Raw genomic sequence first — 72,089 nt, forward strand, 5'->3', positions numbered from 1 at the left:
TAAAAATGTAGTTTACTACATCTCCAGTGAGTTCAAGTAAAGTGCAAATCAAATCAATGCTCTTTCAAACAATAAGATAATAATTTACTGTACAAAATCAATTTTCTTTTCCATAACAGTAAAGACAAATAGGTAAGAGTAACTTCCCATACTCTAATGGGTTAAACATGACACTACATTCTTTTTAGAAACAAACTGGGTCGTCATGTATCAAATATTGAGAAATTGCAATAAGACAACCACCAGGAGAATAAATAGTTACACTAAATGCGTCATGGAGTAGCGTCAGGCACTTAACTTGCACTCCTTTATGTCCTATTCTGAGCTCATAGCACTTTAAATCATGAAGCTGAACATTATGTTGGAAGAAGTGTGATACAACAGATGGCGAACTAGGACCTGCACAGACTAGGAGAGCGAACTAAAGCAATGACAAAGTGCAATAATTCAGCAACAGCAAATACTATACAAGCAAAAAAACATTAACACTGCTGTCAAAGCTGAGTATTACATTCCAGAAGCACAGCTCTTTTTACGGTGCATAGCTGACACAAAACATTTCAAAAACCGTCAGGTGGCTCAAAGTAAGTCACATAAAGTTTAGTCTAGTTTGCTTTCACAGATGGAGTATGATCAACGCAGGCTGCAGGGATGTCAGGTTTCAAGGTTGATATGCAAGTCAGATGTTCTTTTATAACAGCACTAGTTAGTCTGAGGTTACTTTCTATTGTACTGAGCACACGTCGTCTACAGTATATGCCGGTGGATATTACTAGTATTGTCCCAATTGTATCTATTAAAAATGATGCTTGATTTTAGATTTTTTCCTGTTTTTATGTTGTGTTTTTATATGATTTTTAACAATGCAGTACATCACAGTTAAACTGTAGAATATTGACCAAAAGAAAAATCATCTTGCGGTACAATGGAGCTGCTGCTGTCACTTTGCCGATGTTTCTGACATTTCCATGGTGTGATGTGAAATGAAACTTTCAGCCTTGACCAGACTCAAGTGTTTTTAGCCCCCCCCCCCCCCCCACAGGGCATCTCACTGGTACCGATCCTGATAGTCGCCATTCCCACAATGTTCCTCCTCCTCTTGCATGGTCACACCTCTCTTCTTTTTCAAGCCCTGTTTTCCACCAGATGAATTGTCTGTGGTCCCATAACTCTTTTTTGGAGCAATTGTGTCCTCCATGTTGAGCTCGGATTCTTCAGCTAGCTCGTCCTCATCAATAATGCCACGTTTATCCTCACTGATGTTCTCAGGGTTGGCCCATTCCTGCAGCTCTCCCGAAGCAAAGATAGCGTAGAAAATGACCCCTGTGTAATGCACCATGGACGCAATAATAAAGATGTGCTGCCACTCCAGACGAGTCTGTGGGGGGATGAATAGAGTCAATGACTTTCCTCTCTAAGACAGATCTTTTGATTATGTACCACTGAGGAAACACTGTTAATGCACTGCCCTACTTACGGTATGGCATTGGAAAAACTACAACTCCAATGTGTGTAGTACATTTTAGAGGGCTATAAATTATTAACAACAAACGCTGATAGATGCAAGAATAAAACATTGGGTTTGTGTTTGATGAAAAAGCAAAGCTGATATTATTTTATACATGAGGGGAAAAATTCAGTGAAGGACTCTGTTTCTGAGTTTTCTACTCTCATTAAAAATTAAATAGATTTCAACATAATATGAGATGAAAGGATAAAGTATTAACCTTAATTTATAGTCAAGATAAGAGCAAAATATCTTAGATGAATTGCAACTAATTGATGTACTTCTGTTAACATATTTGCAAAACAGTTACTGTTACTTGTACCTTGTTTTTAGTCAGGGCTCCAACGATAATAGGACACACCATGCCAGATAGTGTTCCCACCCCGTTAGAAATGCCCATCAGGATGCTGGCGTAGCGAGGAGCAATATCCAAGTGATTAACATTAAAACCTGAAAACAGCAAACACAAGAACATTTGATTAAGAAAAGAGTGAGCAAATGTCATCATAAATTCTCCAAAAGTCAATGTGGTTTGTAGATCCACATGCACATTTGATGTAGATGTTTTGGTTGCCTTGACAACAATCTATAAAATATTCAGGGGAAGTGCCTGCGTTAAGGCTAGGCAGGCTGTATGACACCCAAAGGCACTTCAAGTTTCACGTAATCCGAAGGACAGAGAACGAAGAGAAAAAAGCAACAAAATGAAAACTAGGCAACATGATGTTTATTTGAGGGTTTTAAACTGACCAAAAATGCAAAGGAAAGCCCTTATGTTTTCCCCTTAATATATAGCAAAACTAAAAGTATGTCACTTGAGGTTGAAGACAAATGTTTCTTTGGTGCAGACGTGGTAATACCTGAGATGGCGAATCCACTGAACCCTACAGCAAGAACTAGGAAGGAGATTGCGACTCCGCGTGTGTGAGAACACCCCACTACCAACAGAAGAGTAGCCTCCATACCAAATCCTGATACAGGACCAGAGAAATGTGTGTCATTAGATCATTTATTTAAAAAAAGCATAAACATGTTTATATGGACTCCTTCAATCTGAGAGAGATTTTTCAAATAATTTTCCTGCACAATACCTTAATCATTCTAACAGGACTCCTTAACAATGTACAGAAAACGCTCAGCAAAAGACAAAACTAACACAAAAAGGCTTAATCTTCTAAAATCTGTATTGATAAAAACAGAAGCAGAATGCATTTACTAAAAAGACACATACACACTCTTCAGTAGCCTCAAACCCATAGGTTGGATATTACTTAACAGTCATATTACCATGCTTCTATGCAATCGAGCTCTCAAGTAAATACAATAAAAAAGTATTGGGATTTTGAGGTAACTTTGTTAATACAGAAACCATTAAGCAAATTGCTTAAAGCAAATGCATTGTACACTTCCATAGATATGTTTCACATAAGGATAACAAATTACAAAACTTATTTCTTTTAGTTTACCAAGACGTACCTCCACAGTTCATGATTTTCCTCACATTTGTGGTAGACATGATATTGTTAGTGCGTAAATAGTCAGCCAGCTGTCCTCCAATAGGAACTACAATAGTCATCACCAAGTGGGGCACAGCAGACAGGATCCCTACCTGTAGGGAGATCATACACACAGTAAGCTAATGTCTAAGTCATTCCCATGATTATTGACCTTTGTGTATGATCTTTGTCATTGTAAACTGAACAGCTATAGTGTAACTGCAACGCCAACCTTGCTGATGGGGAAGCCAAAGACTTCCTCAAAATACGCCGGCTGGCTGATGAGGAGCAGGTAGAAGGTCCAGCTGCGGCAGAAGTTGGCCACGATGATGGCATAGACAGGCATGGAGGTAAAGAAACGGCGCCACGGTGTCTTGAATTTCTGCGTTTAGGAGACAGAAGTCAGTGTTTGCTACAGAGGTTGGATAAAGTTATCGCTTTGCATGCCACATGTACAGTTCGTCTTAAATATTTCAGGTCTCGAGTCACCAAATCCTAAACAATACGTTTTAAGTTTTAAGTCCTTTCTATGGAACCGTGTTTTCCAACTGCAACGTTAGTTCTTCATGGTTCTTTCCTGCAACTTGATTGGTTGCTGTCAGATTGGTTCAAACAAAGAGGATCTTGGGACATGTCGACTTAGCGTTTGTGAATTTAATGAACAAGGGCAAATCATTTGGTTTGTGGCACATGTTTTGGGTAACGTATGATATCATTTTTGGGCTTGGAAGGCTTGGAAATATCTTTTAGTTTAGTCAAGAGTCATTATTGTTAAAGTCAAGAAGATAATACATTTTTTTTTTTTTTAAAGTAAAATGTTTTCCAATTTGTGACCAGAGACTGACTTGAGTCCAAGTCATGTTACTTGAGTCTACAAGTCTTTTATGTATACTGTGTGTGTTTGTGTTTGTGACCCCCTGAAACTGGCAGCATATTACCCATACACACCTCAGTCTTACTCAGTTGGCGCATTGTTTCACCGATGGTGGTCTCGATGTACGTCCTCTCCTCATCTGTGATGGTTGGATGTTCAGCAGGACTTCCATATGCCAGAAGCAGCCACATGATATACCATATCATCCCAAAAACACCTTGAATAAGAACATTATTACAAAAAATGTGTATGCATACCTTGTACATATATAATTAGAGTTGTTATATTCTTAGTGAAGTCTTTGTAATGGGCCGGACAGCATAATTAAAACAAGCCCTTCTCTGGACCACAAGAATTTTCATTATTTAAATGAAAGGTATGAGTCACAGAGCCCTGACAGGAAAATGCTAATTTACATTAATAAATCACGAGATGATATCACAGCAGAACCTGAGTAGGTTTTTATTAAAACACATTTGGCAAATTATGTCAGTGTTCATTCTTTTAATCAAACTCTAAAGTGATTCAGATCACGCTTAGTGCAAAGCATACAAAGTACATCTGACACAACAGCGTGGCAATATGAAGACCAATTTGTAAATTCACCAAACAGACACCTAGTGTATATAATAACTCAACACCAGACTATATCATTTGTGTTTGTGTGTGTAATCTATTTGTAAAGATAAAATCAAACAAAAGTGTTTTTAACCTCAGTTCTAAAATATCTGCAAAACAAAAAGTGACCCTTATACAGCTTTAAGAAAAAGGTTTCACGGAAATACTGTTTAATATTAGCTTTCTTGCTAAAGGTTAAGTAAGAAGACCAACTGATATGTATTGAAGCAACTGCAAGCGTCCAGTTAGCTTAGCTTCATTTAGCACAGCGACTGTAACTAGAGAATGCAATTCCTGAAGAAATTGCTAGTGGGAATGCTCTATGCAGAAAAGCTTACACTGAATTGCTATGCTGAAATGTAATGTGTAAGAACAAAGTGAATACCTGAACACTGGGGGCTTGAATATGTGATAAGAGAAGAAAAGAAAGTAAAAAGGCTTGAAAAAGCTAAACTAACTTGATGGCGAATCTGTCGCCATGCCAACGGCATTTGATGATGACACCCCATAATACGCTTAGATGGCTGCATCGTTACCAAACCTGTGAAGTTTTGGGCCGTTTGGAGCATTTTCAAAACCGTGTTTCATGGCAAGCATTGTGTTGCCATGGCAACGGTATTTGAAGAAATCTCAAAACTACTTTCATAGGAGTTATAGCAACATCGCGTTTTCAACGGCATATGATGACACCCCATAATTAACGTAGAGCTGTTGAGGGCTGGACCATTAACCATTGTCTGAAGTCTGGTGCTGTTTTGACCCTTTTCATAGGCGTTACGACAACATCGTGTTTTTTGGCGAGGGATACGTTTCCATGGAAACAGCCTATGGTGAGATCTCAGATTTGGCGTAGAGCTGTTGAGGCATGGAGCGGTGATATACAAGCAAAGTTTGGGGATGATCGGAGCGTGTCCATTGGAGTTACAGCGACATCGTGTTTCATGGCGAGGGATATGGAAACGGCATATGATGACACCCCATAATTGACGTAGAGCTGTTGAGGGCAGGACCATTAACCATTATAGGAAGTCTGCTGCTGTTTTATGGCGAGGGATGCGTTGCCAGAGTAACACTACATTACGTAACATCAGATTTGATGTAGAGCTATGTTAACCATTATCTGAAGTCGGCTGCTCTGAGCATGTCAGTTGGAGTTATGACATCATCGTGTTCCATGACACAGGTGTTTATATTTGAGCTAACAACGTGTCCAGAGATCAAAGGTTTCCATGGTGATTAATCAGTGAGAGGAGAGCGTTTGCATTGTTCTGAATGAGAGATAAACCTCTTACATGTGAACGTTTTGTTGAAGAACCGTAACAGATATCAGTGAAATTTCAACGCGTGAAGCATCTCAAGAACTCTGAGCATCTGAAGTGTGCTTTTTGTGTACCTTCGGGTTCATAATGTCGACTTTTTTGCAGATTAACTAAAGGTGTGCGGCTGCTGCCGTGAAGAAAGAGCAGCCTGAATTTACAATGGGCTTTAATGGAGAAATGTTGAACGTTTTTGTCACTTCATGCCCCCGATTATTTTTGCTTAATTCTTTTTTATTTTTCAAGGCACATTTCAAGCTGTCCTCCACTCTAGCGGTGACATCACGCACTCTAAAATCTGATGAAGGCCTCTTTACCAAGGTCTGAACAATGTTTGATATTTCTAAAAGTATGAATCAGATTTCAAAGTTGTGTTACACGAATAATGTCAGAAAGATGTGTAACATTTAAAGTTGGAATGAGGTTTTTGAGTGAAAGTATGAAGAAACAGTTAAAGTCGCATGAAGATATTTCAAGTCTGAAGAGTTTCTCCATTGACTTCCATGTTAAACATTTGATGAATTATGGGATGTATCTCTGGAATTATGAAAGTTAGGAATGAGAAAAGTAATAGCAATGGATTCCAGACCGAGCTGAACGTTTTGATGTTTGATCGGAGTTTCTGCGATGTGGGAGAAGAAGAGGCGCAAAATAACCCGGCGGAATAATAAAGAATATTGTGCGTAGCATAACAAGTAGTTGGAATGCTGTATCAGCACTCCCACTAAATTAGGAGAAAATAGCTAGACAGGTTCTTTCCAAGGGTAAATACATTCTCTTACAAATAGGTTGACTAAATGCATTTTTATGCTCCCCCGGGAAGATTTTTTTTTAAATATTGAAGTTAAAACCATCAATCTGGGGCACTTTGAGAGCAACATTAAGAGATCTATAGATCTATGTTCTCTTTGCTTGATTATGCCTTCCCAGTCCCTTATCACATAGCCTATAAGAGCATGGCGCCAGTTGTTGTAGCCAGTTGTGGTGAAGGCATCTGACTTACTTGAACCGAAATGTCTACATGCATAGCAGAAGATGGCATCTTTTTTACATGAATATTCCAGCCAATCTCTGTTTTGAAACCATGAGCTGCAAAATGAGCGCCTTACCCCACTGTACAGGCGAGTTGGGTACTTTTTTCAATATACCTGCGCAGGCTCTGTTTTGCAGAGGTCCTCTGGCACTTGCGGGCCGCCGAGGGGTGGCGGTGTTTGGTGCAACGAAGACGGCTGTGGCTGCTCCGCCTCTGTGGGCGAGGCGGGCAAAGCCGGCGAGTCGGGCAGGAGGACGTTAGTGTCCACGACAGTAACGTAATGTCCCCATGATCTGAACTGTTATTACCTGCAGTAGATGCAGTGTATGCTGAGGATAAGGGCTGGTTGTTTTAACAATTTTCTGATCCATCATTGACTGCTGTGTAAGCACCTTGCAGATGATGAACGCGCAGCGGCACAGGTCACGCGCACCTGACATAATAACGTTACTTACCGTTTAAATTGATCAAATAAATGCAGCAGACAATGCTATTCAACCACAATTACAATTTATTTTATTTCTTCTTCTTCTTCTTCTTATTACTACTATTGTTAGTAATAGTAGGCAAAATGTAATATTTTTCACTTTTTTTTTTTTTTTTTTTTTACTTTTCATTTTTCAAATGAGGGTGCATAACGAATCAACTGAGGGTGCAATGCACCCTTATGCACCCCCGTAGAACCGGGCCTGTCAAAATGCATAGTATATTATTAAGTGATCATGCTGCGGTATCTGTCATATTTTTCCCTCCAACCAACCCTTGCAAATCCAGACAGTGGCGACTTAATACATCTCTACTCAAAATAGAAAAATGCACACTGCTCATTAAAGACCACATTTTAGATTTCTTTGAGATCAATCTAAATTCTGTACCAAGCGTCACCACTGTCTGGGAGGCCTTTAAAGCAACATGCAGGGGCTGGTTAATTAGTTTCTCCTCGGCAGAGAATAAAAAGCGCAGAGAGGTGAAATCTCAATTAAACTTTAAACTCAAGACTCTAGAAGAGCAGCATATGCTAGACCCATCCAATTTAGATCTAAGGAACTCACTTCTCACCGCTAGGACTAATTAGCAGAAACTTATACATGAGGAGACAGCTTTTGCTCATTTTCGTTTACGAAGAACATACTTTGAATCCGGAGACAAAGCAGGTAAAATGTTAGCTCATAGATTAAAACAAATAGAAAACGGACAGATTATTCCAGCGATCAGAGATGAGCATGACAGGCTACAGTGTGCAGCCACAATCAATGAATCTTTCAAGAATTATTATTCTAAATTATATAGCACAAAAAATAACTTGAATGAAGAAGCCTAACCCCCTAAACGCACCAGGAGCGTCTGCGCCGCGTTATGTTGTGGCTGCGCCACGCTGCGACCTCCTCCTGCGACCTAACACACCAGGCGCATTGCAAAACGTTGCGGAAGCGGAGCGTCGTTTGTGCAGCCTCGCAGTTCTTAATTAACTTTAAAACATTAATATGTAGTTGTTACCTTCCACTCCACAAACGGCAGCGACTAAAAACCAGGCCTTGTCCTTTCTGATGTTGTCCTTGTAAAAAGCATTGGTTACATCGTATAAAATGGTGTGTTTCTCCACTTCCATTATGAACACCTCGTCGTCCATTGTGCGTATCGTAGTGGAGGTGTTGTGATGAAGGAGGGGGGTCTGCTAAATTAGTATATATGCGGGATGGGCCTGGCCCGGATGCTCACCTTTCCACTTCCTGCGAGGGGGGGGCTGCCTGCCCAACCTTACCTTACGGCTGCGCCGCGGCAAAAATAGGATTCATCCTAATTTTAGAGAAGCGCTGCGCCGAGCCGCTTCTGGGACGCGTCTGAGCTGTAACGCGGCATGTGTGGTGGAATAGCACCCATTGACTAGAGTGGCCGCGATCCTTACGACCGCCGCGGCGCGGCCGTAACGCGGCGCAGACGCTCCTGGTGCGTTTAGGGGGTAAGGGTGCGTTCACACCTGCCTTGTATAGTCCGGTTGAATCGAACCCTGGTGCGTTTAGCCGCTTGGTGCGGTTCATTTGGGTCGGTGTGAACACAATCCGAGACCTCTTAAGTGAACTAAACAACCGGACTCTGGTCCGCTAAAATAGGTGGTCTCGGAGCGCTTGCTTGCGAACTCTGGAGCGGTTCATTGCTGGTGCGAACGCAGTCCGCACCAAAACATAGGAAGCTTAGTATTTACGTGTCACAAGAACGCGGATATCTTCAAAAATCTTTAGCGAAAGAGTCTTTCAAGACATCCGCGGTTGTTTAGTTAAAGAGTGAAGCAGAATTAAGTGTTGAACAGTGTCGTGTAAAGTAAAACTTCTCCGTCAGCCACATAAAAGTAAGAACACCTGTCGTTGGTGAAACGCCCCTCCTTACTGACCAAACGCTGTCTCCACATTGAACTAGAAAGGAGGAACCTATTGCGGTGAGCACGTTGCACGTTGTAACTTCCGGTTGTTGTTGTTTTCATCTCCGGGTATCCCGTGTGCCTGTTCTGTTGCTGATAGCTTATTAACTTAAACTTAATCGATCGTTTTAAAACTCTTGATACACGTTACTACAGCTTAAGCACTCACAACTCTCCTTCTCTTAGCGACTGTAACTCCACAGTTGCCTACACTCTTTTCGGGTTTGCTAACGGTAGCTACTTTAGCTTGATAGCTAGCCATGGCTCTTTCCCCACCTTCTGGTGCTATTTCCTGCTCTTCCTGTCTCATGTTTGGTTACTTCCCGGCCTCCCTTACTGGTAAGGATACATGTGTTAAATGTAGTATAGTTGTTAGGTTGGAGGCGGGAATCATAGCCATAGAAGCCCGGCTCCGCATCTTAGAAAGTAACTCAGTTAAAGTAAAGCCCATGTTAGCATGTGCGGACCGGCAAAATGTAGCTCCTCTTAGCTGTCCCCCGGCAACTCCCGAGCAGCAGGGAGGCTGGGTGACTGTTCAGAAGGGGCATAACGCGAAACCCGCAGGTCCCCACCAACCCGTTCACGTATCTAACAGATATTCCCCACTCAGCGAGACACCCGCTGAGAAGCCAACTCTGGTTATTGGTAGCTCTATTATGAGACACGTGGATTTAGAGACCGAAGCCTCCACAGTCACATGCATTCCGGGGGCCAGAGCGGGCGACGTTGAGGCGCATCTTAAACTGCTGGCTAAAGATAAACGTAAATACAGTAGGATTGTTATTCACGTCGGTGGTAATGATGTTCGTTTACGCCAATCAGAATGCACAAAACTTAATGTGGAGTCGGTGTGTAGTTATGCTAAAACAATGTCGGACACCGTAATCTTCTCTGGTCCCCTCCCCAATCTGATCAATGATGACATGTATAGCCGCATGTCATCATTTCAGCGCTGGTTGTCTTGGTGGTGCCCAGCAAACAATGTGGGCTTCGTAAATAATTGGACAGCCTTCTGGGGAAAACCTGGTCTGATTAAGAGAGACGGCATTCACCCTACTTTGAAAGGTGCAGATCTCATTTCGGCAAACATTTCAGGGCTTTGTGGACGTAATCCATGACAAACTGGAGTTGAGACCAGGAGGCAGAGTCGCAGTCTTACACGCTTCTCTGCGCTCTCTCCTAGGCAGTCACCCATAGGAATCCCGAACCCAATAAAATACCCAATATTAGCGGTGTGTGTGTCTGCCCAAGGACAATTTAAGGTAAAACCTAATAGAGGTGTCATACATAATAACCTAATAAAAGTAAATGTAACAACTACTACAGTGCAACAAAACAGGAAGATTAAATGTGGTCTCTTAAACATAAGATCTCTAGCATCTAAAGCAATATTGGTAAATGATTTAATATCAGATTATAATATTGATATATGCTGTCTCACTGAAACTTGGTTGAGACATGAAGAATATGTCAGCATAAATGAGGCCACTCCACCCAGCCATGTCAACACTCATATTGCTCGAGGCACGGGCCGAGGAGGTGGAGTTGCAGCAATCTTTGACTCAAGTTTACTTATCAATATTAAACCAAAATGTAATTATACCTCTTTTGAAAGCCTCGTTTTTAGTCTTACGCATCCGACCTGGAAAACTTTGCAGCCAATCTTATTTGTTACAGTGTATCGTGCACCAGGTCCTTATTCAGAATTCTTATCAGAATTCTCTGAGTTTTTATCAACTTTGGTTCTTAAAACAGACAAAGTAATTATCGTAGGTGACTTTAATATTCATGTTGACGATGATAAAAATAGCCTTACTGTTGCATTTAACTCTATATTAGATTCTGTTGGTTTCTGTCAGAGTGTAAATAAACCAACCCACTGTTATAATCACACTCTCGACCTTGTTCTGACTTATGGTATTGAAATTGAGCAACTATTAGTCGAACCGCATAATCCTGCTTTATCCGACCATTTCTTAGTAACTTTTGAAGTACTGTTACTAGACTACAAAGCATTAGTCAAAAGCTCTTGCAGCAGAAACCTATCTGTTAGTGCTATAGCCACATTTAAGGAAGAGATTCAACCAATACTTAACTCGATAGCATGTCTGCATGTAGGGGAGGAAACTTATACAAAATGTACACCACCCCAAATTGATCATGTTGTTGATAGTGCTATAGATGCGCTGCGAATAAAATTAGATTCTGTTGCTCCTTTGAAAAAGAAGAAAATAAAACAACATAGATTAGCTCCATGGCATAATGCCGAAACCCGCAAAATAAAGCAAAAGTCTAGACAACTTGAAAGGATATGGCGTTCCACTAAACTTGAAGAATCTCGTTTAATTTGGCATATTACTCTCAATGAATATAAGAAAGCACTGCGTAAAGCGAGAGCAGCCTACTACTCTTCATTAATAGATGAGAATAAGAATAATGCAAGATTTCTTTTCAGCACTGTAGCCAGGCTGACAGAGAGCCACAGCTCGATTGAGCCTTCTATTCCCTTAGCACTCAGTAGTAATGATTTTATGTGCTTTTTTAACGATAAAATTGTTACTCTTAGAAACAAAATTAATGACCTCTTGCCTTCGACCAGTATAGTGTTATCAACAGCTCCCGGAATCGTAAGTTCTAATATTACACTAGATAGTAAACTAGAATGCTTTTCAGCCATTAACCTTGAACAATTACATTCAATGATTCTCTCTTCTAAACCATCAACGTGTATGTTAGACCCAATTCCAACTAAGCTGTTGAAGGAAGTTTTTCCATTAATTAGCACTTCTTTATTAAATATTATGAATATGTCTTTATTATCAGGCTATGTTCCACAATCATTCAAAGTAGCAGTGATAAAACCGCTTCTTAAAAAGCACAACCTCGATCCAGAGGTTTTAGCCAACTATAGACCTATTTCTAATCTTCCGTTCCTCTCAAAAATTCTTGAGAAAGCGGTCGCAAAACAGTTGTGTGATTACTTAAAAAACAATGATTTATTTGAAGATTTTCAGTCTGGCTTTAGAACACATCATAGCACAGAGACAGCTCTGGTTAAAGTCACAAATGATATTCTAATAGCCTCAGACAAGGGACTTGTCTCTATTCTTGTTTTGCTCGATCTTAGTGCTGCATTTGATACTATCGACCATGATATCCTATTGCAAAGACTAGAGCACTTAGTTGGCATACAGGGAACGGCTTTAGGCTGGTTTAGGTCCTATCTATCTGAACGCTCTCAGTTTGTACGTGTTAACGATGAATCTTCCACGCAAACCAAAGTTAGCCATGGAGTGCCACAGGGCTCAGTGCTCGGACCTATTTTGTTCACATTATATATGCTTCCGTTAGGCAATATTATAAGGAATCATTCTGTAAACTTTCATTGTTATGCGGATGATACTCAACTATATTTATCAATCAAGCCTGATGAAATTAATCATCTAAATAAAATTCAAGACTGCCTTAAGGACTTAAAAACGTGGATGACCTTAAACTTTTTGATGTTAAACACGACCAAAACTGAAGTTATTGTACTTGGCCCGAAGAATCTACGAAACAAATTATCTAAAGACATACTAACTATGGATGGCATTAATTTGGCCTCCAGTGAGACTGTAAGGAATCTTGGTGTTATATTTGATCAGGATTTATCCTTTAACGCCCACATAAAATCAATTTCAAGGACCGCCTACTTCCATCTACGTAACATTGCAAAAATCAGGCATATCTTGCCTCAAAACGATGCAGAGAAACTAGTCCATGCATTTGTTACTTCTAGGCTGGATTATTGTAACTCTTTATTATCAGGGAGTACCAAGAAGTCAATCAAGTCGCTTCAGCTGATTCAAAATGCTGCGGCTCGTGTACTAACCAGAGTTAGGAAAAGGGACCACATTACTCCTGTTCTGGCTGCCTTACACTGGCTCCCTATAGAACACAGGATAGAATTTAAAATTCTTCTTCTCGCCTACAAAGCCCTTAATGGGCAGGCGCCATCTTACCTTAAAGAACTCATTATACCCTACTGTCCTACTAGGGCATTGCGTTCCAAGAATGCAGGGTTGTTGGTTGTTCCTAGAATCTTTAAAAGTACAATGGGAGCCAGAGCCTTTTCTTATCAAGCTCCACATTTGTGGAATCAGCTTCCAGTTTGTGTTCGGGCGGCAGACACCCTATCCGTTTTTAAGAGTGCGCTTAAGACCTTCCTTTTTGATAAAGCTTATAGTTAGGGCTGATTAGATTCAGCCCCTAGTTTTGCTGATATAGGCTTAGTTTGTCGGGGGACATCTTACTTCTTCCTTCTCTCTGTCTATACCCGTGTACACTCATGTTCCGATTAACCCAGCTTCCCCAAATGTCTTTCTTTTTGGTGTCTATATACGCTGGGATCCGGAGTCATGGATGATCCTGCGGTCCTGTGTCCTGGATCGCGAGCGCTGGATCTTGAGTCGTGGCTGTGGTCCTGGATCATAGGTCCTGGATGGATATCCTCGTGGATTCATCTTCCTATTATACACACATGCATTTCCAAACATTTGGACTACCTATGTTGCAAATGTATTATCTTTTCAATTTACACACGGCATCTATTGCACGTCTGTCCGTCCTGGGAGAGGGATCCCTCCTCTGTTGCTCTCCCTGAGGTTTCTCCCATTTTTCCCTTTAAAACTGGGTTTTCTTTGGAAGTTTTTCCTTGTACGATGTGAGGGTCTAAGGACAGAGGGTGTCGTATTGTCATACTGATATTCTGTACACACTGTGAAGACCACTGAGACAAATGTAACATTTGTGATATTGGGCTATATAAATAAACATTGATTGATTGATTGATTACTGCAGAACGTCTCTCATTATATGTGTTATAATGTTTTTTAACGGACGTTGTCTGATTATATAATCATATGCCCGGGCCGCTAGTGTCTGTTGATCTCCAGATTAACAGCAGCATGAGAATAACCTGCCGAAAGTGCCGATGCTCCATGGCGGAGGCTCCGGTAGAAATTGCCGGGATTTGCGCTTTTACCCCCTTAATGTCTGACCAATGGTTGAACTGCATTTCCGTGCACATGACTTGTGTTTAAAGTTTATAGTCCGTTTGAGTTTTGCCCGTGTGAACGCAAACCGAACCTTCTGAAAAATGAAACAATGTAACAAACTGTGGTCTGGTGCGCACCAGAAAACGGACTATTAGGTGTGAATGCACCCGATAGCTGTTTTGGAGGTTTTAACCTCCCTAGCGTCAGCTTGGCTGACAGATCTGCTATGGAGGCACCTGTTTCCCAAAATGAAATAGAAAACGCAATCATGAAGATGGCATCAGGAAAAACTCCAGGGGACCACGGTTTTTGGAACAGAGTTCTATAAATGTTTTAAAGAACAGCTTTCACCACATTTACTGTTGTTATTCAATGAAATATTAGAATCTGAAGCCATGCCTCCCTCCATGAGCAGGGCCATTATTTAATTGTTGCCTAAACCGGGCAAAGATCCTTCTCTGATGGGTAACCACCGCCCTTTAAGCCTTTTAAACTGTGACTACAAGATTCTAGCCAAGATACTGGCACTCTGTTTGGAGAAGGTGGTTCCATCTATAGTGCATCTGGACCAAGTAGGTTTCATTCCAGGCCGCCAGTCCTCAAATAACATGAGGAGGGTTTTTCAGATTATCCTAGAAGCAAGCTCCAGCAATTTGCCAATGATTGCAGCATCACTAGATGCTGAGAAAGCTTTTGACCAAATAGAATGGGCATATCTATTTTACACGCTCAAAAAATGTGGCTTTGGGCCCAAGTTGATTAGTTGGGTAAAGGCTTTGTATAGCGCTCCCTTCTCTTCTGTTAAAACTAATGGATTAATCTCAAAACCTTTCCCCTTACACCGTGGTGTGAGGCAAGGGTGTCCAGTTAGTCCCCTACTTTTTATTATGGCTCTAGAACCATTAGCCTGTGCAATTCGCTCTAATGGTGACATACATGGTGTGAACATTCATGGACACGACTTCAAATTAAATATGTATGCTGACGATATACGTCTTACTTTGAGCAAGCCAGCACTCTCTATACCCACAGTTCTTGATATGATACATTTATTTGGCAGCTTCTCTGGATATAAGATAAATTGGAACAAGAGTGAAGCAATCCCACTTAACTCATATACATATAAGCACAACCTAATGAACACCCCCTTTATTTGGAAAACAAATGGAATGAGGTATTTGGGAATTAACATCGTCTCTCCTATCTCTAAAATCTTTAGCCTTAACGGCCCTGCTATTTTCCAGTCCATTAAGGAGGACATCAACAGATGGATGGCCATACCACTTTCTCTATGGGGCAGAGCAGAAACCTTGAAAATGAATGTTCTCCCAAGGCTTTCTCATATTATCTCCTCTATCCCTCTTGAATTCCCACTAAAATGGTTTAAAGATATCAAATCCCTATTCACTCAGTTCCTTTGGAATAAAAAAAAAAAAAACAGAATCGCACATAATAAGTTGATCATTCCAACATCAATGGGAGGTTTGGGAGTCCCGGATGTATTCCAGTATTATCTGTCCTGCTTCAACGCAAAGTATCCATTATCGTGGGCATACAAAAGTGCCTCTCCGGTAGGCAGTTGGCAATGGCTGGAGCGATTATCATGTCTGTAAACCAAAACATATCTCTGGCATCAATGTGGTACTGCCCAAAACCACCACCCTCAATGGATAATACCATCATCCGCTTTTCATGCTCTATTGTAAAGCAACTGCACAGGAGACTCAACATAGAGGCGCTCTCTTTACCATCTTGCCCCATTTGGAGTAACCCCTGTCTTTCTGCAGGAGGAGGCACCTTAAGTAATAATATCTGGCAGAGGGCTGGTATTACTACAATTGGACAGATATATAGAGACCAAACCCTTCCATTTCAACAACTCAAAAATCAGTATGGTCTCTCAGACTCATCTTTTCTATCATATGCACAACTAGCATCTATTATTAGTACAACATGTAAGGAGGGAGCCATGCCTGCTTCATGTATGGAAGAGTACCAGCGCCTCAAGAAAGCAATCATATCATCCGGTGTGGTCTCTAACATTTATAAATTATTATCTAGGGCTGCCCCGAATACCTATTCTCCTGTCCAACTGTCCTGGGAGCATGCCTTGAATATCTCTCTGTCTGCTTTGCAATGGAACTCCATTTGGAGGTCAGCTATGTTCTCTTCTAAATGTGTAAGATTCAGGATCATACAGTTCAAAATTCTCAATAGAGCTTACATCACCCCTGTTACAAAATCCAAGATGGACAATAAACACAGAGACTTATGCTGGCATGAATGTGGCAAGCGAGGTACCTACTCTGGGAATGCCCAGCGGTAAAAACACTTTGGTCAGAAGTAATATCCTTAATGTCTGAATCTTTAAAAGTTAATTTTCCTACATGTCCCATTGCATGTCTACTGGGTCTCAAGCCAGATGGCAATGTTGCAAGGACTGCCGATCGGCTCTGGACATTGGGCTGTTTAGCCACAAAAAGACTCATCCTACTAAACTGGAAGGAACGCAAACCAGCCTGCTTTACTAGGGACTCATGGCTGAGGGAGTATCTGGACCTACTGAACATGGAGCGTGCAGCTTCTCTGCTGGGGGATTTTGAGGGGAGACAGGAGGATTGTGGTTCACTGTCCGCAGCCCTCCTATCTGACCCTGTCAATATGGCATCTCCTGTGTAATGTATAATGTATGTAATGGCCTTCTGTGTATGTCACAATCAGCTGTCTTAGGAAGTCATCCTTGCACCCCCCCCCCCCTGTTACGTTTTGTTTAGTTGTTTGTTGTTACATGTTTTGTTGTATGTTCTGTTATCTGGAGCAATGTCTGTTTATTTTATAACTGAAAAATAAAAATATATAAAAAATAAAAAAAACCTGCAGCAGGAGGAAAGAGAAGTGCGCAGGGACTGTCAAGTGCAATAATACAAATTAGAACTTGTTTTAAAAAACTTCCCTGTCATAAAAAAACAAAAAAAAAACACATGTACTTTTGCAATATTTTTACGAGAGTTACTTAATGAAAGGTTTGGTGTGATTTAATTTTTGTTGTGATTTTTATTCAAACACAAGTCTTACCATAGACATAGAAGACTGAAGGCCAGCCGACGTACTGAACAAGCACTCCTGCTAAAGGCATGGCTATCACTGCTCCTGCGTAGGATCCTGTGAAAAAACAGTGTCAGATTTCAAAGTCAATGTATGATTATTCCAGCAGTAACATTGGATCTCAGTGCGGATGACAAGTAAATATATATTTTTAAAAATTGTTTTCTTAGTTCATATTTCCATCTCAAAGTATTGTATATGTGTATATAATTTAATGTAACAGTGCAACCGACAGAAAACAATACTGTATAGTGGAAATGTGTCTGGATAAAAACAAAGTCATCAAAGAAACACATTAGTTTCATTGAATAAATGCTGAGTCGTTGGCACAGAGCGGCTGATTTGAATGGAGCATGAGAGCGCTTTTGGACAGTAAGCAATGTGATGCTTGCTTTAGGTGAATAAAGGGAGACGCTCTTTCTGAGCACGCAGGTGAGCCGTGTTCATTTACAGACAATGTCAAGAGGGTTTTGATGCGTGGGTTGTCATGGTACCAGTTTATTTGAATTCAGGAGAGAAAGCCTTGGATTAAATCTGCAAAACAAAATGACCTCTCTCATGTCCATTTGCTGACTAGCCACACTGTGACTTGGGAGGTTGTGTAAACTGGTTTGCAGCTCTATGCTGTGATCAGTTTTGTAGTCTGCACTGAGTAATACGACCAGAGAAAACTGCAGGCATCGCTCACCACAGAATGAAGTTGTGGCCAGTCGACTGCGTTCAAGAGGTGGCGCCCATTTTGACCACATCCCATGGCATGCTGGGTAGGTGACACCCTAGCAGGGCATACATGGTATAGAAGATGTGAAAGGACAAAGACTTGAGAGTAAATTGATCTGACAATGTTGAAATACTTAAATAATGGTTCCACATTTTGGGAAACAGACGTATTTGCCTGAGATTGATGGATGAGCGCTTTGACATGAGAGTGATATTGATCTATCATCTAACTCTAAACAAGAAGTCAAATAAGTGTATTTTCCCACAATATGGAAGTATTGCTGAAAATGCATCCTTCTCACTTTTTTACATCCAATGTGTTTTTTCTTACCTCCACTAAGCCTTGCAGGATGCGAACAAACATGACACAACCGTAGTGCACCCTCGCTGCTGACGGGATGAACATGTTGAGAATGGACGTCAGGAAAATGGCAGCCCCAAACACCCTGTAGAAATACTGGAGTGTCATCATAGTGTGTGCGTGCATGTGTGTGTGCGTGCGTGCGTGTGTGTGTGTGTTGGCATTGCAACATCAATGTGAACCTAAAGCCCTTAGATTACATCCTTATTATTTAGTCCTTCTCTTGGAAGAAAAAGGTAAATTATTGGGGAAATACAGAGACTGCTAAATGATTACACTTTAAATGAATTCCAATTAATTTCCAATGTAGTCAACGTCTTTTTGTCAGCTGAACTAATTCCCTATTTTTCCCTCTAAGAATCAAACGTCTTCCATGAATGTCCTAAGAAACTATCAGGGAATTATAACCTTGACTTATATTGTGATTTTTCTGATCTGTCTACATCATGTTTACACACAACAAACAAACAAACACCTGCTGCCCAGTGTCTGGAAGCTACTGTCGATGTCTAATATTGGCTGGCAGCATATCTCCAAACATCTGACGGTCGAAGCATCTCAGTCAGCCTTATAATGAGACAGATCTCACGCCTCTCCCTTTCATGCACCGAGATAAAGACATCCCATTCAACCTGCACGTTTCTGCTTCATCACCACAGTGCCGCTTAGCTCCCATCTCTTCTCTCTTTCACCTCATCCCCCCCTTCCTTCTCTTTTTCCAAAACAGTGTGTAAGTGACACTTGTAATATTCCAGTGGCTGGTGTTTCAGAAAGAAATCAGAGGCAGGATCTTTCATTATTAACTCTGTCAGTGGCGTGTCCTCTTTTCCTGTGAAGCTTTTATTACAGGACTGCTATCTGCTCCATCAGCACCGCTCACCACACCGTACAGCTTTAACCCTTTACCCACACAGGCTGAGGAGGCGTTCTGCCCTAAAACATTGATCTTTTCAGTCTTTCTTGGAGCGTTTCTTAACATAATGTGCTCAGGGCTGCTGCAAACATGGCCTTACTCTCAACTCGTGGAAATAAATGAACAAAATACATGATACATTTTTATTATAACCTTTTTATTCTTAATTTGTATGAAAAAGTCTGCCTGTGGATTTAAGATCTGCTGGGAGTATTCAAATCTTCAAACTTTGAGGAAAAATAGTTTATAGACATTTTCAGTTTATTACATTCAATCGTTTTTAAGTTATAAAGTGTTATTGTATTTTATTCTTATTTAATAAATCACTTATTTGGCTGTGTTTATGTTGTATACATGTTTTGAATCTATTGTTATTCTCATAATGTCGTTTTTATATTACTCATATATTACATACTCTTATTTGGATCATTTAATTGTCTGTTATGCATTGGTTTCAAATTGTCAAACTGTTAAATTATTGGGTTGTTTTTGTTTCTTCTGTTGTTATCACTGTCAGAACTTTGAACCGTACTTATCTGTATAAAAGGTGCTTTAATATTAAAGCTTTATGTAATGATTAATAATCAATTCATCCTTTGGTTAATGAAATATCAGAGAATGGTAAAAAGTGTCTCAAAATCATCATCAAATTACTTTTCCGATCAACAGTCTTAAATGTAATGTATAATAACATCAAACGAGGTTTAAGTGTTTTAGTGGAATCATTGATAGTCACCGGTTGGCAAACAGCTTGTTGGAGATGAAACCACCGGGGATCTGAGTGACGATGTAGCCCCAGAAGAAGGAGCCGTGGATCAGCCCCACTGTCTCTGGGTCCCAGTTAAACTGAGCTTTCTGGAGAGGAAGAAAGAAAACTGATAGAAACAGCGAAAATATGGAAATACCCTCCATTGAACATTCAATTACTTTGGTATAATCTACCTGGTTGCATCTCAGTTGTGTGTGGAAGCTTATTTTAAACTTTTAAACTTCTTGTCCCGATCCAATGCCTTTGTTTCGTGGAAGAATGGTATGAGGTTTTTCCACACCGAACATTTTATCTTAGGCATAATTATTGCCTAAAGTTTAAATTGGTATTTTATTTGTTTGTTTATATGCAAAAAAAAGTAAAGTACTTGCATGGATTATAAGAGCAATTCTACGGTATAATGTATTTTAGTTTATAACTTAATTGTGGCACACATTATAATAGTCTTTATTTATGATCACAAAATGTTTCTGAAACCTTTCAGGAAATCATTTGTAAAACATCTGTAAGCACACATAAATGGCTTTTCAGATACTTGTAACACTATGATTTGTACAATGTGTTAAATGTAAGTGTTATTTAACATGTAAAATGGTATTTAATAGTTAAGTCTTTGTCAATGGTTTAGATTCTGTTTTGCCTATTTAATACAATTATTTGGTCGTTTTAAAAACGTCCAGTATAACACAAGATTACTAATACTTAATTTACAATGTTTTATTGATGCTTATTATAAAGTTAGGCCACTTTCTTCAGATCAACAAGAATAAAATCCTATGGCCGCATATCTCAGGTCCTGTGTGATGTCATGCAGCTACCTGCATCACAGGAGTGCCGTTGATGTAGACGGTGTTGTTGTTCACCATCTCCACAATGGCCACACCGAGGTTGCAGCGGATGCCAAATGAGATGCAGAAGCCCAGGCCGCTGAGGATGGCGATGATGTAGCGCTTAGGCAAACCCCCACAGTAGCAGTCCAGCAGCGGGGCAGGACGCGGGGCTGAAGCCACCGGATGCCCATCCTCTGTCAGTTCAATGTGGTCCTCTTCTTCTACATTACTACCATCTATTTTCCTAAGAGGTCAAAAGTAGCAGGAAAATAAAGAGTATGTAACAGTAGGAACATGTGATCATAGTGGTCTTTCTTATTGCTTCAGCTCATAATAATAACAAGTTTAAAATGCATTATAAACATACTTATCATGTGAAATAATGTCACTGAACATTATAGTTATAAGCACTGATGAATATTCATACTGTTTTATAACAATAACATTTAATTAATCTTTTTTTATATATTTTATAAGGTCAAGTATACTTGATTATTTCATACTGTTGCTGGTCACTCATCACTGTATTTTTTAGAACATTTTGCTTCATACATAATCCCCCTGTTCTTTGTTCATTTACAGTGAATAGCTGAACATCTATCTTACATGTGATTAAAGCATAATATGGCTGCAACTCAACAAACATAAAGCATTTTTTGTGCAATTTTCACAATATAATATTTTAAAGTCCGATCACTTTTGTCAGTACCTTTGATCAAATGCGGCATCTCAGTAACATGAGTGTCTCAGCTCTCTTACAGAGTAAGGAGCGGGGAGGCATGACACAAGACTAAAAAGATCACGACACTGTTATCAGGTTGCCTTCAGCTGCATCACTCTCCACACCTGTTCCACTGCCCAGAGTCCATCTCTTTTTCCGTCCCCTGCTCATCTGCCTGCTGTAGTGCTATACTGCATTCCTCTAAGAGCAGGGCTCAATTTAAGCTGAAACGGCGATCACGTTTCGATATCAACACCTCAAATCTGCACTTTTTTAAACCCAGAGTTTGAAAATCCCTATCATATTTACAGAAGTAACTACTGGTGCGTCATATTTTCTGTAACAATACATGGCTATTAAAAAATGTACTGTAAATGTGATTATTTGAAAGAATAGTTAATATGGTGGGTAGGTCACGGTGTATGAACTGCATTAAGATACAGAAGTCATCTTAGGGGTGTTCGATGCCCTTACACTGCAACCAGTCTCAAAAGTATAAGCAACAAGCTGACATGTTAAAAAATAACAGAGATGGGTTAAAGTTTGAATTTTCAAAACCAGATAACACCTTTTCTATTGGTGCATTAACCAGAGTTTGGCTTTGATTGTGCACACCTGTATGGACGTCTGGTTTTTATTTGTTTTGTTTATGTGACTTTTATTTTAAATATTATATGTGTGTGTTTGGTGGAGCAGGATAACCTAACCCAAGAAACTAAATGCATTTACAAAGTATTAACTGCATCCTGAGGAGATGATTGGTTATTTGAAATGAATCTGTTTTTGTTGGTTTTTTAAAACTGCCATTTGGAAATGTCATCAAAAGTGCAGGCTTATTGATAGTGAGCTGGATCATGACAACGCTGTTTTAGTGTGAACCCCATACCAAATCTCTTCTTTGGATACATATAGCTGAATATTGTTTAAATAATATTTAAATCTGAAATAATAAATACACATGACTACAAATATTCCCGTCCATGCTTTTTTTTAAGGCATAAGGAAAGTACATGCAGAGTAACGATACACACAAAATTAATTTGTCAGGAAATTGCCTACTTGGTCGTTTATCTCTCAAAATGAGAACAATCTACCTTACAGAATGGGGGCTAACACATCCCCCTTTGAAATATTTATCAGATATAAAATATGTATTAATGTCTTAAAATAAGATCTGTGATTACATCACTGGCAATGGCTGACAAGCACAAGAATCAAATATCTATTTATCGTCAGGATCTCAGACAACATGCTGGGCTTAATGTGCTCTCTTCGAGGCTCTCCGCATCCCTCTGACAGCAAAGATTTCCCTCTTAGTTACAGAGTTATTATTACAAATATGAATCCCCTGTGAATACACACATGGATAATGAGTTAAATGCTTATTCCATGCAGTCTCAACACCCTGCACACACAGTCCTAATGCCTCCTTCCCACTGCTCTCCATACAATCCCTCTCACCTTTGCAGTTTTCCTAGAGAGTCCCCCACAGTGTTTTTCACTTCCTCCTTCCCAGGCTTAAGCACCTGTTCCTTCAAACCTGCTAGCCCACCAAAAGGCATTTTCTCAATGTCTTTGTTTCCTCTCCTCTTTTATCTGGAAACAGTGTCTTGATACCTCACTAAGACACTCAGCTCTGACAAAGGGGAAAAATCCACTAGATGCTGTTCATCATCCTTGCTGGGGCCACGGGTCCCTCAGAGGGAAGACAGGCTTTTCCTCTTTTATCTGGAGTGAGGATTCAGTGAAGAAGTGAAGAGAAGGCTGAAGTATTCCTCAATGTCCAAAGTACCAAACAGCCAGAGTCTCAGGAACTTGTTCCATCTTCTTAAGATCCAGTTTAGAGAAAGACTGGTGTAGAACAAGGAGAGCAAATGAAAGTGTAGATCCAGGTTTCAGTCTCTAGATCATGTGAGCTTCCTTTTGTCTAGATCCTGTATTCATCTCATAATGCATCCACTCGTGGTGAGGAGGGGCAGGTGGAGCTGGTTCTCTTAAAACCCAGCCCCCTCGCTTTACACATCTTCATCATCTCCGCAGCACCACCCCTTCTGCTGGTTAGGTTCATCTGATAGCAGCCCAGACAGTTAAATATGCATGAGCTTGACAAGTTGCATTGAGGAGAAGCTGGACTGCTGTGGTGTAAAATGGGAGCAGGTGAAACCTAAGACAGAACCGTCAAGCTCCAGGTTTACATTGCCAATTTTTCCATGACTGATAATTACAATTTCTGTATTTCTGAAGGAGTGACAGAAGTCATAAATGTTGCAATCAAGCTGAATAGCAGCCACAATCCTAATATGTTACCATCTGACACTGATGGGCAATTCCCTGAAATTACTGTTTTGTCAGCAGAGGGAAACTCAACGTTTATCAGAGTGAGGTACCTTCTTTCAAGTCCTTTGTATCACAAATATCACAGCTCCATTACAAGAAACATTAAGGGAGTATACTGTATGGCATGGAAATTAAATATTTAAGGAATTATTACATTAAATACATTAAACATATTAATACAAATAAATAAACCAATATAATTTCAAAATAACAAAACAATACAACCAGCAAGACTTGCATGCTTCAATTATCCAATTTGTATTAAGGATAATGAAAAGCAATGGAGTGAAATACACAATTTGAATTGTTTGAATTTGATATTGGGCTATATAAATAAACATTGATTGATTGATTGATTGATTGATTGATTGATTGATTGATTGATTGATTGACATAAATAAAGATATTATGTAAACAGATTACACATAATTGTATTAGGTTAGTTGAAAGCAATATTATAATAGCATTGTTACTTAAATTAAACTGAGGACGTTTTGAAATAACATATTACTTTTGAGTAAGTAAAGTCTACCATCTAGTGGTCGGAGTGGGAAGCGACATGTGATCAACCCCAGCAGCCGCTTGTATGCTCCATGGCAGGGGTGCCCACACTTTTTTGGCTGGTGAGCTACTTTTGAAATGACCAGCTCACCGAGGTCTACCAACCAAAAATAAAATCCCAAATTGCAAGGGTTGCTGAATAACACATTTTATTTATACATGGGATAACTACGATAGGGCTGCAACAAACGACTAATTTGATAATCGATTAATCTATCGATTAATGAAACGATTAATCGACTATCCGGACTATTACTGTATGCCTTGCACAATTTCTCAAACGCTCTTATTTAGCCATCAACTTTTAGATTTAGCTTGAGGTTGTTTTAGGCATGTGGAAACTAACAATGAAGACAATAAAGATGAATACTTGATTAAAAAATACATATATTATTAAATTAACTTAACAAATTGTTTACAAAACTAACATTGCTTTTTATTTAAATTAAATAAATAATATTTCACATCAAAAGAAACAACAATGTTTTAACAAATCGTATTAAATAATCTGATGACAGAACTGTAAACAGAATAGCTGAAACTTTAACAAACTAAATAACTCTGTTACCTCTAATCATTAACCCATGTTTGTATAATTGAGTTAACTCCTGACGTGGAAATGGGGCTACAGAGCTACTAGAAAGACAGTCGAACCCGGTGCATTCCTCCGTCTGAATGTGGTGCTCTTTTGATAAATGTTTAGACACATTGCTCGTGTTACCGCCCTTACATGCTAAACACTTATTGCAAAACGAAACATAAGGGTAATAACAAAGGCTCTGAATTAGCCCTGAACGAAAAAATGCTAACACATTTAGCACAGAACTCACGTTAAAATACCCTTATTACTTATCGTAACAAGATATCAATGAGCAAACTGAGATTGCACAGATTCGACAGGTATTAGTATCATTACTGACCTATCCGAACTCGCGACATGAGAAGCTAACAAAGACATCACACCACGTAGGATTAGGAGAACACGGCATTATGTCTTACCTTTGTTGTTTTCTGATCAAAAGTTGTCTTCAATGGCATTAAAACGATAAAAACGCTGCTGAAGGTTAATCCAATGTGTCTGTGTCACTTTGAAATTATTTCTGATAATCCATCAGCAATAAACCTCGTATTCAGATTTCAGAGTGTAAAAACGACGCTGAAATTGGCTTCCGATTCAGAGCATCCGATTCAGCAGTTAAGGGGAAAGTTAAGTGACATTTAATTTACAGCGCTGAGCGAACAATCCTCCGTGTTTGAACCATGGCATGGGCCACGCAGCCATTATATGAGTGTGGGACAAATCCCCCCCCCCCACTTTTTCAAATGATTAGTTTAGACCCCCCCACTTTTACTCTGCGGAAAGTCCGTGAATCGGTCTATCCACTCGCCGCATTTGTAGGGTGCTGTGTCAGTGGTTCAATATCAAATCCATTCCACTTGCTTATTGAGAAAATGCCCAAATCAATGAAACTCCGTACCATGTTTTCACTGCTACTTTGTACCAAGGTGTTTCTGAAATGCTGTGGTGTTTTCTTAAATGCTGTAGTGTTTTCTGAAATGCTGTAGTGTTTTCTTAAATGCTGTAGTGTTTTCTGAAATGCTGTAGTGTTTTCTTAAATGCTGTGGTGTCTTGCACTTCAGGGCCACCGTATGTATCGTTATTAATATGATGTCGAGTTGATTTGAGACCCGTTTATACTTTCATACCGTCTGTTAGTGAAACATACAGTCTGTCTGAGTTGTTTACACCCATCTCCAACGCAGCGTGGAGAGCTGTGGTAAACAGTGATCCGCTCAGATTAAACTGTGATACGAGTTCTGTGGCTATCAACCAGCGATCATGTTTAATATGAAAGACTACACACATGTATCCCTTATCAAAACGGTATTCTGCACTTTGCCGCACTTATCCAGATCAAATTTGACTGTTTACTCGTTTTGCAAAGATAGAAGCAGAAATGTCATTGCTACATTTGCAGGGATATTTAGAATTTAAAATGCTGCTTGATCGTTAATTTTGTTCTAGGCAAACAATATTATGAATTCTCTATTCAAAAATATTATTCAGTGTCCATCGACATGAAAATAACAAAAAAAATCATGCTGGACTCAAACCCGAGTCCCAATAGCAAAAATCCCTCGTGCCATGCGCGTTATGAGTGAGCCACGGATCAATACGATGAATGTTATCATCACAGGTTATTTTCTCACATTAACATTGTTAAAAGAGTCAGAGCAATTCAACCCGACCATCTTTTATAATGTGAGCGAATGTATGTACACTTTAAGCCATATAATATAAATATTATAGTCATAGGCATTTGCTTTGAAATAGTATACTGACTGAGCATTATTAAGACCCACCGAGATCAGATATCCTAGTTTATCAGCCTGCGAGCCTACATTACGTTGTGATAAGTCATTTTACGTATTATGTATTCTAGTGCACACATTAAGTTCACATATGCAAATAAGGCCATGTGTTTCGTTCAACACATCCTCACTCCCAGGTCGGCCTATATTGACGTTATGTCAAGTCCCCTGCCGGCTTTTTCCAACGCAAGGGGGGGGGCCTTAGCGTCCATTTTCAACGCAAGGGGGGGGGCCTTAGCGTCCATTTTCAACGCAAGGGGGGGGGGCCTTAGCGTCCATTTTCAGCTTTCCGGGATGTCCATGTGCTTCTATGGATGCTCATGGAAGCACGGCATTCGTTTGTGTCGACTGCCCTTAAAGGCAATGTGAGCGTCCATTCTCATTGGATAGCGGAGAATTGTACACCCGGAAGTAAGTATTCCCCTTACTGACGATTGATTTTACAGTGATATCTGCACTACTCATCGACTAAAAAACACCAGATTATCCTTGTTAATTACACAACATTGATTGGTTTAAATTGTGTGCAATGCTTTTGTATTTTTCCCCTTCGATTCGGAGAAACTAATCTTTTTTCGGAGTAAAGGATGGCAGAAGACACTACACTACCCAGAATCCCCAGCTATCATTTCTCCCTGCAGAAAAAGAAAACATGGCCGAACTTCGTTTTATTCTGGGTGTAAAATGCCTATTTTAAAGTTAGTTTGGCCATTAAAATGCGTTTTGATGTCATTTGATGCGAGAAATATGAGTTGTTATTTCAGATTATGTGTGCAGTGGATGTACATGATCTTTAGTTTGCTAGTTATTACGAAGATTACTTCAGGAAATTGCGTCCAACGTTTTCATTGTTATTAAGGTGGTTGCTAGGGACGCTGCTATCGATATTATTTATGTTATGTTGTGTAACTGTTTAATGGTGTTATCTTTATTGCTACCCCCCTTCCCCGTCAATGTATAGTGTTGGTCCACAGCGATACGTTATTTCCCCTTGTGCAATTCCAGTCTCACATCTCACAGCACATCGTCATTAACAAATACCGGAAACAGACCGAAAACATTTAAAAAAAATAAAATAATACCTTATTCCGAGTGTGCTTGCTTTTCTCTTTGAAAGTCATCACATAACGGCATTGTAGTACACGGTTCGGCTGCATTAAATATTACATATCTGCCGTAGTTCTGTATTTATAGCCCTGATGAGAAGACAAACATGAGGAACTGAAAACGTGACGTGGATCATAAATATATCAGCCATTAAACAACATCTTACATTTCTTTTCACACAATACGTCTCCTTGCCGTATCAACACTAATTCGGCTCACTTTTATATTTGATCCAATTGGTAGATAGGCTGTATTTACACCATAAAGGTGCACAGATGATATAAAGAGACACCTGGTGGTTAAAGCATGTTATTGAATTTCATTATTTTTATTATTAGATATTAATAGGATCCCTATAAAGTATATTCATTACTCGTTATTCTCTACTAATAGTTAATTAAAGACTGTATATAATGACTATTTTGCACATCCCGTTCAAGATTTCAAGATGTTCTAAGGTTTATTGACATATCATATAGGCCTAACACAACTATGGTGTAGTTCTGCATTGAATGAAAAACTTGGGTCGCAGGTTCCTCAACAGTGCATTACAAGACATCTATCAATATGTGTGCATACCTCCAGCAATGTTAACTATGTTGAAGCACTTATTTTAACTGATATTATACATAATGTATTATACTCTTATGATGTATGCAGATATTTCATCTCCGGCCTTGTCAGGTATTGAACAATCAATAAATAAAGAACACAGAATTGTTAAATATAAAACACAGAATTTGTGTGATTATACTAAATTATTTTCAAATAAACACCACTGCATATTTAACTGTTACACATGCTGATGTAACGCAAATGTTCCAACTTGGGATCAATAAAGTATATCTTATCTTAAGCTGATCGATGGCTACTGCCATATTTGCAAAATGTGCCTCTGAACCTTGACAAGTGCATGTTTCAGGCTTATCAATTAATGTAATGTAAAGTAATGTTATCAATTAACAACAGGAGGGGTCACAAACATAAGTCCAGCTGTTAAATAAAGCTCTTCTGACCTTAGCTGGCGTGTGGGTATATATATTAATACTGCCCATTATGGGCACCAGCAATTTTCACCCATTTATTAATTATATGTTTTAAATGTGAGTGTTTCCTGTCCCCTAAACCTCCAGGGATGTACACAGTTTAATACTGGCAACTTCTTATTATGGGAAATACGAAAACGTCTTTTAAAACTACAACTCCCAGTAGAGACGTGCCATAGAGAACATGTTGCGAAACAGAATAGCCAGCATGTGTAGTTCTGGGGACGGGGTGGGGGAGGGGGGACGACGCGGTGGACCCGTTCAAATCCAGTTTTGAACAGTCTGCCGTGGTTCCATCCCATTTCAAGTGCTGTTCGAGGCTCGGTAACCCTCGGAGCACACTCTCCAATCACAGAGCTTGAGGACTATCACGGGGTTTGTCAAACAGAGCACATGGTGTCCAAACGATAGCTGGGGATTCTGGGTAGTGTAGTGTCTTCATTGCCTTTAAGGGCAGTTGACACAAACGAATGCCGTGCTTCCATGAGCGTCCATAGAAGCACATGGACATCCCGGAAAGCTGAAAATGGACGCTAAGGGCCCCCCCCTTGCGTTGAAAATGGACGCTAAGGCCCCCCCCCTTGCGTTGAAAATGGACGCTAAGGCCCCCCCCTTGCGTTGGAAAAAGCAGGCAGGGGACTTGACATAACGTCAACATAGGCCGACCTGGGAGTGAGGATGTGTTGGTTTCGTTATGTAGTAGCTATAATAATAATAATAATAGCTTTGATTTGTATAGCGCCTTTCAAGGGACCCAAGGTCGCTTTACAAGTAGTAGGGTAAAAAAAAAAGACATAACAAAACAAAAAGCTATAATCATCACCTGTCATGGAAATACAACAATAACAAGGAATTCATATTAATATGAACAAGGTACACAGAAATAGATAAAACACATGAGAACAAATGTTGAGGTTCAGGATGGCAGCTTCTTCTTACGCTGCACTCGGAGAGAAATATTGGAGACGGAGACGATGAACTGTTTAGCCCTTGAGCATGATTTATTCCTCTGCTTCACAGGCGAAAACCAGTCAGTATCTGGTGTGAGGGGTAGGGTTAGGGTAATGTTGTGAATCGAGTGGCCTGTGTTCGTCGTCCATAACATACGCCTGCCCATACCATAACCCCACCACCACCACCATGGGCCACTCGATTCACAACATTACCCTAACCCTACCCCTAACCCTACCCCTACCCCTACCCCTCACACCAGATACTGACTGGTTTTCGGACCCCCCCAGACCCCCCCAATAAAGCAAAACTGCACGTTTCAGAGTGGCCTTTTATTAAGGCACACCTGTGCAATAATCATGCTGTCTAATCAGCATCTTGATATGCCACACCTGTGAGGTGGGATGGATTATCTCGGGAAAGGAGAAGTGCTCACTATCACAGATTTTTTCAGATTTGTGAACAATATTTGAGAGAAATGGTTATTTTGTGTATATAGAAAATGTTTTAGATCTTTGAGTTCATCTCATGAAAAATGGGAGCAAAAACAAAAGTGTTGCGTTTATATTTTTGTTCAGTGTATATCTACGCCGGGATCCGGAGTCGAAGCTGATCCTCTTGCTGTCGTCCTGTGTCTTGGATCCTCTATCCTGAGTTCTGGATTAAGTCGTGGACTTCGGGTCGTGGCTGAACCTGTCTCTGCGGTCCTGCCTTGGGTCTCGTCATGCTGCTTCCCTGATGGCTTCCACAGGATTGTAGCTGACATCCTCGTGGATTCATCTTCTTATTACAGACACATGCATTTCCTAACATTCGGTCTATATGCTGTAACATGTATTATCTCTTCGATATACACACGGCATCTATTGCACGTCTGTCCGTCCTGGGAGAGGGATCCCTCCTCTGTTGCTCACCCTGAGGTTTCTCCCATGTTCCACTTAAACTGTGGGTTTTCTCTGGAAGTTTTTCCTTGTACGATGTGAGGGTCTAAGGATAGAGGGTGTCGTTTTTCTCATACTGATATTCTGAACAATCTGTGTTGTTGTATTTGCTGTAAAGTGTCTTTACTGTAGGCTATTTTTATTATATTTACAGCACTTTGGCTCGACCAAAAATCGTTTATAAATGTGCTACATAAATAAAACTTGATTTGATTTGATTTGAGTAGAAATGGCTATGACATGGGACCTTTAAAGTATTATACACTGTAGTTTGCGATGTATTCTCAGATTATCATTGTCCCAAGTGTTTTCGTTTTTTAGCTGTTAAGGTTCATTGTCTTTTTGTATAAATACTTATCTCTATTCTTTTTTAAATGCTACATTGTTTGGCAATGAACTTGATTTTGATTCTGATTCAAAGATTCTCACAGATAGTTTCTGTGATATTCAGGACATATGGTACACACTTTGCTAATATTATGGCTCTGGTCGCTCTGGTCCTTAGGAGTTGTCTTAGCAGAGCTCTCATTGCTGTGGTCTTTTTTTTTTTTTAATGTGTGTCTGCGGGAAAAAACGGGAGTACCCGGCGTAAACCCATACTGGCTTGGGAGCATCACGCCGCCTCTTCATTTATAAATATAAGTATCACATTATATTGATCATTTATATTTATAAACAAATAATCGGCCATAATTACACCGAAAATAATCTTGCAGAGCTACCTTTAGTAGACGCTAAGCACAACAACGCCACAAGCTTCTGGTCCCAGAGCCTCAGCAAGCGAGGACTCTGGAAAGCTCTAATCGCTCTGTTCTTAAGGAGTTCTCTTAGCAGAGCTCTCATCACTCTGCTCATTTTTTTTATGATGCGTGTGTCTGCGGGAAAAAACGGGAGCACCCGGCGTAAACCCGTACTGGCTTGGGAGCATCAAGCCGCCTCTTCATTTATAAATATAAATGATCAATAAATCTCACATTATATTGATCATTTATATTTATAAATAAATAATTGAACTAAAGCTATTTAGAAGGGAGGGGGTACTGCGTAGCTGATGTCGCAGAATGACGTTAGCAGGCTGCATACATGGCTTGACTGGCTGCCGTTACAGTCTGAGTTGAAGGCATCCACTGATGCGGCAATGATACCACCTGTGACAGTCACTAAAGCGCTGATACCAACTTGCATTGCAAAACGTAGTAGACCTTTAGAACCATAACGCCACACACTTCTGGTCTCATCCTCATCAAGTGAAGACTCTGGGAGGCTCTCAATACTGTGGTCTGTAGGGGTCGTCTCAATAGAGCTTGTATCGCTCTGGTCTTCAGGAGTCGTCTCAATAGAGCTTGTATCGCTCTGGTCTTCAGGAGTTGTCTCAATAGAGCTTGTATCGCTCTGGTCTGTAGGGGTCGTCTCAATAGAGCTTGTATCGCTCTGGTCTGTAGGAGTCGTCTCAATAGAGCTTGTATCGCTCTGGTCTGTAGGAGTCGTCTCAATAGAGCTTGTATCGCTCTGGTCTTCAGGGGTCGTCTCAATAGAGCTTGTATCGCTCTGGTCTTCAGGAGTCGTCTCAATAGAGCTTGTATCGCTCTGGTCTTCAGGAGTCGTCTCAATAGAGCTTGTATCGCTCTGGTCTGTAGGAGTTGTCTCAATAGAGCTTGTATCGCTCTGGTCTTCAGGAGTCGTCTCAATAGAGCTTGTATCGCTCTGGTCTTCAGGAGTTGTCTCAATAGAGCTTTTATGTGTCATTTCCAGGAGGCTCTCGTAATTTTTCAGTTCCATCAACTTTAACTGTTCTTCAAGATCCAAAAGTGATTGTTTCAAATCGCTTGTGAGAATGCTAAGCTCCTCATTTACTTGGCGCTGCCAAGCAATCTGTTGATAAGCCTCCTCCATTTGTTGCTGAACATCTTGCAGAGCTGTCTTCTCATTCAGAAGTACTTCCGTTTTCTGAAGATCGAGCAGTGCTAGCCCCAACTGTTTATTCTCGGCCTGTGTTTGCTCTCTTAGAGATTCAAATTCCTCTGTAATAACTGCAATCCTCTCTCTTAGAGCCAACTTCTCGGTTTCCAGCAGTTGCTGATTCTCAGCCTTCTCAGTTTGATCCAATGTAAATAACTCCTGATCGACCAGGATTAGTACTTTAGCATCCCTCAGTTGGTCCTTATAATCTTCCATTTCTGTCTTCAGGTTTTTGTTCTCCTCGTCTTGTTTTACTGTCAGAGACTGAAGTCGAGCCAGCTCATGTGCATCGCTGTTTTTCTCCTCAATAAGAACGCCGATATTATTCTGAAGACCAAGCACTTCAAGCCCCAACGCATCTGTCACTGTCTGTTTTGCCTGTCTCAGAGATTCAAGTTCAGCTAAAATGATTTCGTTATGTTCACTCAAACCCAAATTCTCCTCCTCTGACTTTCTTATGTTTGCGTAATAACACTCCCTGCTTTCTCTTAACTCCAACTGAAGCGAGGCAGTCACAGATTCCACCATCTGCTTTCCTGCAATGTATCCTTCATTTGTTCTTGTTAGCTCCTCCTGAATCAAGATCAGAGACTGAAGTCGAGCCATCTCCTTTGCATTGTATTCACTCTCAGCATTCAGAGAGTCGATATTATCCTGAAGATCAAGCCGTTCAAGCCTCAACTGTTCTATCTCTGCCTGTTTTTGTGCTCTCACAGAGTCAAGTTCAGCAGTAATGTTGGCATTCGTCTCACTCAAAGCCAATCTATCCTCTTCTAGCTTTCTTGTGTTTTGGATATTTGTCTCACTGCTTTCTCTTAACTCCAACTGATGAGAGGCAGTCACTGACTCCAACACATCATGTATCTTTTCAGCAATGTCCCCTTCTTTCTTTGTTGTTAGGTCCTCCTGAATCAAGATTTGCATCCTTGACTCTTCCTGTTGCTCATGAAGATCTTCCACAACTATTTTCAGGATTTCATTTTCCTCGTTTTCTTTCACAGTCAGAGACTGAAGTCTAGCCAGCTCATCTGCATGGCTCTTATCTGGCTCATTCCGAAATACTACCATATCCTGAAAATCGTTCAGTGCTTGTCTCAACTGTTCTATCTCTGTCTGTTTTTCATGTTTCAGAGATTCAATTTCAGCCGTAATAATTGTATTGTTGTCACTCAACTTCTCCTCTTCCAGTTTTGTTAAATGCCTAGAACTTTCCTCCCTCAATTCACTTAACTTCAAGTTAAGTGACGTTATAGCTGATTCCAACAGCTCATGTACCCTCTCATTCTCAGCCCTGATCTCGGCAATATTTTTTGTATTATCGCACTGTTGAATGTCGAATATGCTGAGCTTTTGATTGGACCTTTCCTGACTCGTACTGGGATGTCCTCCTCTCTTTATCTCTTTATGAGAGTGCAGGAATGTAATTGTGTCTACCAGGACTTCCTCCTGCTTGTGAACCCTGTCTGCGTAACATTTTGCGACGCTTGCTTTTTCCTCCACACGAAGAGTCCAAACATGGTCAAACATGTCCACTATTTGTTCACACACTTTTCCAGGAACCCTTTGTGAGGGCCCCGGAGGCTCCTCAGGCATATAGAGGCAATTTGGGTCCTTTTTTTCTCTAACGCAAAGGGCATCCTGGGTAGAATCTTGAGACAGCTCATTTCTTTCCATTATGTCTCTGATAGTGCTCAAACCCCTTCCAATAACAACAAATTGTTTTAAAAAACCAATGCAAAGGTAATTCTGATTATGGCCTGTTCGTCCTCCAACACCAAAACTAATCTATGTGGGATCCTGATGTGGCTACAAAGGTTGCGGTAGTCTTTCTAATAGAAGTTGTGTACCTTTGTTCATGGTGGCCTATTTACCTTGCATGGCGTGACGTCATGCCATGGCGTGCCTTTGATCATCGTATGATGTCATGCCATTCTATGTATGCCTTGCATGGCGTGATGTCATGGCATTCTAGTACATGGCTTGCCTCACGTGATGTCATAGCATTCTACTACATGCCTCGCATCACGTGATGACAGCAGTGTTTCCCCTATATACAAATAGTGGCGGCGCAGCTAGGGCGCGCCAGCCAGGTACCCCAAAAAAACTTACTTTTTAAAACAAATTAAAATAATAATAAGTGGCGACCCTTTTTCATTTTTGATTGTTTGTTATGTGGATTTGTAGTATTCGTGTTACTGTATGTTGTTACGACTGGAGCACACAAAAACTGATAGGACCCAAATGCACGACTCTAGACAAAAGATGATTCAAAAAAAGGTTTTACTGTGATGATAAAACAAGGTAATCCAGTCACAAGGTTCAAAACGATCTGACACTTGGCACAGGGAACACACAGAATATATACAGAAGCAAGGGACTCCACAGGTGCAAACAATAAGGGCGGGGCAGGTAATCAGGTCCGTGGACAAACAGGCAAGGTAGGAATCGAACTACCTGAAATGAGAAATGACAAAGTAAAACAGGAAATGGCAGACACGGACTTGACAATATAGACTCACAGAGAAATAATACTAACAGATCTGACGAGACACAACAGTACCCCCTCCTCTACGGCCGACTCCGGACGGCCCAGAGTCCTGTGGATTAAGTCTGAAAAAGTCCTTTATCAGTTTCTGATCCACAACAAAACTTGCTGGTACCCACGACCGATGTTCTGGACCGTATCCTTTCCAGTCTACAAGGAACTGTCGGCCGCGTCCTCTCTTCCTGACTGCTAGCAGTTTCTTGACGTCATATATCAGACCGCCGTCTAACATCCGGGGGGGAGGAGGAGGCTTGGATGGAGGAACCAAACGACTCTCCCGAACCGGTTTGACTTTGGCAACATGAAAGGTCGGATGGACTCTCAAGGACCTGGGCAGGCGCAGGCGAACAGCCACCGGGTTAACAACTTTCGTTATGGGAAACGGACCCACAAACCTCGGAGCCAGCTTCCTGGAGGCCACACACAGGGGCAGATCTCTTGTAGATAGCCAAACCTTCTGCCCGGGTTTGTAGGCAGGTGCCGGACGACGATGTCGATCTGCTGTCTTTTTCATGCGAGCAGCACTCTTCAGGAGAACCTGGCGAGCTCCTGCCCAGACTCTGTGACACCGCCTCACCAGGGCATGTGCTGACGGTACAGTCACTTCCTTCTCTACTTCCGGAAACAGAGGAGGTTGGTAACCATAGGCGCAGTGAAAAGGGGAGAGACCCGTGGCAGATGTAGGTTGGGTGTTGTGGGCATACTCCACCCATATCAGCTGCTTGCTCCAAGTTGTGGGATTCTGGGACACCAGACACCGTAAACACGTCTCCAGTTCCTGGTTGATCCTCTCTGATTGACCATTAGCCTGTGGGTGGTAACCAGATGTGAGGCTGGGAGTGGCTCCTATCAGGCTGCAGAACTCCTTCCAAAACTGGGAAACGAACTGCGGCCCACGGTCTGACACCACATCTCGAGGAAATCCATGCAGCCTGAAAACATGAGATAAGAGCGCTTCTGCTGTCTCTTTAGCAGAGGGAGATTTGGGCATGGGGATAAAGTGAGTCATTTTGGTAAATCTGTCAACAACAGTGCAAATGGTGGTGTTACCTGCAGAGGGAGGCAGTCCAGTGACAAAATCCAGCGAGATGTCAGACCATGGGCGGCTTGGAATGGACAAAGGTTGCAGTAGACCCATAGGAGACTGGGTAGAGGTCTTATTCCGAGCACAGGTAGTGCAGGCTGCCACATACTCAGTAACCTCCTTCTCCATTTTAGGCCACCAAAACCTTTGCTTTATCATGTACATAGTTCGTCTGATACCTGGATGACATGTTAATACAGATGTGTGAGCCCAGTGAATCACATCAGAACGGACAGATGGGGGAACAAAGAGACGGTTAGGGGGGCCACCACTGGGTACGGTTTTTCCCTCTAAAGCTTGATTTACCTTAGCCTCAATTGGCCATGTCACCCCTCCTATCACCTGAGTGGGCGGTAAAATGGACTCTGTCTCCTTGGAAAGAGCCTCTGGGTCAAAAAGCCTGGATAACGCGTCTGGTTTGGCGTTCTGTGAGCCAGGACGGTAGGAGAGAGTGAAGTTAAACCTATTGAAAAATAAGGTCCATCGTGCCTGTCTGGAGTTTAACCTCTTAGCCTTGCGTATGTACTCCAAATTTTTGTGGTCTGTCCACACAATAAATGGCTGTTTTGCCCCTTCTAGCCAGTGCCTCCACTCATCCAGTGCTACCTTCACGGCTAATAACTCTCTATTGCCTACATCATAGTTCCGTTCAGCCGCAGTCAACTTACGGGAAAGGTAGGCACATGGATGGAGCTTACTGTCTTTCTCTGCCCTCTGTGAGAGGACCGCCCCGATGCCCTCGTTGGAGGCATCCACCTCCACCGTGAACTGCCGTTGGGAATCCGGGATGGTAAGTATTGGAGCTGTAGTGAAAACTTTTTTCAACTTCTGGAAGGCCTGGTCTGCCTGTGGGGTCCACACAAACTGAACAGAAGGAGAGGTGAGTACATGCATAGGAGCGGCAATAGAACTAAAATTCCTAACAAACTTCCTGTAGAAGTTAGCAAATCCAAGGAATTGTTGGACTTTTTTCCTGGAAGAGGGTGTGGGCCATTCAGCCACAGCGCTCACTTTAGCAGGATCCATCATTATCTGGTCAGGACCCAGGATGAAACCCAGAAATGAAGTGGAACTGACGTGGAACTCACATTTTTCAGCCTTAACATAAAGTTGATTGTCCAACAACTTTCTTAATACCTGACGAACATGCGAAACGTGTGAACCTTCATCACGGGAAAAAAAATCAGGATATCATCAAGATAGACAAAAACAAAATGATTCAAAAATTCCCTCAACACATCATTTATGAGAGCCTGAAAAACGGCAGGTGCATTTGTTAGACCAAAAGGCATTACCAGATACTCATAATGTCCGCTTGGAGTGTTGAAACCAGTCTTCCACTCGTCCCCCTCCCGTATCCTCACCAAGTGGTAAGCGTTACGCAGGTCAAGTTTTGAAAAAACTCTAGCTCCTTTCAACAGTTCAAACGCTGAGGTCATAAGCGGGAGGGGGTACCTGTTCTTGATGGTTATGTCGTTTAGGGGGCTGTAGTCGATGCAAGGTCTTAGGGATCCATCTTTCTTCTCAACGAAGAAAAAACCAGCTCCGGCGGGAGATGACGAGGGACGGATAAGACCCGTTTTGAGAGAGCCGTCTATGTACTCTCTCATAGACTCTCTCTCTGGAGCTGAGAGAGAGTACAGTCTTCCCTTGGGCAAGGGGGACCCAGGCAGGAGATCGATGGCGCAGTCATAGGTGCGATGAGGAGGAAGGGATGTCGCTTTAGTTTTATTGAACACCTCCTTGAGATCTCGGTAGCAGCTGGGTACGTTCGAAAGGTCAGGGAAGTCTGAGTCTTGATTATCTTCATGTTCCCTGTCATTGTCTATAATGGGCTCTGACAATTTCAGCAGTCTTGCTCCTGAAACACGAATGAGAGCATTCGCTTCCCCACCCCAAAACCTTACCAGTCCGCCAATCAATGTGAGGGTTATGTTTGCACAACCAGGGATAGCCCAGAATTACTGCATGCTGTGCAGAATTAAACAGATGAAAAGTCATATACTCTGAGTGTTCATGATCAATGGTTATTTTAAGAGGCATGGTTCTATGAGTCACTTTGCACATGAGAGTACCGTCCAGAGCGCTAGCTTCAAGTGTCTGAATCAATGGCACGGAGGCAATTTTCAAACGTTTAGCTAACCCCCAGTCCATAAGATTAGCGTCAGCCCCTGAATCTACAAGTACTTTCAAAGCTATGCTGTGCTCATTATTACTAACCTCAACCTGGGTCATGGATCGTGAAGGGAAATCTGCGGTTGTCAATCGGCTCACCAGCACCCTCTGTCTTACTGGTAAGCCCCGTCTTTTAACGGGCAGGATCCCAGGAAATGTCCCTGCTTCCCACAGTAGAAACATAAACGCTCCCGGAGGCGCCGCTGCTTTTCCTCTGGAGACAGCCTGGCCCTTCCGAGCTGCATGGGTTCCTCTTCTGTGTTCCCCGAAGCAGGTTTCACGGTAGTAGAGGAATTGTGGGTCCGAAATCCGGGTCGTAGTGGAGATCGTGCAGGAGGTGGCGCTTTCCTGGCTTTCTCCCTCCGTCGCTCTTGCAGCCTAGTGTCTGTGCGTATAGCCAAGGCGATCATACTGTCCAAATCCGGCGGAAGATCAAGAGGAACAAGAAGATCCCGCACAGAGTCACTGAGTCCGCTCAAAAACATATCGTATAGTGCGTCTTCATTCCAACCACTGTCCGTGGACAAAGTACGAAAATCAATGGCGTAGTCAGACACACTCTGATTCTGCTGGGAGATCTGTGTCAGGGCTCTGGCAGCTTCTCTCCCCGGTGTGGTTCGGTCAAAGATCTTTTTTATAGTCTCAGTGAATAGTTGGAGAGATTTACACACCGGAGACTCCCGTGCCCACTCCGCCGTAGCCCAGGCTTCCGCTCTTCCCGTGAGGTGGGACACAACAAACGCCACCTTGGCTAGATCACTGGGGAAAGCAGCAGGCTGGCAGGTAAAATGTAGGTCACACTGCGTTAGGAATGGACTGCAGTTACCGGACTCGCCCGAAAACTTCGCTGGAGGAGCAAGACGAATCATGGAAGCTGGCATGGAAAAAACAGCTGTAGGCTCTGGGGCCGGGGCAGCCACGTTGGAAGGAGCGGCAGGCACACTATCCAACCGTGTGAGTACATTATGGAGCTGTTCAGCCAGGTGATTAATTTGTGTTGTAACTACGCCACGAAACTCACTCTGGCTGCTAGTCAGGGTCATTACTCCCTGGTTTATGTCCTTCATTTCTTCCTCCTGCTGCCGCAGACGTTGAGCCTGAGAGCAGAGCGCTGCCCTCAGGGTTTGAGAGTCGGCTGAGTCCATTTGTTGGCCAGATCGTAATGTTACGACTGGAGCACACAAAAACTGATAGGACCCAAATGCACGACTCTAGACAAAAGATGATTCAAAAAAAGGTTTTACTGTGATGATAAAACAAGGTAATCCAGTCACAAGGTTCAAAACGATCTGACACTTGGCACAGGGAACACACAGAATATATACAGAAGCAAGGGACTCCACAGGTGCAAACAATAAGGGCGGGGCAGGTAATCAGGTCCGTGGACAAACAGGCAAGGTAGGAATCGAACTACCTGTAATGAGAAATGACAAAGTAAAACAGGAAATGGCAGACACGGACTTGACAATATAGACTCACAGAGAAATAATACTAACAGATCTGACGAGACACAACATATGTTCAATAAAGGTGTATTTTTGCTAAATCTTGAGATATTGCCACTGAATGTAGGCCTACTAGGCAGGGCCGATTTTTGCCATAGGTGGCCGCCTAGGGCGCCAAAGTGCCAAAGTGTGAGCGTGGGAGTGAGAGAGAGAGCGAGGGAGAGAGAGAGAGGGCGCCCTGGTACTGGCGCTGTTGTTATTAGAATCTGGTGCTTGCTGCGCTAACGGATATAAGAAGTAAATGTTTCTACAACCAGGGTGGAGGAGAGCTCTCCTGTCAGACTGAGAGGCTCAGTGAGGTAAAGGACTCTCTGAGTGTTTAGATTTTTAGTCTAAGTTATCTCAGTGGGTCTCAAACGTTTTGACCACAAATTATGTAAACACATATTTCCAAGGCACTCCTTTATAATTATTAGGATAAATAAAAACAGGATTGAAATCATTCCAATGTATACTATAGGACAGTAAACCAAAAATATTCGATTTAAACCTCAATTTTTTTCTGTTTTTTTCTAAACAAACCAGACCAAGGCAACATTTAAATACATATTTTCTTTATTAACACAATAAAAATAAATGAGATTACCAAGTAGTCTAGCCCTATGTAAACAAATCAGTTGTTCAAGAATAAAAAAAATAAAATAAAAATAGCACCACTTGGCTGTCATTAATGTGTCAAACTGAAAACAAATCTCTTGTAGGCCATCCCTGAAAAAACTTGTAAAATGAAATACAACAAATAATAAATAATGATAATGAAATGAATAATAAAAAAATACCCTCAAACAAAATAACATCCCTTTAACTTTCTAGGAAGTTGTCTACAGGTTTTTCGCGAGGAAGACAAGCCTGTCTACTGCCTCTGGCTTGAGGCATGCTCTTTGGCATGTTACAATGTTACCCCCCTTGCTAGAGTTTTCTTCTTCTTTGTAACAGGTTCAGCAGCTTCTTCTTGGTGCAGGTCCTGCACAGATGTGCCCGGCTGGGATGTGCTTTTCTCAGCTGGAAGAGACATCAGCTCTGTAACAGCTCTTTTCTTCCGTCCACTTCGTCATCTGATAGGTTGTCCGGAACCGGGGGTCCATGAGTGAGGCCATGTCCAGGAGTTCCTGTGTTACAGGGTCATTGTATTTATTGTTGAGGTAGTTGAGTATGTTGCTCTTCATTTGTTTGGTGAGCTCGGTCTCACCCTCCTCTGGCTGCAGAAGGCTGTTGTTTAACAGGTGGATTACCGGTTTGAGGTAGGAGACACTCACATAGGCCTCACCAGATAGGGCATCAGTGAATTCCTTCAGTGGGCTTACAGCTTTATTAATTGACTCCAACACGTCAATGTCCTGCCAGGTGGGCACCAGGTGCCTGCTTTTCTTGTCTGCTCCCAGGACCTGTGCTATGGCCTTCTCCTGTTCCAACAGTCGTTCTACCATCAGTTGTCTCGAACCCCACCTGGTTAGGGACTCGGTGATGAGGTTGTGAGATGGTAGACCGAGCTCAGCCTGTAGCACTGCCATATCTCTTCTCTTCTTCCAACTGAAGGAAAAGGCACTTACAACCTTTTTGCAAAACCCCGATGGCACGGTCAATCCGTGGATCTTTCATACCATTCACTGTAAAAGGAAAGAAAAGGGAAGAAACCAAAAAGGAACATTTTAGAATGGCACCATTTAATCAATGTGACAAGGACAGCATTCACACATTGTGATAGTCTGTTTTTTATGATTTAAATATTATTATAAATTTTCCATGACAGACAAACACAAGAAAAAACTGTATGACAATACAAGGACATGGCTGTAGCACAAAACAGTGGGAGGAGGGAGGGTTACAGTGTTAAATTATTGTATGCATGTGTTTCTCTTTAACACATAGCCTAGTGCAGGGGTGGCCAACCCGCGGCTCTCGAGCCGCATGCGGCTCTTTGCCTAGTTTCATGCGGCTCTTCAGTTCATATCGAATTGTGTGAGTTTGGGGAGAGACACTGACTCCTGACAAGTGTTGCACGGTGTACCGATACTTGAAAGGTACCGCGATACCCTGCCGTTAAAAACGTTACGATTCCTCCGTTTCATTTGTATCGGTACTTTAAGAATGACGGGGAAAAGTACTCCGGTGAGAAAGCGCCGTTTTAATAAGAGCCGTGTGTGTTCAGCGCTCTGCTTCCACTCACTGCAGTGTGCAGTACCTCAAGCCCCTCCTTCTCAACCTTTGAGGCACGTGACTAACGGCCCCTCCTTCTCAACCTTTGAGGCACGTGACTAACGGCCCCTCCTTCTAAACCTTTGAGGCACGTAAAATAAAATGAAATTTAAAAAACAAATGAAGGCCCTTTCTTGAAGTCATAACTGAAATAATTGATGCAATTAACATGCAAATAGACATTAAAATATGCTTTGAAGGCTGTTAATGTGTTTAATTTGAGTTTTACATTTTTAAATGCCGTTGCCATGGCGACAGATCACTCGCCATCATCATTGGTATCATTATATATATATATATATATATATATATATATATATATTAATATATATTACAGGGTTGCCAACTCTCACGCATCTGGCGTGTGACACACGCTTTCACTCTCAATCTCACGCTGCCCAAACTATTCTCACGCCAAAAACAAGAATACCGAAGACTAGAAACGGTTTTGAAAACTTTTGTCAGGTAGTGATCATCTTCTCAATAGAACATCTTTGATAATGTCTTCTGGCCAATCAGAATCAAGATAACGGCGTGGTGTTGTTGCAGAAGTCCCGACGGAGAATACTTTTGCTGTAGTACATCTCTATATACAATCGATACAACATTACGTGTTGATAGAAATCAACACGTAATGAAATAAGACCCCACGGTTTGACGATTGATAGGTGTGTGGGCTGTCTTCATGTTGACACACAGAACAATGGGGCCTATCAACCCTTATCCACAATGTAAAGTAATTAACACAGCTTCTTCCCTCTTCTCTCTGTGAGGAGCAGCAGGTTCAGCTTTCAGAACAAAGTAACAAAAAACTAAATGGCATTCATTTGTTTAAATATGTCGTGTAGTAATAGATGTATTTATTTTCTTCTCAAGAGAGTACCAGAATGTGTATTTTATGTTAGTATTTCAAAAAATCTCCTGGGGGAGAATCCCCCCAGAACCCCCCTACAGGGGTTGGGCTTTCAGCATATCAACTCTTTCACCTGTGAGTAAATTGCAGGATTGGCTCCAGGTCGCCCTTTTTATTTACTACAAGACAAATGTGCCTTTTTATTTCATACAGTTCAATTTGGATTGAGACAGGGAAATAATCTAAACCTCACGCGTGGCGTTTCACTGTCAAGGGGAGCGTGTATGTAATTACATTGCAAATACTAACTTCACCCCACCACTGTATGGGTTAGCCCAGAGCCATATAATAGAAGAGTTACGACATCTCCGTTCACTCCAATGGACCACTTTTTTACAGCAATGGCGGATCGTGGAGCCCCTCAATCGTTCCCCGGAAGTTAGCGCCAAGGCTGGCAGAGCTGTGGAGTTGCAGCATAATAGACCGTTCATGACGGACTTTTAAAGGTAAGAAGAAGTTTAAAGATTTATATTGCGGATATTGTCAGTACATCTGATTCTAATGAACATGTGTATTAAAGGATGTCAGTGGATTATCCCTAAATTAGTAGATTTAGGGAACGTTTACAGATAACAGATTAAGCTAGCATACCGAAGCAAGTTAGCAACACACGTTGAACAGCCTTTTAATTGTAAATTCCGTTCTCTTAATATCATTTGGTCCAACATGTTGAATTAGAGAAGAGGGGCTTCTAAACGGGATTGTATGCGGGGGTGGAGGGAGTTAAATATTAGATAAATATAACTTTGGTGCGTGTAAGAGTGAGTGTTTTTAGCAGAGCCATATTGTGTCCTTGTGATTATGTTGATTATTAGCTGTCTGTATAATGTTGCAGCTCAGCTGATTTGGATTGATGGCAAAGGGAGAGGGACTTAAGTGAGAGTGAAAACACAAGGTAAGTTTAATACTACTGTTTTATATAAGTAAACACCTTATCTCCCCAAGGCATTTCCCATCCAATAGGTGTGCTGTGTGTGTATAACCCTTTCTCCTGTCTGTTGCTCCCTCTCTCAGCACAATAACCAGAGGGGGATTCAATGGAGCCTGAATACCTGCACTGAGACCCTCACCCTGCACCCTGAGTCTCAGCTCTGTGTTTTTCAAGCCTCTCCCTGTTTTTTTGTATTAAACAAAACATTAAGCTTTCCCAATGGTGTGGTTTTCGTTTTGTGAAAAAGTGCAAATGCAGTGTTTGTATATAATTACATCACATATTTTGTTGCTGTTGGTCGTGAAATTGCTCCTGCTGACTTGAGCCAGCCATTTTTTCCTCCGCTCTGTGTCAGTGGGGAAGCCGTACATTCGTACTCCTTTCTCTGAGCGATTTGAGCATCCCCAGGCAGCACAGCAAACCATGGTGGCGACTAGGAGGCAGCACAGCAAACCAGGACAACACGGAGGAAAAGGAACCGACAAACTGCATGATATGCTATTCAATGTTTATTGAATCCCATGTATTTGCAATGGATGTTCCTAAAACAACACATTTAACATCATCATCATCATCATCATCATCATCATCATCATCATCATCATCATCATCATCATCATCATCATCATGCTGCTGCTGCTGCTAGTCCTTTGATAGTCACCTGTCGGTCTCCTGTCCTTTCTGAAAGCCATAAAGATGACATTAGTCATTTAGATAACTTGTGTCCTCAATTACCATGGGATTACTGAAACTACCATGAATTTAAGAAAATGGTAGAAATTAATCTAATCTGAATTTTAAAGCATTACTTTAGATCCCCTCCCTCTAAATGTATCAATAAACATTAGAAAGTGATGCTCCTGACTACCATCCAAGTTTAAGAAGATAATATTGGTTTGAAAGAATTCAAAGCTATAAATAAACAGCAACAGGCTCTTTAACCAAGGCACTGTTAGCCTAACATGTAAACTAGTTGTTCACACTAATCCTAATATTATCACTTAATATTAGCAAATTCGATTTTATTTTTCAAAACATATTGATGTAAATACATACACATATCGATTTGTTGTATAAATATTGCAAATCAAAACCTTTATTCACTAATAATTACCAAAAATCGTAGTTCTATCTCCTGTTATCAATGCATTCACATTGCCCGCCATGAACTTCCGGGGAACGATCCTCGTCTACATGAACCACGTGACGATAACCGTTTTTGGACTTCCGTTGTCGTAACTCTTCTATTATATGGCTCTGGGTTTGCCCTACCATAGATTACCCAACAAAAATACTCTCTGGCAACTGCCGACCCGTATTGCGCAAGCGCAGATCTAAGATCCAGTAGAAATGATAAAAAAAGTAAAAGTCTGCTGCTTATTGTTCTACTAGGCCAAAATAGAGTGTGCCAGGTACCCAAAGTTGGCAACCCTGATATTAATATGTTAAAATAGTTAATACTCTGACGCTATGATTAACAGAACAGAACTGTGAAGCTCCTCACGTGTCTCAAAGGTATATATATATATATTAATATGTTAAAATAGTTAATACTCTGACGCTATGATTAACAGAACAGAACTGTGAAGCTCGTCACGTGCCTCAAAGGTTGAGAACGAGGGGCCGTTAGTCACGTGCCTCAAAGGTTGAGAAGGAGGGGCCGTTAGTCAGGTGGGGCCGTTAGTCACGTGCAGTGTTGGGACTAACGCGTTACAAGTAACGCGTTACTGTAACGCCGTTATTTTTGGCAGTAACTAGTACTCTAACGCATTACTTTTTAAATTCAGTAACTCAGTTACCGTTACTACATGGTGCGTTACTCCGTTACTGCGTTAGTTTTTTTATATAGTCAATAGCCAGGTGAACAGAGATGAGAACTGTACTTGAGTAAATGTACTTAAATACTTCCTGTGTCACATGCGGAGATGGGCTGTGGGCGTGTTTGTGTTGTTTACTAACAAGACTATCATGGCGGCGGCGGAGCTCAAGTCTAGTTTCTCCACCTGGAGATATTCTCACTATTTCACTTTTGTCGAGCACAAAGAAAAGAACGTTTTAGTTAAATGTAAGTTGTGTCCTGGCGGGTCAAAGAGCCTATGTGCCCAAACCAGTCATTCAAATCTCTTAAAACATCTGCAAAAACAACATGCTGGGACGAAGCTAGTAGCTAAGACCACAGAGACTCAGCCGACGCCACTCCACCTCCACCTGCACCTAAGCAACAGCGGCTGGATTTTAACCAAGGGACTGCTAGCCAGGGAAAAGTCGATAAAGCCATTGCACGGTATGTTGTAGAACACATGAAGGCTATTGCTACAGTGGAGTCACCCGCTTTCAGGGAGCTAGTTAGCATGATAGCATGTCCGGGCGGCACACGGCATATGAAACAGAACACTTTTTCCAACTACTTGGAGAAAGAATATACAAAAATGTAAAGCCAGCTAATATCGATGCTATCCAGATTGCATATAATGCATGTCAAGTTGATCAACAGATTGTATTATTCTCCAATGCAATAACAGTACTGAAATGAAGGCTATAAGGGCATTAATATAATGGGAGCCCTTTTTTTAAGTAACTAAAACGTTACTTTTCACAGTAACGCATTACTTTTTGGTGTAAGTAATCAGTAAAGTAACGGAGTTACTTTTGAAATGAAGTAACTAGTAATGGTAACTAGTTACTGGTTTTCAGTAACTAGCACAACACTGGTCACGTGCCTCAAAGGTTGAGAAGGAGGGGCCGTTAGTCACGTGCCTCAAAGGTTGAGAAGGAGGGGCTTAGGTTGAGAAGGAGGGGCCGTTAGTCACGTGCCTCAAAGGTTGAGAAGGAGGGGCTTGAGGTACTGCGCACTGCAGTGAGGGGCTTCTCCACTGCAGCCGTGCCTGCAGTCCCGCCCCTCTCAAGCACGCTCAAGTGCCTCCCCTCTCTCGTGCACGCGCTAGCTGCCAGAGCTGAGCATGTGAGAAAACGAGAAGCATGGCTGCAAGTGGGAGTGCAACTGCCGCTGCGCCTCGGCTTGTTGACAAAAAAGACGCCAGAAGCTACATTTGGATGTATTTGAGCGATATCTCTGACAGTGGGGGCAAGCCTACGGACACCACGAGGGCCTGTCTGTAAGAAATGTATTAATTTTATTTAATACGAATTCTTGTCATTTATTTTATTTATTGTTCTCATTGTTTAAAAGTGTGTGTTATGGTTATGGTTATGGTGTGAAATAAAGCACAATAATAATACATTTAAGACTGTTTCCCTTTTTTAAGAAAAGTATCGAAAAATAATCGGAATCGCAATTCTGACTTGGTATCGAAACCCAAAATGTTGGTATCGTGATAACACTAGCTACTCCTGACAGTTAAACCTGATATTTAGTAGGTCTGTTAAGTATTGAATGCTGATAATTCTGACGTAATTTGGCCGGTCAAAGTTGTTTGGGCTTGGATCAAATCGCTCCGTACTTTTGTCCCGTGTTATTTTCGTCCCGGCTCTCCCTAAGTGTGTATGTGTGGTGTCAGTATGAGAGGATGACAGCAGGTCTAATTTTTTTGTGGCCCAAGAGCCAATCACAATAATACCTGCGATGCAGTGAACCAATCACCTTTGAGGGGGGGAAAACCTATCGTTGATTAAACACTATCCAGTGTTTCCCCCTACCATTGTCTTGGAGGTTCGCTGCGCCCCGCCAACGGAACCCCACGCCCCCCCCCTGAAATTCAAGGTGTTTAAAAAAATATAATTTTTAAAAAATATATATATAGCACCAAATTGCAAATAATCTATAACTACAGTCACTTTTCACATTGAACATGTGCTCTATTATTAAATAAACTAAACGCTTTCATCTTAAATTGTGGGTTTAGTGTTTTTGACCCTAAGAAACACAGATGCATTAATCAACAATAATCCACAGCTCCTCTCTCTGCTCCAGAGGATTTAAAATATATATATCCCAATGCCACAAAAATGCATCAGTGCGTGGTTGAAATCTTGTCTCCAGAAAACAAAAAACTGAAACAAGCGGTATCAGTGACTGTGTTTGATGTGGCTCTTTGCAGTAACATAGAAAAAATGTGGCTCTTAACCTCTGACTGGTTGGCCACCCCTGGCCTAGTGTGTCCACAGGAACACACGCATACATATTATCTTACACATTATGATAGTCTAACACTTCTTAATCAAGCTTAATTCTGTTTGACAAAGAAAAGAAAATGTTTCACACTATAAGTATAATTTAATTAATGCGTAGCCTACACACACACACACACACACACACACACACACACACACACACACACACACACACACACACACACACACACACACACACACACACACAACACACACACACACACACACACACACACACACACACAAACACACACACACTAGAATTACATTATTTATGTACTTATGGCAACTATGCATAACTGTATCAAGGCTCCAGACTTTTTACTTTTTTACTGAATAGATAGGTTTTCTCGCATTTCCCCCTCCCCCACACTAAAGCCATCACTGAACCTAATACGCAACTGCATCAATCCATTCAATTCGTTTTTATAATACATATAGCACTTTGTTATGCATTGTGTAGCCACTTACTGATGGCATTGTGAAGTATGTGTCCAAAGCATTGGAGGTTGGGCCACTCAGTCAGTCTCAAGGCTTTAATCATGTTGGAACCGCTGTCCGTAGTCATGCAAACAAGACGGTCTTCTCGAAGCTTCCAGGAGGCCAGCGAGTCTTGTAACCCTTGGGCTATTTACTTCGCCAGTGTGGGTGTGCCGGGAAGTACGATGTCTGCAGGCATATGCCTCGCAGGGCCCATTCTCCGTCAATAAAATGCACGGTCAGACTCAAATATGGGTGTGTGGTTCGGCTGGACCATAGGTCGGTAGTGGTGGAATAATAAACTATGTTTTGCAGCTGCTCTGCGACTCTAGCTCTTGTTTTGTTATATAAATTGGGCAATGCAACTGTGGCGAAATGCTTGCGGCTGGGCAGTTGATATTTCGGGTCTATCGTTTTGCAGCATCTTAATGAACACGTTTTTTCTACGGTATAGATGGGGACCATATCTTTTGCGATGTAATATGTCACCGCATCTGTGATCGCCTGCCACCGGGGGCCCTTTCTTGTCATAAGAGGACTGGTTGAAAATGCTGCTGCCAAGGTTACCTGCTTTTTTGCAGGCGCTTTGTGGCTTGAGCTAGCATCTGCATCTCTTAGTGCTACACACTCTGCCATTCCACTGCATGTCTTCTGTCGCAGGTGCTGGAATAAGGTTGGTTGTGTTCCAATGTTTTGCAGCGATCGTCTTTCTACAGACCTTACACAGAACAGTTGTTTGTTCTATGTCTGAGCGCTTGTACCCGAACCACTTCCATACAACTGAAGTAGCACCTTTTTTAGGAATGAGTTCTTCTTCATCTGTGTTCGTGGACATTTTTATGGTACGTCTGTCGGTGGCGCAGTGAATGTGATTGTCGTAGGCTATGTGACTACCCGATCTGCAGCTCTGCACATGCGCACAGCAGATCGGGCAGAGCTGCAGATCGGGTAGTCACAGGCAATGTGGCTGAGTTTTGTGCGCGTTCTGGAAAGTGAGAGAGTAAGCTACTACGGAGTCCCTTAAAGCAAAACAAATCTGCGGAGTCTAGAAATGTTTTTAAATCGCGATATTTCGGTTCAGCCATTTCAAAACCGTAGGAAAGTAAAAATGCAAATTAATCGTTAAAACCGAAAAAAATCGCCCAGCCCTAGCTCAAAGCGCACCAGATTGAAGCATTTTACTGTAAAATGTTAAAAAAAAAAATCTTCCCAGGGGGCATACCCCCGGACCCCCCTAAAGGATGTGACGTCCACCCCCTAATTCAAACATGTTCATACAATACTGAATACATTTGAAGTCATTTTGACGTATATTACCTATGTCAATACATTTCTGTTTTTGTAGTGTATTTGTAGAGATTTTTCATTTATTCTTTATATATAAAATCTCGCCTAGGGCAACAAATTGGCTAGGACCGGCCCTGGTACTAGGCCTCAAGAGCCTTTCTTGTGCTGGCAGAAAAGCTCTAGCACGGAGCTAGAACGGGAAAAGCGTGGGTGTGAAAGCCGCAATAGAAACAAATTGGCGGGGCGCACTTCGCACGTGCAAACACTAAAAAATTCCACGCGTTTCGCGCTCACATTATGCTGGGCCCAGGGCCGGACCTCGGTAATTTTCTCCGAACTGTGTATATAACTAAACTTGTTAAATAAATGCAGCATCACTAGATGCTGAGAAAGCTTTTGACCAAATAGAATGGGCATATCTATTTTACACGCTCAAAAATGTGGCTTTGGGCCCAAGTTGATTAGTTGGGTAAAGGCTTTGTATAGCGCTCCCTTCTCTTCTGTTAAAACTAATGGATTAATCTCAAAACCTTTCCCCTTACACCGTGGTGTGAGGCAAGGGTGTCCAGTTAGTCCCCTACTTTTTATTATGGCTCTAGAACCATTAGCCTGTGCAATTCGCTCTAATGGTGACATACATGGTGTGAACATTCATGGACACGACTTCAAATTAAATATGTATGCTGACGATATACGTCTTACTTTGAGCAAGCCAGCACTCTCTATACCCACAGTTCTTGATATGATACATTTATTTGGCAGCTTCTCTGGATATAAGATAAATTGGAACAAGAGTGAAGCAATCCCACTTAACTCATATACATATAAGCACAACCTAATGAACCCCCTTTATTTGGAAAACAAATGGAATGAGGTATTTGGGAATTAACATCGTCTCTCCTATCTCTAAAATCTTTAGCCTTAACGGCCCTGCTATTTTCCAGTCCATTAAGGAGGACATCAACAGATGGATGGCCATACCACTTTCTCTATGGGGCAGAGCAGAAACCTTGAAAATGAATGTTCTCCCAAGGCTTTCTCATATTATCTCCTCTATCCCTCTTGAATTCCCACTAAAATGGTTTAAAGATATCAAATCCCTATTCACTCAGTTCCTTTGGAATAAAAAAAAAAAAACAGAATCGCACATAATAAGTTGATCATTCCAACATCAATGGGAGGTTTGGGAGTCCCGGATGTATTCCAGTATTATCTGTCCTGCTTCAACGCAAAGTATCCATTATCGTGGGCATACAAAAGTGCCTCTCCGGTAGGCAGTTGGCAATGGCTGGAGCGATTATCATGTCTGTAAACCAAAACATATCTCTGGCATCAATGTGGTACTGCCCAAAACCACCACCCTCAATGGATAATACCATCATCCGCTTTTCATGCTCTATTGTAAACGCAACTGCACAGGAGACTCAACATAGAGGCGCTCTCCTCTTTACCATCTTGCCCCATTTGGAGTAACCCCCTGTCTTTCTGCAGGAGGAGGCACCTTAAGTAATAATATCTGGCAGAGGGCTGGTATTACTACAATTGGACAGATATATAGAGACCAAACCCTTCCATTTCAACAACTCAAAAATCAGTATGGTCTCTCAGACTCATCTTTTCTATCATATGCACAACTAGCATCTATTATTAGTACAACATGTAAGGAGGGGAGCCATGCCTGCTTCATGTATGGAAGAGTACCAGCGCCTCAAGAAAGCAATCATATCATCCGGTGTGGTCTCTAACATTTATAAATTATTATCTAGGGCTGCCCCGAATACCTATTCTCCTGTCCAACTGTCCTGGGAGCATGCCTTGAATATCTCTCTGTCTGCTTGGCAATGGAACTCCATTTGGAGGTCAGCTATGTTCTCTTCTAAATGTGTAAGATTCAGGATCATACAGTTCAAAATTCTCAATAGAGCTTACATCACCCCTGTTACAAAATCCAAGATGGACAATAAACACAGAGACTTATGCTGGCATGAATGTGGCAAGCGAGGTACCTACTCTGGGAATGCCCAGCGGTAAAAACACTTTGGTCAGAAGTAATATCCTTAATGTCTGAATCTTTAAAAAGTTAATTTTCCTACATGTCCCATTGCATGTCTACTGGGGTCTCAAGCCAGATGGCAATGTTGCAAGGACTGCCGATCGGCTCTGGACATTGGCTTTTAGCCACAAAAAGACTCATCCTACTAAAACTGGAAGGAACGCAAACCAGCCTGCTTTACTAGGGACTCATGGCTGAGGGAGTATCTGGACCTACTGAACATGGAGCGTGCAGCTTCTCTGCTGGGGGATTTTGAGGGGGAGACAGGAGGATTGTGGTTCACTGTCCGCAGCCCTCCTATCTGACCCTGTCAATATGGCATCTCCTGTGTAATGTATAATGTATGTAATGGCCTTCTGTGTATGTCACAATCAGCTGTCTTAGGAAGTCATCCTTGCACCCCCCCCCCCCCGTTACGTTTTGTTTAGTTGTTTGTTGTTACATGTTTTGTTGTATGTTCTGTTATCTGGAGCAATGTCTGTTTATTTTATAACTGAAAAATAAAAATATATAAAAATAAAAAAAACCTGCAGCAGGAGGAAAGAGAAGTGCGCAGGGACTGTCAAGTGCAATAATACAAATTAGAAACTTGTTTTAAAAAACTTCCCTGTCATAAAAAAACAAAAAAAAAACACATGTACTTTTGCAATATTTTTACGAGAGTTACTTAATGAAAGGTTTGGTGTGATTTAATTTTTGTTGTGATTTTTATTCAAACACAAGTCTTACCATAGACATAGAAGACTGAAGGCCAGCCGACGTACTGAACAAGCACTCCTGCTAAAGGCATGGCTATCACTGCTCCTGCGTAGGATCCTGTGAAAAAACAGTGTCAGATTTCAAAGTCAATGTATGATTATTCCAGCAGTAACATTGGATCTCAGTGCGGATGACAAGTAAATATATATTTTTAAAAATTGTTTTCTTAGTTCATATTTCCATCTCAAAGTATTGTATATGTGTATATAATTTAATGTAACAGTGCAACCGACAGAAAACAATACTGTATAGTGGAAATGTGTCTGGATAAAAACAAAGTCATCAAAGAAACACATTAGTTTCATTGAATAAATGCTGAGTCGTTGGCACAGAGCGGCTGATTTGAATGGAGCATGAGAGCGCTTTTGGACAGTAAGCAATGTGATGCTTGCTTTAGGTGAATAAAGGGAGACGCTCTTTCTGAGCACGCAGGTGAGCCGTGTTCATTTACAGACAATGTCAAGAGGGTTTTGATGCGTGGGTTGTCATGGTACCAGTTTATTTGAATTCAGGAGAGAAAGCCTTGGATTAAATCTGCAAAACAAAATGACCTCTCTCATGTCCATTTGCTGACTAGCCACACTGTGACTTGGGAGGTTGTGTAAACTGGTTTGCAGCTCTATGCTGTGATCAGTTTTGTAGTCTGCACTGAGTAATACGACCAGAGAAAACTGCAGGCATCGCTCACCACAGAATGAAGTTGTGGCCAGTCGACTGCGTTCAAGAGGTGGCGCCCATTTTGACCACATCCCATGGCATGCTGGGTAGGTGACACCCTAGCAGGGCATACATGGTATAGAAGATGTGAAAGGACAAAGACTTGAGAGTAAATTGATCTGACAATGTTGAAATACTTAAATAATGGTTCCACATTTTGGGAAACAGACGTATTTGCCTGAGATTGATGGATGAGCGCTTTGACATGAGAGTGATATTGATCTATCATCTAACTCTAAACAAGAAGTCAAATAAGTGTATTTTCCCACAATATGGAAGTATTGCTGAAAATGCATCCTTCTCACTTTTTTACATCCAATGTGTTTTTTCTTACCTCCACTAAGCCTTGCAGGATGCGAACAAACATGACACAACCGTAGTGCACCCTCGCTGCTGACGGGATGAACATGTTGAGAATGGACGTCAGGAAAATGGCAGCCCCAAACACCCTGTAGAAATACTGGAGTGTCATCATAGTGTGTGCGTGCATGTGTGTGTGCGTGCGTGCGTGTGTGTGTGTGTTGGCATTGCAACATCAATGTGAACCTAAAGCCCTTAGATTACATCCTTATTATTTAGTCCTTCTCTTGGAAGAAAAAGGTAAATTATTGGGGAAATACAGAGACTGCTAAATGATTACACTTTAAATGAATTCCAATTAATTTCCAATGTAGTCAACGTCTTTTTGTCAGCTGAACTAATTCCCTATTTTTCCCTCTAAGAATCAAACGTCTTCCATGAATGTCCTAAGAAACTATCAGGGAATTATAACCTTGACTTATATTGTGATTTTTCTGATCTGTCTACATCATGTTTACACACAACAAACAAACAAACACCTGCTGCCCAGTGTCTGGAAGCTACTGTCGATGTCTAATATTGGCTGGCAGCATATCTCCAAACATCTGACGGTCGAAGCATCTCAGTCAGCCTTATAATGAGACAGATCTCACGCCTCTCCCTTTCATGCACCGAGATAAAGACATCCCATTCAACCTGCACGTTTCTGCTTCATCACCACAGTGCCGCTTAGCTCCCATCTCTTCTCTCTTTCACCTCATCCCCCCCTTCCTTCTCTTTTTCCAAAACAGTGTGTAAGTGACACTTGTAATATTCCAGTGGCTGGTGTTTCAGAAAGAAATCAGAGGCAGGATCTTTCATTATTAACTCTGTCAGTGGCGTGTCCTCTTTTCCTGTGAAGCTTTTATTACAGGACTGCTATCTGCTCCATCAGCACCGCTCACCACACCGTACAGCTTTAACCCTTTACCCACACAGGCTGAGGAGGCGTTCTGCCCTAAAACATTGATCTTTTCAGTCTTTCTTGGAGCGTTTCTTAACATAATGTGCTCAGGGCTGCTGCAAACATGGCCTTACTCTCAACTCGTGGAAATAAATGAACAAAATACATGATACATTTTTATTATAACCTTTTTATTCTTAATTTGTATGAAAAAGTCTGCCTGTGGATTTAAGATCTGCTGGGAGTATTCAAATCTTCAAACTTTGAGGAAAAATAGTTTATAGACATTTTCAGTTTATTACATTCAATCGTTTTTAAGTTATAAAGTGTTATTGTATTTTATTCTTATTTAATAAATCACTTATTTGGCTGTGTTTATGTTGTATACATGTTTTGAATCTATTGTTATTCTCATAATGTCGTTTTTATATTACTCATATATTACATACTCTTATTTGGATCATTTAATTGTCTGTTATGCATTGGTTTCAAATTGTCAAACTGTTAAATTATTGGGTTGTTTTTGTTTCTTCTGTTGTTATCACTGTCAGAACTTTGAACCGTACTTATCTGTATAAAAGGTGCTTTAATATTAAAGCTTTATGTAATGATTAATAATCAATTCATCCTTTGGTTAATGAAATATCAGAGAATGGTAAAAAGTGTCTCAAAATCATCATCAAATTACTTTTCCGATCAACAGTCTTAAATGTAATGTATAATAACATCAAACGAGGTTTAAGTGTTTTAGTGGAATCATTGATAGTCACCGGTTGGCAAACAGCTTGTTGGAGATGAAACCACCGGGGATCTGAGTGACGATGTAGCCCCAGAAGAAGGAGCCGTGGATCAGCCCCACTGTCTCTGGGTCCCAGTTAAACTGAGCTTTCTGGAGAGGAAGAAAGAAAACTGATAGAACAGCGAAAATATGGAAATACCCTCCATTGAACATTCAATTACTTTGGTATAATCTACCTGGTTGCATCTCAGTTGTGTGTGGAAGCTTATTTTAAACTTTTAAACTTCTTGTCCCGATCCAATGCCTTTGTTTCGTGGAAGAATGGTATGAGGTTTTTCCACACCGAACATTTTATCTTAGGCATAATTATTGCCTAAAGTTTAAATTGGTATTTTATTTGTTTGTTTATATGCAAAAAAAAGTAAAGTACTTGCATGGATTATAAGAGCAATTCTACGGTATAATGTATTTTAGTTTATAACTTAATTGTGGCACACATTATAATAGTCTTTATTTATGATCACAAAATGTTTCTGAAACCTTTCAGGAAATCATTTGTAAAACATCTGTAAGCACACATAAATGGCTTTTCAGATACTTGTAACACTATGATTTGTACAATGTGTTAAATGTAAGTGTTATTTAACATGTAAAATGGTATTTAATAGTTAAGTCTTTGTCAATGGTTTAGATTCTGTTTTGCCTATTTAATACAATTATTTGGTCGTTTTAAAAACGTCCAGTATAACACAAGATTACTAATACTTAATTTACAATGTTTTATTGATGCTTATTATAAAGTTAGGCCACTTTCTTCAGATCAACAAGAATAAAATCCTATGGCCGCATATCTCAGGTCCTGTGTGATGTCATGCAGCTACCTGCATCACAGGAGTGCCGTTGATGTAGACGGTGTTGTTGTTCACCATCTCCACAATGGCCACACCGAGGTTGCAGCGGATGCCAAATGAGATGCAGAAGCCCAGGCCGCTGAGGATGGCGATGATGTAGCGCTTAGGCAAACCCCCACAGTAGCAGTCCAGCAGCGGGGCAGGACGCGGGGCTGAAGCCACCGGATGCCCATCCTCTGTCAGTTCAATGTGGTCCTCTTCTTCTACATTACTACCATCTATTTTCCTAAGAGGTCAAAAGTAGCAGGAAAATAAAGAGTATGTAACAGTAGGAACATGTGATCATAGTGGTCTTTCTTATTGCTTCAGCTCATAATAATAACAAGTTTAAAATGCATTATAAACATACTATCATGTGAAATAATGTCACTGAACATTATAGTTATAAGCACTGATGAATATTCATACTGTTTTATAACAATAACATTTAATTAATCTTTTTTATATATTTTATAAGGTCAAGTATACTTGATTATTTCATACTGTTGCTGGTCACTCATCACTGTATTTTTTAGAACATTTTGCTTCATACATAATCCCCCTGTTCTTTGTTCATTTACAGTGAATAGCTGAACATCTATCTTACATGTGATTAAAGCATAATATGGCTGCAACTCAACAAACATATAGCATTTTTGTGCAATTTTCACAATATAATATTTTAAAGTCCGATCACTTTTGTCAGTACCTTTGATCAAATGCGGCATCTCAGTAACATGAGTGTCTCAGCTCTCTTACAGAGTAAGGAGGCGGGGAGGCATGACACAAGACTAAAAAGATCACGACACTGTTATCAGGTTGCCTTCAGCTGCATCACTCTCCACACCTGTTCCACTGCCCAGAGTCCATCTCTTTTTCCGTCCCCTGCTCATCTGCCTGCTGTAGTGCTATACTGCATTCCTCTAAGAGCAGGGCTCAATTTAAGCTGAAACGGCGATCACGTTTCGATATCAACACCTCAAATCTGCACTTTTTTAAACCCAGAGTTTGAAAATCCCTATCATATTTACAGAAGTAACTACTGGTGCGTCATATTTTCTGTAACAATACATGGCTATTAAAAAATGTACTGTAAATGTGATTATTTGAAAGAATAGTTAATATGGTGGGTAGGTCACGGTGTATGAACTGCATTAAGATACAGAAGTCATCTTAGGGGTGTTCGATGCCCTTACACTGCAACCAGTCTCAAAAGTATAAGCAACAAGCTGACATGTTAAAAAATAACAGAGATGGGTTAAAGTTTGAATTTTCAAAACCAGATAACACCTTTTCTATTGGTGCATTAACCAGAGTTTGGCTTTGATTGTGCACACCTGTATGGACGTCTGGTTTTTATTTGTTTTGTTTATGTGACTTTTATTTTAAATATTATATGTGTGTGTTTGGTGGAGCAGGATAACCTAACCCAAGAAACTAAATGCATTTACAAAGTATTAACTGCATCCTGAGGAGATGATTGGTTATTTGAAATGAATCTGTTTTGTTGGTTTTTAAAACTGCCATTTGGAAATGTCATCAAAAGTGCAGGCTTATTGATAGTGAGCTGGATCATGACAACGCTGTTTTAGTGTGAACCCCATACCAAATCTCTTCTTTGGATACATATAGCTGAATATTGTTTAAATATATTTAAATCTGAAATAATAAATACACATGACTACAAATATTCCCGTCCATGCTTTTTTTAAGGCATAAGGAAAGTACATGCAGAGTAACGATACACACAAAATTAATTTGTCAGGAAATTGCCTACTTGGTCGTTTATCTCTCAAAATGAGAACAATCTACCTTACAGAATGGGGGCTAACACATCCCCCTTTGAAATATTTATCAGATATAAAATATGTATTAATGTCTTAAAATAAAATCTGTGATTACATCACTGGCAATGGCTGACAAGCACAAGAATCAATATCTATTTATCGTCAGGATCTCAGACAACATGCTGGGCTTAATGTGCTCTCTTCGAGGCTCTCCGCATCCCTCTGACAGCAAAGATTTCCCTCTTAGTTACAGAGTTATTATTACAAATATGAATCCCCTGTGAATACACACATGGATAATGAGTTAAATGCTTATTCCATGCAGTCTCAACACCCTGCACACACAGTCCTAATGCCTCCTTCCACTGCTCTCCATACAATCCCTCTCACCTTTGCAGTTTTCCTAGAGAGTCCCCCACAGTGTTTTTCACTTCCTCCTTCCCAGGCTTAAGCACCTGTTCCTTCAAACCTGCTAGCCCACCAAAAGGCATTTTCTCAATGTCTTTGTTTCCTCTCCTCTTTTATCTGGAAACAGTGTCTTGATACCTCACTAGACACTCAGCTCTGACAAAGGGGAAAAAATCCACTAGATGCTGTTCATCATCCTTGCTGGGGCCACGGGGTCCCTCAGAGGGAAGACAGGCTTTTCCTCTTTTATCTGGAGTGAGGATTCAGTGAAGAAGTGAAGAGAAGGCTGAGTATTCCTCAATGTCCAAAGTACCAAACAGCCAGAGTCTCAGGAACTTGTTCCATCTTCTTAAATCCAGTTTAGAGAAAGACTGGTGTAGAACAGAGAGCAAATGAAAGTGTAGATCCAGGTTTCAGTCTCTAGATCATGTGAGCTTCCTTTTGTCTAGATCCTGTATTCATCTCATAATGCATCCACTCGTGGTGAGGAGGGGCAGGTGGAGCTGGTTCTCTTAAACCCAGCCCCCTCGCTTTTACACATCTTCATCATCTCCGCAGCACCACCCCTTCTGCTGGTTAGGTTCATCTGATAGCAGCCCAGACAGTTAAATATGCATGAGCTTGACAAGTTTGCATTGAGGAGAAGCTGGACTGCTGTGGTGTAAAATGGGAGCAGGTTGAAACCTAAGACAGAACCGTCAAGCTCCAGGTTTACATTGCCAATTTTTCCATGACTGATAATTACAATTTCTGTATTTCTGAAGGAGTGGACAGAAGTCATAAATGTTGCAATCAAGCTGAATAGCAGCCACAATCCTAATATGTTACCATCTGACACTGATGGGCAATTCCCTGAAATTACTGTTTGTCAGCAGAGGGAAACTCAACGTTTATCAGAGTGAGGTACCTTCTTTCAAGTCCTTTGTATCACAAATATCACAGCTCCATACAAGAAACATTAAGGGAGTATACTGTATGGCATGGAAATTAAATATTTAAGGAATTATTACATTAAATACATTAAACATATTAATACAAATAAATAAACCAATATAATTTCAAAATAACAAAACAATACAACCAGCAAGACTTGCATGCGTCAATTATCCAATTTGGTATTAAGGATAATGAAAAGCAATGGACGTGAAATACACAATTTGAATTGTTGAATTTGATATTGGGCTATATAAATTAAACATTGATTGATTGATTGATTGATTGAGTGATTGATTGATTGATTGATTGATTGACATAAATAAAGATATTATGTAAACAGATTACACATAATTGTATTAGGTTAGTTGAAAGCAATATTATAATAGCATTGTTACTTAAATTAAAACTGAGGACGTTTTGAAATAACATATTACTATTTGAGTAAGTAAAGTCTACCATCTAGTGGTCGGGTGGGAAGCGACATGTGATCAACCCCAGCAGCCGCTTGTAGCTCCATGGCAGGGGTGCCCACACTTTTGGCTGGTGAGCTACTTTTGAAATGACCAGCTCACCGAGGTCTACCAACCAAAATAAATCCAATTGCAAGGGGTTGCTGAATAACACATTTTATTTATACATGGGATAACTACGATAGGGGCTGCAACAAACGACTAATTTGATAATCGATTAATCTATCGTTAATGAAAACGATTAATCGACTATCCGGACTATTACTGTATGCCTTGCACAATTTCTCAAACGCTCTTATTTAGCCATCAACTTTTAGATTTAGCTTGAGGTGTTTTAGGCATGTGGAAACTAACAATGAAGACAATAAGAGATGAATACTTGATTAAAAAATACATATATTATTAAATTAACTTAACAAATTGTTTACAAAACTAACATTGCGTTTTATTTAAATTACATAAATAATATTGTCACATCAAAAGAAACAACAATGTTTTAACAAATCGTATTAAATAATCTGATGACAGAACTGTAAACAGAATAGCTGAAACTTTAACAAACGTAATAACTCTGTTACCTCTAATCATTAACCCATGTTTGTATAATTGAGTTAACTCCCTGACGTGGAAATGGGCTACAGAGGCTACTAGAAAGACAGTCGAACCCGGTGCATTCCTCCGTCGAATGGTGGTGCTCTTTTGATAATGTTTAGACACATTGCTCGTGTTACCGCCCTTACATGCTAAACACTTATTGCAAAACGAAACATAAGGGTAATAACAAAGGCTCTGAATTAGCCCTGAACGAAAAAATGCTAACACATTTAGCACAGAACTCACGTTAAAATACCCTTATTACTTATCGTAACAAGATATCAATGAGCAAACTGAGATTGCACAGATTCGACAGGTATTAGTATCATTACGGACCTATCCGAACTCGCGACATGAGAAGCTAACAAAGACATCCACACCACGTAGGATTAGGGAAAGCACGGCATTATGTCTTACCTTTGTTGTTTCTGATCAAAAGTTGTCCTTCAATGGCATTAAACCGATAAAAACGCTGTGCATGAGGTTAATCCAATGTGTCTGTGTCACTTTGAAATTATTTCTGATATCCATCAGCAATAAACCTCGTATTCAGATTTCAGAGTGTAAAAACGACGCTGAAATTGGCTTCCGATTCAGAGCATCCGATTCAGCAGTTAAGGGGAAAGTTAAGTGACATTTAATTTACAGCGCTGAGCGAACAATCCTCCGTGTTTGAACCATGGCATGGGCCACGCAGCCATTATATGAGTGTGGGACAAATCCCCCCCCCCCACTTTTTCAAATGATTAGTTTAGACCCCCCCACTTTTACTCTGCGGAAAGTCCGTGAATCGGTCTATCCACTCGCCGCATTTGTAGGGTGCTGTGTCAGTGGTTCAATATCAAATCCATTCCACTTGCTTATTGAGAAAATGCCCAAATCAATGAAACTCCGTACCATGTTTTCACTGCTACTTTGTACCAAGGTGTTTCTGAAATGCTGTGGTGTTTTCTTAAATGCTGTAGTGTTTTCTGAAATGCTGTAGTGTTTTCTTAAATGCTGTAGTGTTTTCTGAAATGCTGTAGTGTTTTCTTAAATGCTGTGGTGTCTTGCACTTCAGGGCCACCGTATGTATCGTTATTAATATGATGTCGAGTTGATTTGAGACCCGTTTATACTTTCATACCGTCTGTTAGTGAAACATACAGTCTGTCTGAGTTGTTTACACCCATCTCCAACGCGCGTGGAGAGCTGTGGTAAACAGTGATCCGCTCAGATTAAACTGTGATAGAGTCTGTGGCTATCAACACAGCGATCATGTTTAATATGAAAGACTACCACATGTATCCCTTATCAAAACGGTATTCTGCACTTTGCCGCACTTATCCAGATCAAATTTGACTGTTTACTCGTTTTGCAAAGATAGAAGCAGAAATGTCATTGCTACATTTGCAGGGATTTAGAATTTAAAATGCTGCTTGATCGTTAATTTTGTTCTAGGCAAACAATATTATGAATTCTCTATTCAAAAATATTATCAGTGTCATCGACATGAAAATAACAAAAAAAATCATGCTGGACTCAAACCCGAGTCCAATAGCAAAATCCCTCGTGCCATGCGCGTTATGAGTGAGAGCCACGGATCAATACGATGAATGTTATCATCACAGGTTATTTTCTCACATTAACATTGTTAAAAGAGTCAGAGCAATTCAACCCGACCATCTTTTATAATGTGAGCGAATGTATGTACACTTTAAGCCATATAATATAAATATTATAGTCATAGGCATTTGCTTTGAAATAGTATACTGACTGAGCATTATTAAGACCCACCGAGATCAGATATCCTAGTTTATCAGCCTGCGAGCCTACATTACGTTGTGATAAGTCATTTACGTATTATGTATTCTAGTGCACACATTAAGTTCACATATGCAAATAAGGCCATGTGTTTCGTTCAACACATCCTCACTCCCAGGTCGGCCTATATTGACGTTATGTCAAGTCCCCTGCCGGCTTTTTCCAACGCAAGGGGGGGGCCTTAGCGTCCATTTTCAACGCAAGGGGGGGGGCCTTAGCGTCCATTTTCAACGCAAGGGGGGGGGCCTTAGCGTCCATTTTCAGCTTTCCGGGATGTCCATGTGCTTCTATGGATGCTCATGGAAGCACGGCATTCGTTTGTGTCGACTGCCCTTAAAGGCAATGTGAGCGTCCATTCTCATTGGATAGCGGAGAATTGTACACCGGAAGTAAGTATTCCCCTTACTGACGATTGATTTTACAGTGATATCTGCACTACTCATCGACTAAAAAACACCAGATTATCCTTGTTAATTACACAACATTGATTGGTTTAAATTGTGTGCAATGCTTTTGTATTTTTCCCCTTCGATTCGGAGAAACTAATCTTTTTTCGGAGTAAAGGATGGCAGAAGACACTACACTACCCAGAATCCCCAGCTATCATTTCTCCCTGCAGAAAAAGAAAACATGGCCGAACTTCGTTTTATTCTGGGTGTAAAATGCCTATTTTAAAGTTAGTTTGGCCATTAAAATGCGTTTTGATGTCATTTGATGCGAGAAATATGAGTTGTTATTTCAGATTATGTGTGCAGTGGATGTACATGATCTTTAGTTTGCTAGTTATTACGAAGATTACTTCAGGAAATTGCGTCCAACGTTTTCATTGTTATTAAGGTGGTTGCTAGGGACGCTGCTATCGATATTATTTATGTTATGTTGTGTAACTGTTTAATGGTGTTATCTTTATTGCTACCCCCTTCCCCGTCAATGTATAGTGTTGGTCCACAGCGATACGTTATTTCCCCTTGTGCAATTCCAGTCTCACATCTCACAGCACATCGTCATTAACAAATACCGGAAACAGACCGAAAACATTTAAAAAAAATAAAATAATACCTTATTCCGAGTGTGCTTGCTTTTCTCTTTGAAAGTCATCACATAACGGCATTGTAGTACACGGTTCGGCTGCATTAAATATTACATATCTGCCGTAGTTCTGTATTTATAGCCCTGATGAGAAGACAAACATGAGGAACTGAAAACGTGACGTGGATCATAAATATATCAGCCATTAAACAACATCTTACATTTCTTTTCACACAATACGTCTCCTTGCCGTATCAACACTAATTCGGCTCATTTTATATTTGATCCAATTGGTAGATAGGCTGTATACACCATAAAGGTGCACAGATGATATAAAGAGACACCTGGTGGTTAAAGCATGTTATTGAATTTCATTATTTTTATTATTAGATATTAATAGGATCCCTATAAAGTATATTCATTACTCGTTATTCTCTACTAATAGTTAATTAAAGACTGTATATAATGACTATTTTGCACATCCCGTTCAAGATTTCAAGATGTTCTAAGGTTTATTGACATATCATATAGGCCTAACACAACTATGGTGTAGTTCTGCATTGAATGAAAAACTTGGGTCGCAGGTTCCTCAACAGTGCATTACAAGACATCTATCAATATGTGTGCATACCTCCAGCAATGTTAACTATGTTGAAGCACTTATTTTAACTGATATTATACATAATGTATTATACTCTTATGATGTATGCAGATATTTCATCTCCGGCCTTGTCAGGTATTGAACAATCAATAAATAAAGAACACAGAATTGTTAAATATAAAACACAGAATTTGTGTGATTATACTAAATTATTTTCAAATAAACACCACTGCATATTTAACTGTTACACATGCTGATGTAACGCAAATGTTCCAACTTGGGATCAATAAAGTATATCTTATCTTAAGCTGATCGATGGCTACTGCCATATTTGCAAAATGTGCCTCTGAACCTTGACAAGTGCATGTTTCAGGCTTATCAATTAATGTAATGTAAAGTAATGTTATCAATTAACAACAGGAGGGGTCACAAACATAAGTCCAGCTGTTAAATAAAGCTCTTCTGACCTTAGCTGGCGTGTGGGTATATATATTAATACTGCCCATTATGGGCACCAGCAATTTTCACCCATTTATTAATTATATGTTTTAAATGTGAGTGTTTCCTGTCCCCTAAACCTCCAGGGATGTACACAGTTTAATACTGGCAACTTCTTATTATGGGAAATACGAAAACGTCTTTTAAAACTACAACTCCCAGTAGAGACGTGCCATAGAGAACATGTTGCGAAACAGAATAGCCAGCATGTGTAGTTCTGGGGACGGGGTGGGGGAGGGGGGACGACGCGGTGGACCCGTTCAAATCCAGTTTTGAACAGTCTGCCGTGGTTCCATCCCATTTCAAGTGCTGTTCGAGGCTCGGTAACCCTCGGAGCACACTCTCCAATCACAGAGCTTGAGGACTATCACGGGGTTTGTCAAACAGAGCACATGGTGTCCAAACGATAGCTGGGGATTCTGGGTAGTGTAGTGTCTTCATTGCCTTTAAGGGCAGTTGACACAAACGAATGCCGTGCTTCCATGAGCGTCCATAGAAGCACATGGACATCCCGGAAAGCTGAAAATGGACGCTAAGGGCCCCCCCCTTGCGTTGAAAATGGACGCTAAGGCCCCCCCCCTTGCGTTGAAAATGGACGCTAAGGCCCCCCCCTTGCGTTGGAAAAAGCAGGCAGGGGACTTGACATAACGTCAACATAGGCCGACCTGGGAGTGAGGATGTGTTGGTTTCGTTATGTAGTAGCTATAATAATAATAATAATAGCTTTGATTTGTATAGCGCCTTTCAAGGGACCCAAGGTCGCTTTACAAGTAGTAGGGTAAAAAAAAAAGACATAACAAAACAAAAAGCTATAATCATCACCTGTCATGGAAATACAACAATAACAAGGAATTCATATTAATATGAACAAGGTACACAGAAATAGATAAAACACATGAGAACAAATGTTGAGGTTCAGGATGGCAGCTTCTTCTTACGCTGCACTCGGAGAGAAATATTGGAGACGGAGACGATGAACTGTTTAGCCCTTGAGCATGATTTATTCCTCTGCTTCACAGGCGAAAACCAGTCAGTATCTGGTGTGAGGGGTAGGGTTAGGGTAATGTTGTGAATCGAGTGGCCTGTGTTCGTCGTCCATAACATACGCCTGCCCATACCATAACCACCACCACCACCATGGGCCACTCGATTCACAACATTACCCTAACCCTACCCCTAACCCTACCCCTACCCCTACCCCTCACACCAGATACTGACTGGTTTTCGGCCCCCCCCAGACCCCCCCAATAAAGCAAAACTGCACGTTTCAGAGTGGCCTTTTATTAAGGCACACCTGTGCAATAATCATGCTGTCTAATCAGCATCTTGATATGCCACACCTGTGAGGTGGGATGGATTATCTCGGGAAAGGAGAAGTGCTCACTATCACAGATTTTTTCAGATTTGTGAACAATATTTGAGAGAAATGGTTATTTTGTGTATATAGAAAATGTTTTAGATCTTTGAGTTCATCTCATGAAAAATGGGAGCAAAAACAAAAGTGTTGCGTTTATATTTTTGTTCAGTGTATATCTACGCCGGGATCCGGAGTCGAAGCTGATCCTCTTGCTGTCGTCCTGTGTCTTGGATCCTCTATCCTGAGTTCTGGATTAAGTCGTGGACTTCGGGTCGTGGCTGAACCTGTCTCTGCGGTCCTGCCTTGGGTCTCGTCATGCTGCTTCCCTGATGGCTTCCACAGGATTGTAGCTGACATCCTCGTGGATTCATCTTCTTATTACAGACACATGCATTTCCTAACATTCGGTCTATATGCTGTAACATGTATTATCTCTTCGATATACACACGGCATCTATTGCACGTCTGTCCGTCCTGGGAGAGGGATCCCTCCTCTGTTGCTCACCTGAGGTTTCTCCCATGTTCCCTTAAACTGTGGGTTTTCTCTGGAAGTTTTCCTTGTACGATGTGAGGGTCTAAGGATAGAGGGTGTCGTTTTTCTCATACTGATATTCTGAACAATCTGTGTTGTTGTATTTGCTGTAAAGTGTCTTTACTGTAGGCTATTTTTATTATATTTACAGCACTTTGGCTCGACCAAAAATCGTTTATAAATGTGCTACATAAATAAAACTTGATTGATTTGATTTGAGTAGAAATGGCTATGACATGGGACCTTTAAAGTATATACACTGTAGTTTGCGATGTATTCTCAGATTATCATTGTCCCAAGTGTTTTCGTTTTTTAGCTGTTAAGGTTCATTGTCTTTTTGTATAAATACTTATCTCTATTCTTTTTTAAATGCTACATTGTTTGGCAATGAACTTGATTTTGATTCTGATTCAAAGATTCTCACAGATAGTTTCTGTGATATTCAGGACATATGGTACACACTTTGCTAATATTATGGCTCTGGTCGCTCTGGTCCTTAGGAGTTGTCTTAGCAGAGCTCTCATTGCTGTGGTCTTTTTTTTTTTTAATGTGTGTCTGCGGGAAAAAACGGGAGTACCCGGCGTAAACCCATACTGGCTTGGGAGCATCACGCCGCCTCTTCATTTATAAATATAAGTATCACATTATATTGATCATTTATATTTATAAACAAATAATCGGCCATAATTACACCGAAAATAATCTTGCAGAGCTACCTTTAGTAGACGCTAAGCACAACAACGCCACAAGCTTCTGGTCCCAGAGCCTCAGCAAGCGAGGACTCTGGAAAGCTCTAATCGCTCTGTTCTTAAGGAGTTCTCTTAGCAGAGCTCTCATCACTCTGCTCATTTTTTTTATGATGCGTGTGTCTGCGGGAAAAAACGGGAGCACCCGGCGTAAACCCGTACTGGCTTGGGAGCATCAAGCCGCCTCTTCATTTATAAATATAAATGATCAATAAATCTCACATTATATTGATCATTTATATTTATAAATAAATAATTGAACTAAAGCTATTTAGAAGGGAGGGGGTACTGCGTAGCTGATGTCGCAGAATGACGTTAGCAGGCTGCATACATGGCTTGACTGGCTGCCGTTACAGTCTGAGTTGAAGGCATCCACTGATGCGGCAATGATACCACCTGTGACAGTCACTAAAGCGCTGATACCAACTTGCATTGCAAAACGTAGTAGACCTTTAGAACCATAACGCCACACACTTCTGGTCTCATCCTCATCAAGTGAAGACTCTGGGAGGCTCTCAATACTGTGGTCTGTAGGGGTCGTCTCAATAGAGCTTGTATCGCTCTGGTCTTCAGGAGTCGTCTCAATAGAGCTTGTATCGCTCTGGTCTTCAGGAGTGTCTCAATAGAGCTTGTATCGCTCTGGTCTGTAGGGGTCGTCTCAATAGAGCTTGTATCGCTCTGGTCTGTAGGAGTCGTCTCAATAGAGCTTGTATCGCTCTGGTCTGTAGGAGTCGTCTCAATAGAGCTTGTATCGCTCTGGTCTTCAGGGGTCGTCTCAATAGAGCTTGTATCGCTCTGGTCTTCAGGAGTCGTCTCAATAGAGCTTGTATCGCTCTGGTCTTCAGGAGTCGTCTCAATAGAGCTTGTATCGCTCTGGTCTGTAGGAGTTGTCTCAATAGAGCTTGTATCGCTCTGGTCTTCAGGAGTCGTCTCAATAGAGCTTGTATCGCTCTGGTCTTCAGGAGTTGTCTCAATAGAGCTTTTATGTGTCATTTCCAGGAGGCTCTCGTAATTTTTCAGTTCCATCAACTTTAACTGTTCTTCAAGATCCAAAAGTGATTGTTTCAAATCGCTTGTGAGAATGCTAAGCTCCTCATTTACTTGGCGCTGCCAAGCAATCTGTTGATAAGCCTCCTCCATTTGTTGCTGAACATCTTGCAGAGCTGTCTTCTCATTCAGAAGTACTTCCGTTTTCTGAAGATCGAGCAGTGCTAGCCCCAACTGTTTATTCTCGGCCTGTGTTTGCTCTCTTAGAGATTCAAATTCCTCTGTAATAACTGCAATCCTCTCTCTTAGAGCCAACTTCTCGGTTTCCAGCAGTTGCTGATTCTCAGCCTTCTCAGTTTGATCCAATGTAAATAACTCCTGATCGACCAGGATTAGTACTTTAGCATCCCTCAGTTGGTCCTTATAATCTTCCATTTCTGTCTTCAGGTTTTTGTTCTCCTCGTCTTGTTTTACTGTCAGAGACTGAAGTCGAGCCAGCTCATGTGCATCGCTGTTTTTCTCCTCAATAAGAACGCCGATATTATTCTGAAGACCAAGCACTTCAAGCCCCAACGCATCTGTCACTGTCTGTTTTGCCTGTCTCAGAGATTCAAGTTCAGCTAAAATGATTTCGTTATGTTCACTCAAACCCAAATTCTCCTCCTCTGACTTTCTTATGTTTGCGTAATAACACTCCCTGCTTTCTCTTAACTCCAACTGAAGCGAGGCAGTCACAGATTCCACCATCTGCTTTCCTGCAATGTATCCTTCATTTGTTCTTGTTAGCTCCTCCTGAATCAAGATCAGAGACTGAAGTCGAGCCATCTCCTTTGCATTGTATTCACTCTCAGCATTCAGAGAGTCGATATTATCCTGAAGATCAAGCCGTTCAAGCCTCAACTGTTCTATCTCTGCCTGTTTTTGTGCTCTCACAGAGTCAAGTTCAGCAGTAATGTTGGCATTCGTCTCACTCAAAGCCAATCTATCCTCTTCTAGCTTTCTTGTGTTTTGGATATTTGTCTCACTGCTTTCTCTTAACTCCAACTGATGAGAGGCAGTCACTGACTCCAACACATCATGTATCTTTTCAGCAATGTCCCCTTCTTTCTTTGTTGTTAGGTCCTCCTGAATCAAGATTTGCATCCTTGACTCTTCCTGTTGCTCATGAAGATCTTCCACAACTATTTTCAGGATTTCATTTTCCTCGTTTTCTTTCACAGTCAGAGACTGAAGTCTAGCCAGCTCATCTGCATGGCTCTTATCTGGCTCATTCCGAAATACTACCATATCCTGAAAATCGTTCAGTGCTTGTCTCAACTGTTCTATCTCTGTCTGTTTTTCATGTTTCAGAGATTCAATTTCAGCCGTAATAATTGTATTGTTGTCACTCAACTTCTCCTCTTCCAGTTTTGTTAAATGCCTAGAACTTTCCTCCCTCAATTCACTTAACTTCAAGTTAAGTGACGTTATAGCTGATTCCAACAGCTCATGTACCCTCTCATTCTCAGCCCTGATCTCGGCAATATTTTTTGTATTATCGCACTGTTGAATGTCGAATATGCTGAGCTTTTGATTGGACCTTTCCTGACTCGTACTGGGATGTCCTCCTCTCTTTATCTCTTTATGAGAGTGCAGGAATGTAATTGTGTCTACCAGGACTTCCTCTGCTTGTGAACCCTGTCTGCGTAACATTTTGCGACGCTTGCTTTTTCCTCCACACGAAGAGTCCAAACATGGTCAAACATGTCCACTATTTGTTCACACACTTTTTCCAGGAACCCTTTGTGAGGGCCCCGGAGGCTCCTCAGGCATATAGAGGCAATTTGGGTCCTTTTTTTCTCTAACGCAAAGGGCATCCTGGGTAGAATCTTGAGACAGCTCATTTCTTCCATTATGTCTCTGATAGTGCTCAAACCCCTTCCAATAACAACAAATTGTGTTTAAAAACCAATGCAAAGGTAATTCTGATTATGGCCTGTTCGTCCTCCAACACCAAAACTAATCTATGTGGGATCCTGATGTGGCTACAAAGGTTGCGGTAGTCTTTCTAATAGAAGTTGTGTACCTTGTTCATGGTGGCCTATTACCCTTGCATGGCGTGACGTCATGCCATGGCGTGCTTTGATCATCGTATGATGTTCATGCCATTCTATGTATGCCTTGCATGGCGTGATGTCATGGCATTCTAGTACAAATGGCTTGCCTCACGTGATGTCATAGCATTCTACTACATGCCTCGCATCACGTGATGACAGCAGTGTTTCCCCTATATACAAATAGTGGCGGCGCAGCTAGGGCGCGCCAGCCAGGTACCCCAAAAAAACTTACTTTTTAAAACAAATTAAAATAATAATAAGTGGCAGACCCTTTTCATTTTGATTGTTTGTTATGTGATTTGTAGTATTCGTGTTATACTGTATGTTGTTACGACTGGAGCACACAAAAACTGATAGGACCCAAATGCACGACTCTAGACAAAAGATGATTCAAAAAAAGGTTTTACTGTGATGATAAAACAAGGTAATCCATTCACAAGGTTCAAAACGATCTGGCACTTGGCACAGGGAACACACAGAATATATACAGAAGCAAGGGACTCCACAGGTGCAAACAATAAGGGCGGGGCAGGTAATCAGGTCCGTGGACAAACAGGCAAGGTAGGAATCGAACTACCTGAAATGAGAAATGACAAAGTAAAACAGGAAATGGCAGACACGGACTTGACAATATAGACTCACAGAGAAATAATACTAACAGATCTGACGAGACACAACAGTACCCCCTCCTCTACGGCCGACTCCGGACGGCCCAGAGTCCTGTGGATTAAGTCTGAAAAAGTCCTTTATCAGTTTCTGATCCACAACAAAACTTGCTGGTACCCACGACCGATGTTCTGGACCGTATCCTTTCCAGTCTACAAGGAACTGTCGGCCGCGTCCTCTCTTCCTGACTGCTAGCAGTTTCTTGACGTCATATATCAGACCGCCGTCTAACATCCGGGGGGGAGGAGGAGGCTTGGATGGAGGAACCAAACGACTCTCCCGAACCGGTTTGACTTTGGCAACATGAAAGGTCGGATGGACTCTCAAGGACCTGGGCAGGCGCAGGCGAACAGCCACCGGGTTAACAACTTTCGTTATGGGAAACGGACCCACAAACCTCGGAGCCAGCTTCCTGGAGGCCACACACAGGGGCAGATCTCTTGTAGATAGCCAAACCTTCTGCCCGGGTTTGTAGGCAGGTGCCGGACGACGATGTCGATCTGCTGTCTTTTTCATGCGAGCAGCACTCTTCAGGAGAACCTGGCGAGCTCCTGCCCAGACTCTGTGACACCGCCTCACCAGGGCATGTGCTGACGGTACAGTCACTTCCTTCTCTACTTCTGGAAACAGAGGAGGTTGGTAACCATAGGCGCAGTGAAAAGGGGAGAGACCCGTGGCAGATGTAGGTTGGGTGTTGTGGGCATACTCCACCCATATCAGCTGCTTGCTCCAAGTTGTGGGATTCTGGGACACCAGACACCGTAAACACGTCTCCATTCCTGGTTGATCCTCTCTGATTGACCATTAGCCTGTGGGTGGTAAGCCAGATGATGGAGGCTGGGAGTGGCTCCTATCAGGCTGCAGAACTCCTTCCAAACGGGAAACGAACTGCGGCCCACGGTCTGACACCACATCTCGAGGAAAATCCATGCAGCCTG

General features: G+C 41.2%; 2 protein-coding genes across 2 annotated transcripts; both read right to left on the reverse strand.

Annotated features, from left to right (window-relative positions):
* Positions 1-1,037: 1,037 nt before the first annotated feature.
* On the reverse strand, positions 1,038-23,280 carry LOC117448266 (vesicular glutamate transporter 3-like). The gene is made up of 12 exons (XM_034085474.2): positions 23,180-23,280; positions 20,986-21,241; positions 20,135-20,253; positions 18,456-18,570; positions 18,093-18,180; positions 17,375-17,461; positions 3,952-4,094; positions 3,236-3,385; positions 2,984-3,116; positions 2,368-2,478; positions 1,830-1,957; positions 1,038-1,378 (listed from the first exon to the last, which is right to left on the reverse strand). Exons 1-12 carry the CDS (start codon positions 23,278-23,280, stop codon positions 1,049-1,051), a joined length of 1,761 nt encoding a protein of 586 aa, XP_033941365.1. The 3' UTR covers positions 1,038-1,048.
* Positions 23,281-52,473: 29,193 nt separating this feature from the next.
* On the reverse strand, positions 52,474-58,919 carry LOC117448473 (vesicular glutamate transporter 3-like). Its single transcript, XM_034085787.1, has 7 exons — positions 58,819-58,919; positions 56,633-56,888; positions 55,783-55,901; positions 54,104-54,218; positions 53,741-53,828; positions 53,023-53,109; positions 52,474-52,535 (listed from the first exon to the last, which is right to left on the reverse strand). The coding sequence occupies exons 1-7, from the start codon at positions 58,917-58,919 to the stop codon at positions 52,474-52,476; spliced, it is 828 nt and encodes a 275-aa protein (XP_033941678.1).
* Between the last annotated feature and the right edge of the window lie 13,170 nt (positions 58,920-72,089).

This window comes from Pseudochaenichthys georgianus, chromosome 6 (genome assembly GCF_902827115.2).
Source record: "Pseudochaenichthys georgianus chromosome 6, fPseGeo1.2, whole genome shotgun sequence".
Lineage (NCBI taxonomy): Eukaryota > Metazoa > Chordata > Actinopteri > Perciformes > Channichthyidae > Pseudochaenichthys > Pseudochaenichthys georgianus.

Excerpts from the sequence above, each read along its gene's own strand:
- LOC117448473 (XM_034085787.1), bottom strand. The coding sequence starts at position 58,919 with ATGCCTTTTGGTGGGCTAGCAGGTTTGAAGGAACAGGTGCTTAAGCCT. Across the intron at positions 54,219-55,782 it reads AACAAGCTGTTTGCCAACCG|GGTGTTTGGGGCTGCCATTT; the intron begins GTGACTATCAAT and ends GTATTTCTACAG. Across the intron at positions 52,536-53,022 it reads TTCAGTCTTCTATGTCTATG|CAGAGAAGCTGCACGCTCCA; the intron begins GTAAGACTTGTG and ends AAAATCCCCCAG.
- LOC117448266 (XM_034085474.2), bottom strand. The coding sequence starts at position 23,280 with ATGCCTTTTGGTGGGCTAGCAGGTTTGAAGGAACAGGTGCTTAAGCCT. Across the intron at positions 21,242-23,179 it reads TCTCTAGGAAAACTGCAAAG|GAAAATAGATGGTAGTAATG; the intron begins GTGAGAGGGATT and ends TTGACCTCTTAG. Across the intron at positions 1,958-2,367 it reads CAGTGGATTCGCCATCTCAG|GTTTTAATGTTAATCACTTG; the intron begins GTATTACCACGT and ends TGCTGTTTTCAG.